Here is a 72,089-nt window from a genome sequence, read left to right as displayed (position 1 = left end):
TCGTGCACTGTTGTACGAAAACCTCTCGGTCGAATACAACGCAGCACGGGTAATAAATTGAAAACATGGCGATCAAATATGAAGCAAAACCACATACGAGTTGCCTGTACCCTATGCAGAGGTAGACTCGACCGGCGCCTGGTCAGCTCTACAGGTGCAATATGAAGTGCAGTGAAATAGGGATTAACGTAGCGTTCAACATTTTTGCACTTTTTGCACCTGTGTGTGGATGCTCTACCAGTCCAGACTTGTGCCTCTTTCATAGCGCCAGCGGGGGGCACGGGTGGCCCAGTCGTCTAAGGCGCCGCGATTCGCTGTGCAGAGTTGCGTCCCTTGGGCACGCCAGAAACCTATGATTGTGGATTCGAATCCCGGTTCGACCCGATTATGTTTCTAGGTTTGTCAGCACCATACCCGTGCGCGTGGGTTTCACCGAAGTGGTAAACGTCGGAGACCTGCATCACTTCGGGTTTTCCTCCCACATTAAGCTGACACGCCGCGATATAACTGGAATACTGTTAAAAGCAGCGTAAACCCAACTCACTCACTCAGCGCCAGCCCACTGTAAAACCATTCCGTAGTTTAACATGGATAACCCACACAGACACATTGTACTGACTCCGAGCCGACCATTCCCAGTTTTTTTTCCCATTGAAGCCGAACACCAGGCAGGGTAACAACACGTACCATCTTATAACATATATTGGTATGACTCGCCCAGGGGATCGAACCACCGACATTCAGCTTTCCGGGCAGACGCTGTTTCCACTACACCATTGATGCAGTCTCAAGCAAAGGCCGGTTGACCTACTTGCTACCTCCAAGCATGTACAATTAATAAATCGAAAGTAAACTTTGAATTCGGATTGGAAGACTATCATTTGCAAGGCAGTAATCAAAGGTGCTATACTCTGTTTGGAGTTGCGTTCCTTAGAAGTGCCAGAAACGTATCATTGTGTGTATGAATCCGGTTCGCCTTGATTATGTTTCTGGGTTTGTTAGCACCATGGTCGTCCTCGTGGATTTCATGAAAAGGGTAAACGTCTAAGACTCAGCTCTATCACCTTGGTCTTTCCTCCCACACTACATTGACAGTTGTAACTGAAATTCAGTTGCAACTCACTCACTCACTCACTCACTCACTCACTCACTCAGAAAAACAGTGACTAAAACCATTCCGACTCTAACAAAACAAACCAAGCCAAATGTTCGGCCCTAAAGTTAACTTGGCTTATTATAAACGCCGCTTTCAACAGTAGTTGAGTGTATAAGGGCGTGTCAGCTTGATGTGAGATGCACAGGCCAGTGACATTTAACATCTTGGTGAAATCCACGAAGTGGTGATAACAAAGCACGGGACATTATCAATTCAAGCTACGATCAGAAGATCCTCAAGCAACTAAGGGAAGCAACTCTGTATGTACACTAGCAGCGCTTTAGGTCATTAGGACCAAAATGTTTTTTACACGTTCGTAGATGCAGATGTACTACAATAAATGTTTGAATTTACGTCAGTGGGTTCTACGCTGCATGGGTGCATTTTTTTCAGCTATTATGTTGCACGCGGGTATCTGCAGACGTCATGTTGCGCTAAACACGCTGACTCACACCAACGTGACGACTTGATGGAGGACACGTGGTATACAACTACGCATACATTCACTGCAAGGCAGTGGGAACGACGTTTTTGTCACTCCAAGGAAAGTATACACATCATGTTTGAAGGTGGCTAAAAATAAAACCGACAAGAAAAGCTTACTGCATGGGAATATATTTGCTATCAATGATATATTGTCCCTTATGTTACTTTCCCCGGTAGTTTATGTGTAAAGGCGTTACACCGGGATGTAGAAAACATAACCTTGTATGTTTACCTATTGCTCTTGGCTTGACGTAACTGGCATGAAACACTTTCTTTGGACCAAAGTGTTTCCGTGGTGGGTGATTTGGGGACATCACATCACTAAGTCATATATTGCATTGAATCTAAAACAGATCGTCAATTTGATACGCCTACAGACATACGCAGACATCCTTAGAGTGGCCCCTCCTAAGTCCAACACTGGCCTCCCCCCCCTTTCTCTTTCTCACACACACACACATACACACACATATGTGAGAGAGAGAGAGAGAGAGAGGGTGGTGGTGGTGGTGGTGGTGGTGTGTGTGTGTGTGTGTGTGTGTGTGTGTGTGTGTGTGTGCGCGCGAATAAAGGCGACGTTATCAATATATTCTACCAATATCTAGGCTAGGGACACTAAAAAAATGGCTTCAGACATTGGACCCACACTAGATCTTGTTTCAAAAATACATGAACGGGAAGTTGACCTAAAATTGCTTTTCCAACATTACGCTTCTAAACCACCAAAACAGGTCGAGTGCAGAAATACTGCAACCACTTGAACCAACCTACCTAGACCACTCGTTGAATGAACAATTAGTTGAATCACACGGTGACACCAACCCTTATACCTAATACCACCAGCATTCCTTCCTAATTAAAAAAACACGGCAAAGGTATGAAAAAATCGACTGCACTTCAAATATCACGATTTTACCCGTATTTGCACAACAACGCGGCAGTGTTTGTACTGCGCCTCTCTACATAGTTATAAAAAGCGTGTATTCCTTTCTGACACCTTCGGCGAAAAGACACGAGAAACTAATTAAGCGCTTGTCCTGCGTGTCATGTTTGTAACTCTTATCTCAGCGGCCTCATTCATTGAGAGCGAGACTGATTGGGTGAGATAACGGGGGTACAGGTGTGTATTATTATGTTGATGCAGGGGGAAACTTGGCAGCATCACGAACTGATGACCAGATGGGCGTTGACATAAACCACACGTCGATATCAACTGAATTGTTGACGTATTGATTGTTTTGTTGAATAATAATTTTACAGTAAATAAAGAAGTTATTTATTAAAGAATTGTGTGTACTTTTGCAACTGACTTGTTGATGTGTTGATTTTGTTGTTAGGATAATTATTAGTGTGTAAATAAATAGTTTGTTTTGGAATAAATGTGTTTAATGTATACATACTTATTAAGTATGAAAAAACGGGAAAGAGCAAACGATGTTGTAATTTAACTGAAGACGAACAGAAACAGAATATTTCGACCTCCACGCTTCAGCTGCCGGTGTCATAACGCACGCAAGAGTTGTCTCCCTTATGTATCATGTTGCAGGCGTGCTGTTGGACGAGTGCAGTCAAATTTGCGCAACGAGTTTGAAACAATTTTCATCTTACGAAAATATTAAATACATGTATGCATGTGTTTCGGTGGTTTTGCGTATGGTATCACTTTGAGGAACACATCCCAAGTAATTTGCATAAGGAGAAAACGTGTGGCTAAATTTGGCAAACGCCGCTTTGAAAATGTCAGGCGTTACTTTGGTAAAACCAATAGGCACGGGCGTGGTGCTGACAAACCTAGAAGCATAATCAGGACGAACCAGGATTTGAACCACGGACACAATTTGACTCTGCTCAACGAAGTGTGGCGCCTCAGGAGACCGAACATGACTTTCGTAAACACGTGTTCTTATGTGTGTAATTCAAAGCTAATGCAAAATAGTCACAGTAAGGTTAAATGAATGTTGTTTTACGCTTCATCCAACGACATTTACAGCCAAACAACGCAGGTCTGTAACTATTTGAGACTTCACGAGCAACTTCTGTCAGGTCAAACATTGTGACCATCCGATTTTCTTAAAGTCGGACCGCATTTGTCGTGTCGTGGATAGAGCGTCTGTCCTGAGACCGGAAGTTCGGTTCTTCGATCCCTCGGTAGCGTTAGACGTTAAAAGATGGTACTTGTCGAACACCACAAGGCTGGGTTTACATATTGTACCCATATAGAGAATGGAATCCGATCTTTAACCGTAAGGCTACCTCACCGACCATGAAGCATGACCGAACTGACCCGTGAAGATCCGGGGTAGAATAGGTGTTCAGCAATCCATGCTTGCCGTAAAAGGCGACTATACTTGTCGTAAGAGGAGACTAACGGGATCGGGTGGTCAGACTCGCTGACTTGGTTGATGCATGTCATCGTATCCCAATTGCGTGGATCGATGCTCATGATGTCAATCACTGGATTGTCTGGTCCAGACTCGAATATTTACAGACCGCCGTCATATAGCTGTAATATTGCAAAGTGTGGCGTTAAACAACAAACATATTCCGAACTGGTTTAAATGCCATGGTTGTCGATGGGTTCAGATGTTTGTTCTCCGCAGTCATATCTGTCATAACGCAGTCATATCTGTCATAACGCAGTCATAATGAATTTACATAACATAAACAACATCGAGAACTGAAATATACTTTATTAGAATAAATTCATATACCCATATATAACTTAATATGTTACTTCGTGGACGGATCATGTGGTTTGTAAAATCAACATATTCTCATTTTGTACGTGCATTGCTTTTACATCTGACTCCATATCGCAAGCAGATATGACAACAATTGGGAAAACATAAGTCAATGTCACGTGCGAGCATTCGGGAACACTCGGCAAAGACCGCGCTGTTCACGGAAAGAGGCGAATGGTCACGAGAGCTCTGGTAAAATTATTGCCATTATAAAATTTACTGAACAGGAACACAAACAAGAAACAATCAAGAACAAATAACCATCAAACTGTTCAACACGTAACACTGGGACAAGAAATAGCATGTACATCCATAATTACATTACTGAATAACACTGAGAGACTATCGGTCCTTTTGTATTCATAAAGGAATGTTTTTTTTATATCTAAGTTGGTAAAGTATGAGGTACAATGTCATTAGCGGGGTGCGCGGGATTTTACACAGTGAGACTGAAGGTACGCGAACGTTGAGATCGTAAATCCCCTGCACCCGCTAGTGTCACATGTAACGAATGTGTCGCTTCGTGTTCACGAGCACAGATACTGCTTTCCTGTCAATGCGTTTGTGTGACAATATAAGATCGGTCGTACGACCATCAGTTCGATATGGAGTCTCAGATTGGGTGACAAGAGGATGACGTCATATGAAACACTGTGACGTCATGATAAATGACCGACTTGTTATTCCATTCGTCACGACTCGCCCCTTTCCGTGACCACGTCGTGTTATTCCGGGACAAGCCGAATAGCAGGTTACGGAAAGGGGCGGTGACGAATGACCGACTTGTATGCTTTTTACAAGATGGAGACTGGCCAATCAGATAGCACGATTTCATTACGAGTAACGATAATTTTCTTTCGATCTTGCAGGTTGACATCGTAACAAGAGACGTGGCATGTAACCGGAAGTGGATGTGACGCTTTCTGGTGTAACAGCTTCCTTTTTGTTTGTTGCATGACAAATATATGTGTTGATATGCGTGTAGAAAGGATTATACGCTATAAAGACAAAAGCTGGCAGGAACAGTACACAATTAGACTAGAGCACAGTATATACATTACAATCCACACATCTACCAAATGCATATTATATTCTAAAAGAATAATCTGTACCAGAAATTTAAAATAATTATGATTTGATGAAATTTAACTCTCGAAGCGATTGAAAAATATTTTCTGTCTCTCAAATATTTCGACACCCGGTGTCTAAGACCTAAGGGGCTTCAGTGAAATGTGGCCTTTTGAAACTCTAGACCACAACCAGGCCTGAGACTCGTCAGGATCACACCGCTTTGTATTTTCGAGTGAGTGAGGGGGTTGGGTTCAGTGCTGCTTTTAACAGTATTTCAGTAATACCAGGGTGTGTCAGCTTTTATGCAGGAAAGAAACCCCGCTGTATGCGTATATCAGAACCGTATGGTACTGACACACCAAGGATCGTAAGCAGAGCTAATCTTGGATTCGAAGCCACTACAGGCTGTTCCTTGGTCCACTTGGCTGCTGGTGTCCGCGTTTTCGTTCTGACTTTTTTTTTTCATATTGCTTTTGACTGTTCTTTCCAACATCTTAAACCATATCATAATCCTCGTAATGACTCAACACAGTTATCCACATACTACATAAATGCATTTCGTTGATGATGCTACACGATAAGCATAATACTGTTTACTCAAGCATTTGAATAATACTTAAAGAGATTGATAAATTAAAACATACAGCTGTTTAAGTTGCTATTTTGTTACTAGAAAATTCAAGCACTCGCGTCTTCACAGTCGTCTACACCCATCTGTATTTGATTGAAATTTGAAATATCCAAATTATTGTAGTCACTGTTGCTTCTCAAACTAAAAACCCATGTTGAACAAAGGCCCGTTATATCACAACTTTGAGTAAAACAACAGTGACGGAGACAGTGACAACTAACAATATCACTATGTCCCACAACGGCGTCTAGATTATTGAAAGCTCTAAGGGTTAACCTCTGATAGGTAACAGCACTTGTGGAGACAGCAGTGTCAGCTCTGTCACGCCTATTTGCCTGGGGTTCCACTCCGCCCTGCTGGTGCCTTGGGTTTCTGTGTGATGGCCTTCCTTTGACCCTGTCTCAAGTTCGGGCCGACCTCTTTCCGTTTGGCGGCCTTCTCCGCCTTGAGCTGAAACAATGCCGGCAATAAACTTGAATGTTTGATCTTTATTGTAGTCAGTAATATTCCAGCTATCACAGCGACTTAAGGAATGGTGTGAGTGATTGAGTTTGGTTTTAAGCTGCTTCCAATAGTATTTCAGTTATATCACAGCGTGTCAGCCTGGAATGGTGATGGTGCTGACGAAGCTAAAACCATAATCTGGGCGAAAGCCGGGATTCGAACCGACGTATAACTATTAAAATAATTTATAGTTATGGGTTTTGTAATGTAACATTGTGACATGAAGTTTCCAATTAGGCGATAAACAGTATGTTTTTTTCAGATTTGTGGGTGTTATTGAGTATTTGATACCCAGAAGGTTTTTACATAGACGCTCTGTCCCAAATGAAATTCCTTAATTGTGTATGAAACTATGGCGTATCAAATTTAAATGGGAGTACAATTCACTCTAAGCTGGATTAAATAAAATCCAACTTTACATAACACAAACCTTTAAAATCCCTTAAACACGTATGTCCAGGAAGACCTGGTCCAAAGTGATGTAGCTCTTAGATATATACAACTTTGCCCAAACCGGGGTATGGTGCTGGCAAATCAAGAAACATTGACAAGGCTTCTCTTGGATTCGAACCCACGATCATATCTTTTTTAACTGCAGCGCTTCAGACGACTAGGCCATTTGCATTTGTAAACAGGTCTAGGTATCAAGACATCGTGACATACCCTCTCCTGGTACCGCCTCTCGAAGTAGTCCATGTCATCCTCCCCAGGGCGTCTCATGGCGGATACCCTCTCTGTGATGTCGTCGAACACCTCGTCGTCCGCACCCTTGATACCTGGCGTCATAGAGTGAGTGAGTGAGTGAGTGAGTAAGTTGGGTTTTACACCGCGTTTAGAAATATTCCAGCAATATTAGGGCAGGGTGAACACCGGAAATTGAGATATAATACATCTAATCGAGGATGGACTTTGGAATGCCAATGCCTCATAAAACTTAACTTTAAGAAGTTGTAAAACATAAAATTTAATTTATCTAGTCTGGAGGCTACAGTGCATTCGGGCCAATCATGTTTGTGATATGAAACACTAAAGGTGACCACTTCTCATAGGTTGGTCTCGCTGTTCACCTGATGTCTTCTTGGCCATCTGATGAGCTTTGATAGAATGGACGTTGGCTCTCAGGAACGGGTTGTCAGTGGAGGTGATCTCCTGGTCAAGGAACTCCTGGCTGGGGGCACCTGTCAACAACATTCAAGGCAAGACACAACTACTCAGTCACGAACAGTAACAGAGCCTAGTAAGGAACCGACCACTTTTGTTATTACGTGTGTGTTTTTACCAAAGCAAGAAAAATGTTTGCAGGACACGCTGTATGTCCCCAAAAGAGGCGGTCGTAAACGACTTAAAAACAAACTGTATGCGCCGCCATTTTGTTTGAAGCAAATGCAAGCGGTATGAGAGATGGAATCTGATTGGTCAATAGGAGGGATATAGAAGGGGCATAACTTCTAATAGCCACAGGTGGCGCTACCATCGAGCCTGAAAATTCTACTCTGTTCGGCAAGGGTGGAAACTGGACTTTCATATTCAGTTAACGCCCTTACCTCGGGAAGATGGCTACAGGTATTGGAAACTGTGAAACCTATACTCCTGTTCAATCACGACCATGGCGCGAAATGTTAATAAGGAGCTGTGGTTGCTTTGTGGTAATAGAGACACTTTTAAGCCGAAGAATATAATTTTCAAAGTCAATCCACAGATTAATTCACTCAACTAGTAGGTCGTAGATTCAGGTCACGATGGAGCAGTATAATGTTACCTTGTCCGCTTGGGTCCAGTCTCATGTACCCCTCAGCTAGGGAGGAGAACCCTGTCAGACCCCCCATGGCGGCGTAGGGCGTTGCCTGGCCCACGGGGTGACCCCTCCCCTCCCTCTCATCTGCTGTCTCCACGATCATGGTGTGTTGGTGGACGGGCGAGGCACACCCACATGTAAAGGGGCTCTTGAAGCCTGTGCACTTGGTGCAGCCACCTAGGGATCGAGATCATAAATCATTCGATCATGGTCAATTATTGTATGTACCCTTGAAATTTGAAAAAAAATGTTGTTTGGATCATTAACACTCTGGATGCCGGAAGAACATATATCTCCCTTCACTTCAAATTAATCAAATTTTCGTTGTGTTCATTGTAATTCCTGCATTCTGATTAGCTGAATTGGTCACGTGTTATTACATTCATTTCCCAATAAAAGTAAAAGATGAAGCCACGCCCATCGAAGCGGGTTCCACAAATTTCATGTCTTCGGGTTTCATGTCTAACCCGCATTTTCCAACTGCGTCTTCCCTTCACTTCATCAGTTACTTTGTATATATTTAAAGTGAGTGAGTGAGTTTGGTATAACGCCGCTTATGACCTTTGAACAGTATTTCATTTATAACATGGCGTGTCAGCTGGATCCACGAAACATAACGAGTATAAAGAAGAGGTCAGATCTTGGATCATATGATTCTGGCGCTCCTAAGGGACGCAACTCTGTACATCGCGTCGCCTATAGAACTAATATGAATCAGGTACACAAACAAAGTTTAGCTTCCCCGAGAAATTCTATGCCATGTGCTACAATGCCATTCAAGGGTAACTTATTTTTAGTAGGGGCGGTTGGGTAGCCTAGAGCTTAAAGCGTTCGCTCGTCACGCCGAAGGCCGGGTTCGATTCCCCACACGGCTACAATGTGTGAAAACTATTTCTGGTGGTCCCCGGCGATAAACCATTTCAGTCACTATTTTTCGTATTGTGTATGGGGGCGGTGGGGGTAGCCTAATGATTAAAGCGTTTGCTCGTCATGCCTAAGACCCGGGTTTGATTCCCCACATTGGATACTCTTACTTCTAAGCATTTTCTTTAGTTATATTCGTAAAAGCAATTAGCACAAAGAGTACTCGAGAATTGTCAGGGCAAGCATTTCTTTCAGCTGAGAGTGCTTTTAAAAGCCGGGGATCGAACCACCGACATTCCGATGTCTGTGCACACACTATCCACTACACCAACGAGTCGGTCTTCAATTATACAGCTGCCTTACAAATGAACAAATACACAATGTTAAACATCCCCCCCACCCCCCCACCCCCCACCCCCCACACACACACACACACACACACACATGCACCACTACCTCATTTGACTAGAAATACTATATTTTCTAATTGAGTATACGCAACCTTTTTTGCACACAAACGGCCCCTTCTCAGAGTGTTCATCGGCCGTGTGTTTGCACGTGCAGCGGACCGGCTGCCCGCCGTTGAGGGGGACGTAGTGGTAGGAGATGCACTTGCACCCCTTGGCCCTGCACGGGAGGGGGATCGGGCGTTCTGTGGGGATATCCTCAAAATCGGTCTGGTGTTGCTTGTACCTGCACGGAGGACACAATCACAGTGATAAACGCCCCAGATTGGTAGGGGTGGGGTGGTGTGTGTGTGTGTGTGTGTGTGTGTGTGTGGGGGGGGGGGGGGGGGGGGGGGGGGGGTTGTGTGTGTGTGTGTGGGGGGGGGGGGGGGGGGGTGGAATATTAAGATTATTAACGGCGAGTTACATGTGTTACATCTGTGTATATAGTGGGGGCATTTGGGAAGCCTAGTGGTTAAAGCGTTCGCTCGACACGCCGAAAACCCGGTTCGATTCCCCACATGGGTACAATGAGTACAAAGCCCATTTCTGGTGTCCCCTGCCGTGATATTGCGGGAATATTGCTAAAAGCGGCGTAAAACCCGACTCACTCACACTGCATATAGCGGAAGTGAAAAGATTAGTTCAAACGTCGATGAAAAGAGTTTTCGATAATAGTTACGATCAATTTTAAACAAGTATGCCTTCTACACTGCTGTTTTTTTTATACAAATATGCAAGAAAGACACGAAAATGCGGACTGTTTTGTAAATTTTCGGTCTGAGTGTTTCGCTTATTACGATGTATATGGGAAACTTAGTCCCAAATTGTCCTTATCATATACAAATGTATATCAATAAAAACGCTCTGTGTGTCAAGGAAGGTGTTACCACTGGCAACCATGTCCGATATACATAGTTTTGCTCTCATGGAATACATTTGCCTCCATAACCAAACATGGTTTACCACACATGGATCACTACAACACAGCATGTTATAAGTTGTCGGGGTAATACACAGTGTTTTTAAACTATATATTGCACTGATGATATTTACGTAGTACCAACATCAACCAGAACGCCAAAAACACCTTCCTGAATAATTAATGGTGATATCATAGACCATGTTTCAGCATCTCCAGTTGTTGTGGCTTCAAGCTCTTTATTTTACAGGAGCTTCGATCAATAACTCTTCCCTGAAGACAGCTCGAGGCTGCCCTGGTTGTTGTAGTTAACCTACCTGTGTTTACAGAAGCAAAGAGTTTCTGGACCAATCATCTTACAGTCCATTCCAGACGGGGATGACCAACTCGTGAACAGGCGGTTTTTCATTCTCTGAAGGGTGAAATGTACTACCAGATCAAACAGTCATAACTATCAAAGCACATATATATGTGGCCGTAACACATTTTATAAAAACAATTTTAGTTTAATAATGACAATAATGATAATGACAGTGATCGTTAAAATAAATAGAATCAAACACATGTAAGACATAAACCCACATTGAAATTGAGAGAACTCTAACAGTAAATGTGCATTGTAGGGCATTTAAATAAATATATATAAATAGAAACAACTGCTATCAATGATGATGATGATGATGATGATGATGATGGTGGTGATGGGGACTCACCATGGGGATGACCCTTTTCTTATAGTCCTCGTACTCGTCGGGGGTGAACATGACGCCGCCATCGTCCTCTCCAACAATCCTTGAAGTGGCAAGTGTGACAATATAGCTTTTGTCGCATACACTTAGCATGTGGTTGTTGCTTACGTACAAATGGAACACGTGCACGCTCTAGTTACTAGGCAAAGTATAGTACATCTATTTGTAACTGTTAATAGATAATTATAATTCTGCATACCCTGAACCTGAGCTAGACAGAAACATATAATCTTTTCACTGTAGTGATGATGAACGCCTCTCTATTACAACCATACTAAACGCTCACTAAAGGTGAGGGGAGGTTAGGTGAGGTAAAGTGGGGTAAGGTGAGGTGAAATGGGGTTTAACGTCGAGTTCAAGATTATTGCACTTATATTGTTACGTACATGCGTGCGTGCGTGCGTGCATGTGCGTCTTCCCCTCTACAGGCAGACGCTCAATCCTCTAAAGGCGATTACAATTACACGAAGCATGAAAGAGAAATAAAAATATTTGAAAAAACCCCATGTACAAACATATAAAGCTGTTTGTATGCCATACTATCAATTGTTCGAAACTTAACAATGATAACAGATATCACAGCATGTCAGCTTTGTGTTGGAGGAACCCCCAAATGACGCACGTTCAGATTACAACAGCTCATAATGATTTAATGATTCACAAATAATTTATATTCATGAACTTATAATGTCATAAATGTCTGAAACGCTACATATCAATCGCCCTGTCTGACCAGTTGAACCACTTATACAAGGACGGAGACCTCGTCTATTTGAAGTCTATTTAACCGGCAGTTACATGTACGCTTGACGGGTGCGCCTTGTTTAACAAAGCCGTTCTGGCAAACATTGGCACGTGACCTCTCCTGTAAAACTGAATTTATGTGTTGCCGACTTCTGCGTTACAAGAATGCAAACAGGTTTTTGACGGCGAGTACTGTTTTAGATCAACACGAGATATCACTCCGAACATTAGAAATTTGCAATAACCGTTGTTTCAATGTTATAATTCAATTTCCATGATCCAAAGCAGGCATGCGTGTTCATTGTTTTCCTTTGTAATAATTTTTTTTATAATGAAAGGATAAAAAATAGTATAATAGTATATTGCACGAGTAACATTAATAATCTCCAAAATATAAATGATAATCATTAACTAATAAAACAATATGAAAATCATACAAATATGATATAACATGTTGGGTATACAGGTGTCAAACCGAACCAGTTAATCAACTTAGATTCATGCTACCAATAACTTTCGATATTGCTTTGCACACGGGAATTGTAAATACTCAGATGAGGGCTTGTTTTCAAGGGAAAGTTGTCTTTTAAAAGTGAATGAGATGCTTTACAGTTGTTCATGTGATCAGAGAAGAAACAGTTGTTTCTTTAGAGTCCGGAAATCCATAACGCGGGGATGCAACACGTAGAGTATAGTCGACATCAACATATGAGTATCGATACATATTTTACACTATGTTTCCCTTGTCTGTTCACAAAGTCTGTATTGAAGACTAAGATTATGTCGTAGACACTATTTCAAATGGCCTATTTGTACTCAGGTGACAGAGGTCACGGTCACGCTTTACACTGCTCAACCTTGCACACGACACTTTGACTGAGAGTGAGAGAAGGAAGAATAACAGCATGCACAAACAGCGCGGCCTTTACCTTTTGTACTCGAGGTAGGCATCGACAGCTTGAGCCTTGGAGCCATCAAATTTGAGGTGATACTGTCTGTCAGCCATTTTGTCGGGGTATATGCAGCTAAGAACGTGTGATCGACCGCTCAATTGATGGCGACAGTATTGTGTTCAGCTTGTTTACATTGACAGCGGAAGTAACGCTTGTGGAATGTGATCGCTTTGACTGGAGAGTTTCAAGGGAGACAACTCGCCTGTTCTTAAGATCATCTTGAAAGTTAGGCATTCGTCCATTGCTGAACTTTTGCAATACAATTATGAGCACACTTTTGATATTTGCATCATTTTGCTTTTTCAAATGGGAGAGTATTTAAAAAAACCAACATCCATGATAACAAAAAAACCCTCTAAACTGAATATTATTATGACGCCTTGTGAGTGAATACTGCTTGATGATGATGATGATGATGAGAATGCTAATAATATCTGGTTGATAATGAGATAAATAATGATATCAACAAGAATAACAACAATAGTAATAATGATGGTATATAATGATAATAATAATAACAACAACAACAACAACAACAACAATGATACTAATAATAATGACGATGATGGTGATGATGAGGGTGTCTTGGAAAATTATAAATACAAAATTCTTTGGAATAGGCCCATTTACAGCTTCAGACGTATCCAGGCAAACAAACCTGATCTTGTCCTTTTTGATAAATCCAATGAAATCTTTTATATCATTGAATTTTCTGTCCCCTTTGACAGTAATTTGATTGACAGGATTGAGGAAAAACATGGCAAATATGCGGACCTCGCTTTCGAAATGTCACGCTTGCATCGCAAGTACCAAGTTGTCCGACTCCCCATTGTTCTCAGTGCCTTAGGTTTGGTACCTCCCAATCTGACCGACATTGGGAGAGTACCCGGGTTTGCTACCAGGAATACAGCCCTTCTGACAATCTGGGTAATGCAGAAGGCTGCAGTGTTGGGGAGTCTTCACATTCTCCGAAAAGTTCTGGGTGGGGTCGACTAGGCAGCGCTTCCTGGGAGAAGTCCCATTCGCTGTCTGGGCTGCGTGCAGAGGGGGCAAGGGCACTGAGCTGATGATGAGCCTAACCAGCATGACTATGCCAGGATCACCCAAACCCTCTTTGCGGCATTTTTTATTTTAATCTGTAAATAATAATGATGATGATGATGATGATAATAATAATAATAATGAGTCTGCTATTGAAAAAAAGAAAACAATTGTCCTTTAAAGACATGTATGCTTCAATAAATCGTGATTGTTTATAGAAGTAAAAGTATTGCTCTACCCTTAGATGCACAAACATATAGCAAACTAACGCAATCCTATTTAGCAATATAAGTATTTTAATTAATTGTATCGTTTATTACATAATCACAAACGCATCATTATCACACCTTACATAAACAAATTAGCCTCTATATAATTGGTTATAATTTGCACGAAGCTCGCTGAATCAGTCGGAACACATTGTAGGTAACGTGCATATCTCCAATAAGTATCGTTGAAATGAACCGATGTTTATCCGAATCCGAAAGGGAAGTAACTCTGTCCGTTTGCGTCGTTTACTAACTCGGTGAAACTGCGGACGTAAATTCTATTTGTATGATAGATATTTGTAAGATAAATTCGACGGCTCGATGTACATAGGCACACACACGGGGTTCATCACACCATATCTCCTCGAGATCGGTTAAGAACTTATAATACATCTACACATTCCCACATACACGTCAAAAACATTAAAGATAAATTAGAAACAAATAAACAACAAGAATGATAAGGGCGCCGTATACGGTTTTCGTGTTTCTCATCGCTAGACTATCCAGTGATTGACACCATGGGCATCACTCTACACAAATGGGATACGATGACATGCATCACCCAAGTCAGCGAGCCTGACCACCCGATCCCGTTAGTCGCCTCTTACGACACACATGGGTTGCTGAATACCAAGCCTAACCCAGATCTTCACGAGGCGACAAACGATGAGAAGCTAAAATACTACCAGCTGACATCAACACCACACCAGCCTGTTGTAAGGTTTGAAAGACGTAGAAATAGAAATAAATACTGATATTCAACTCGCCTATTCTAAGTCATGGTTATCCGACATGTCTCACTGTACTAACATACGAAAGCCTTATGGTGCCACTTTGGTAGCATACGTATTTCTTTAAATTACGAGTTTTTTGTCGTTACAATAATGATTTTCTCGTTTTTTCAAGTTAATTTTAAAACCTATAACTTTCGACAAAATAATTGAAATAACGAGAAAATAATCGAAGTAACGAGAAAAAAACTCGAAGCAACGAGAAAATAATCTTAATAACCAGAACATAATCGCAGCAACGAGAATTTCTTTTATTTCCTGTGTACATGTGGTGTGAGGCCCGTATCGCCCACTGGTCAAGGGTTTGAGTCCATGTTCAGTACTGTTACGTGTCGATTCCCAAATTTAAACAATATGTTAACCCAGAAATCTGTACGTAAAAGAACTTAGTGTGAAACCTAAGTTTTTGTTTGTTGTTTAACGCCGCAATCAGCAATCTTTCAGCTATATGGCGGCTGTCTGTAAATAATCGAGTCTGGATCAGACAATTCAGTGATTGATATAATGAGCATCGATCCACGCAATTGGAGCCTGACCTCTCGATCCCGTTAGTCGTCTCTTACGACAAGCACAGTCGCCTTTTACGGCAAGCATGGGTTGCTGAAGACCTATTATACCCTGGGTCTTCACGGGTCTGAAACCTAGGTGAAACAAACAACCAACAAATGGTATACAATCAACAAATGTATTACCAAAAATCACTAGATTTACAAATCAATACAAATTACTGCACAGAAATTACAATGGCAGTACACAATAGAGTGGTAGTACAATATTCAATGGCAATGCATAATATGATGGCAGTGGTCACTATCAAATACCAAAATGCAGTAGTGATAGCAAAAGTCAGTGATAACAGTAAATTCACCCAGCGGCGACAGTGGTGAAGCTTCCGAGAAAGGCCTAGGTGATGAGTGATCCACACACGAAAGCTGGTCTACGGGATACGGGAGGCACGCTCTTGTCCCATTATATACAATCTGACTAGCTACTAGGAATTTCCACAACATGGAATATTCCACATGTTTCTATTACACTTTATCGCAATCCGCGGTATTCCGGAAGTTTACACATGACACAATCTAGATATAACTTCCTCAAAACTGCTTACATTAAACAGTACTACATTCCTGACAACTAATCACTGTCCAAATACAATGCAATGAGCTTCTACTGAATCTCAACAGAAACAAGGTAATACAGTTACAATCATTGTTTAACATTAAAATACACTGCCATATAACAGTACCGATTATGATCCTCGGTTTGCCTACATCCTACATACCGATTATGATCCTCGGTTTTGCCTAAACCATATCCATTATCACAGGTTTCAACGATGTGGTAAACGTTTAAAACCTGCATCGGTTAGGACGTTCCTACCATATAAAACTGACACATCGTGTCGTGACTGAAATACTGTTAAAAGAAGCGTTAAAAGAACGAACTATACACACACACGTATAATGTGATACATTTTTTACTTAATTCTCTTGTTTCCGCTTCACCATGAGCAACAGACGATGAGACAATACCGGAAGTTTAAACTCCATGGCAACACGGATGTAAACAAAGGATGGGAGAAAGGAATCAATGAACCTATGCATCAACCATGACACAAAGCAGTATTGATTCACTCATACAAACTGAAAAATACGCTGTAGAACACGATTCGCTCATCAATGAAAGTAAATCGATTTGTGTACACCAACTGCCGTAACTGAAAACAAAGTGGTCTGTGGTTTTATGAAGAAGAAAAAACAAACAAACACCATACATCACAGATGACAGGGTTTCCGACAAGGTGAGTACAGTTTCACGTTAGGTGTTCTTCTCATCCTAAGGGAGTATAACTGTAAATTATGAATCGGGCTCTTAGGATATGCTCAAGGATTCTGTAGGAACACTGGTTACATCGGCGTTATACATGTAATGGGAGACATTGATGATTGCGGTCATCTTGTCCAGCCTTCTCATTCAAATCAGATCATTGTCTCTGACACAATACCTTTCTGCGCAAAGTCAGCTATCACATCGCAGTTATATATATGATTTCAAGCGCGACAGATCTGAAGGGTTGAATGTTGTGATCCAACCTTAACATACATAGCCAGATGTTCGTACACACACACGCGCGCACGCACACACACACACGCACACCACACACAGAGGCACACACACCACACAGAGGCACACACACAACACAACAGACACATCCACAACACACACACACACACACACACACACACACACACACACACACACACACACACACACACACACACACACACACACACACACACACAAAAAAAAAAACCACACACACACACAAACGCGCGCGCACGGAGGCACGCACGCACGCGCGCGGGCAGTAAATGAACCCACTGGCGGACAAAAACGGCTAGGTGCCTTTGCTTGCGTGTGTGGCATTAGCCCTTGGGTGTGCGTTGGTGCCGGACGCGAAATGATCCAGTTTCAAAATTTAATCTTTCAGCTGACAGGCCATTCACAAGCGTTGTTACTCAGCTTGAGCATATTTGTTTGTTTGTGTGTTCGCCGCAGAATTTCAACTATATGACAGCGGTCTGTAAATAATCGAATCTAGAACAGGCAAATCCGGGAATGGCGTCAGGAGCCTCGATCCACGCAATTGCGATACCATGACAGGCAAATCAACCAGGTTACCGAGCATGACCACCCGATACATGTCGTCGCACCTTTTGACAAGCACGGGTTGCTCGGGGTCTATTTTCTTACCGGGAATCCCAATGGCTCGCTTGACCCTCCACCGATGGTTGACAATGATATCCTTTGGTATATGTCTTACATTTTTTTGGTAATCAATACTTGACCAATTTAAATACCAGAAGGGCCGCTGGTACTATATAAAAACAATATTTTCTTTTCAATTGTTTTTAATATTATGATTACTTTTACAAAATTCCTGATCGATGTGAAAACATTTAAAACAATGCTTCGGATAAGGATGAATTTGTTCAAGATCCTCAATATTAAGTCTTAATGTTTGGATCATCTATTGATAACAAGAGGTGGTGGTTGTAGGTGTTGGGTGAGGGTGCAACACTATGGCATAAAGAGCGTTGCAGAGTTGCGTCCCTTGGCCGTGTCGCGATCCGCAGATCGTGAGTTCGAAATAGGAATCGCTCCAATATATACCCGTGGTTCTGGGTTTCACAAAGTTGGTCCACAAAACTACGGGCTTTCCTCACACATCAATCTGTAAAACCTAAGTCATTCTCATCGACACAGAGTGAGTGAGTTGGGTTTAAAGTCGCTTTGAAAGGTGTTCCAGTTATATCACGGCGTGTCAGCTTGATGTTGGAGGAAAGCCCGAAGTAATGCAGGTGTCAGAGACGTTTACCACTTTCGTGAAACCCACGAGCACGGGTAGGAAGTTGACAAACATAATCGGATCGGACAGGGATTCGAACCCAAGATCATAGCTTTCTGGAGTGCCTAAGGAACACACCTGTACAGATTGGACCAGCCTGCCTCTCATTGAAACAGAGCAGTGGGTGTGAACGTTGACCGGACACAGCCCCCAGGTGGAGATACACCACTCGTCATTGTTTCTTTTCAATCACTTCAGATCGATTAAGAGTTCGCTAGTTCCTTTACTCACTTCCGGAGTGATCATTAATCAGAGAAAACATCAAACATATTCCTCCTTTATCAATATGGATACGTTGGTTGAATCAATGTGTTATCGATGGGTTAGATGCAAAGAATCAACGCCGTTACCACTCATTAACATGTCTCCTGTCACAACGTTAACACTGAACACCTATCCATATATCCACCTACCTGTTACGTTTTTAGAAGTCACCAGCCTGGTGTCGTAGTTATTACGTTTTGTTAGTCCATGAATGCGTTCATTGTTAATATTGAGTGATTGCATTTGGCTAAACGCTGCTTTGAACCAGTGCATGAATTCTCACGAGACAATGCGTTGAAACCCATGGTGAAAGTTGTAGACGTTTAACAGCTTGGTGAAACCCTCGAGCACGTGGTGCAGACAAACCTAGAAACATAAACAGGCCGAATCTCGGAATCGAACTAACAATCATAGGATTCTGTCGCGCCAAGGGAGGTAACTGTACACATGACGCCTTAGACGCCTGGGCCACCCGTTTCCCCTAGTCCGCATAAGTAAGTTTGGCCTTACGCCGCTCTTAATAACGTTCCAGCAACCTCACGACGGTGATTATCAGAAATGAGCTTCACACTTTGTACATCTTCCCGAGGCAAGGGAATTAACTGACTTTAAAAGTCCCTTTCAACCCTTGCCGCACTGGGCTGGAATTTCGTAGTCATGTTTTGTATGGACTATGGAGTCTATTCAAAGTCCAATCGGAAATCGCGTAACGTCACCCGGTTCGAAAACTGCCGTGGAGATTTCGGTCGATTGGAGGATTTGCAAAACATGTGTACCGTCAACTAGTTCGGCAAGGGACTGGCCTTTTATAGTCATTTAACTCCCTTGCCCCAGGAAGATGATCAAACCCGGGCCTTCAGTGTAACGAGCGAACGTGTTACCACCCGTCTTGTTTTAGCCCCTTACGGGGGCACCAGACAGGGTAACAACAAGTACCATCTTTTAACGTCTTTTTGTATGACGCCGCCGGGGATCGAACCCCGGCCCTTCCGCCTCCACCAAGCTGACACGCGTGGTGATATAATATAGCATCTTACTGAGGCAAGGGAGTTAACTGATTATAAAAGTATCGTTTCCACCCTTGCCGAACTAGGCTAAAATTATGGAGTAATATTTCGGCTGGACAAACTAGTCGATGCATTGTCCAATCAATATCGAAATCGACATCCGGTTCGTAAACTGCCGTACCGATTTCGGTCGATTGCAGGATTTATAAAGCATGTGTTCGGACAACTTATCTTTAACAGATATTCTCCAAATCTGTTTATGTTTTTAATCAAGGTGGTCACGGGATTTGATGCACATCGCGAAGTAAGGCCCGTTTTATTACAATATAGGTCTTGATTATCGATAAGATCATCTTCACTGGGCGACACCATTTTATTTGAGTAAGTGAGTGGGGTTTTTACGCCGCTTTTAGCTATATTCCAGCAATATCACGACGGGGAACACCAGAAATGAACTTCACACATTGTACCCATGTCGGGAATCGAACCTGGGTCTTCGGCGTGACGAGCGAACGCTTTAACCACTAGGCTACCCGACCTCTATCTATTTTATTTGAAGCAAAGGCAAGTGATGTGAGTGGTGGATTGGGACATAGAAGGGACAAAACTCGTATTCGCCCAGAAATTCCAGCCTTGTTCGGCAAGGGTGGAAACTGGACTTTTACAGTCAGTTAACTCCCTTGCCTCGGGAAGATGTGTTTAAAGTCGCGTTAATTTAACCAAACTCACTCTCTGTTCTGAATCTATATAGCATTACTTATTACTTACTCACTATTGTTATATTCATTGATTATGTCAGTAATCCAGATGTAATGTTTGTTCAACATGCTTTTTTAAGAAAATAAACAAAACGAATATTTATGTATAGGTTTTGACTTCAAGCTGTTTACAAATTCAAAAACAAAGCTTAGCCAACAAGTGTGGATTCCGGGTTAGAATATAAGACTCCAGCAACCCATGAGGGGCAACGGGTGGCCAGACTCGCTGACTTGGTTGATGCATGACATCGTATCCCATTGCGTTGTTCGATGCTAAAAAATTGGGTTGCCTGTCCCAGACTCGATTATTACCGCCGTCATATAGCTGAATTGAATATTGCTGAATGCGTTGCTAATAGCAAACAAACCAAACAAACAAACAACATCCAGCCTGTTAACATTTTTTTTATTTCGATAATATATTTTTGAACGCCTGAGCACTCACGACGACTTGCACAATAAGCCTTTTTGTTGGCTTTTTTCAGTGTAAATCGATATTGGTATGAATATAATCACGTTGTGCAGCATAGGAACTTGCGATCCTTAGCAACACTGTATATACACATATACTTAGAAAAAGGGTAGTCAAATAAATATTGCCTTAGAACAACATATCAGCTAGTAATCGATTTTTGTTTCTGTAGTTTAATATGAGTATGTCTCTTTGTAAACAAAAACAACGTTGACCGCAATCAAGCAAATCGCCGAGTCTTGAACACTCGATCCAATTTATTGGCTACTGTGTTCTTCGCCCTGTGAGTGAGTGAGTTTGGTTTTACGCCGCTTTTAGCAATATTCCACCAATATCACGGCGGGGGACACCAGAAATGGGCTTCACACATTGTACCCATGTCGGGAATCAAACCCGGGTCTACAGCGTGACGAGAGAACGCTTTAACCACTAGGCTACCCGACCGCCCTTCGCCCTGTGAAGATTCTGGGTTACAGTTGACCCCAATCACTCTCTGCCTGTCGTATGAGGCGATTTGATGGAGCGTGGGATTCAGGCTTTGTCTCGATAATTTACAGGCATAAAGGTTGAATATTGCTCAAGATTTTATCCAAAAAATACATTGTCCTCGAATTCTTGAAAAAAATAATTTCATTAGACTGTTGAAAAAAAAAGGAAATGGCCTGCCACAAAAATTACAAAAGTTGCAAGGTGTTTTTCATAAACCCCCCCCCCCCCCCCCCCCCCCAACCCTCCCCCCAAAAACAACAACAAAACAAACAACAACAACAACAACAACAAAAACATAACAAAACACAAAAAAACAAAAAACAACCAAGTAAAAAGCAAACAAACACATTCAGGCTCATAGTTTTAAATTAAGAAAATATACCTAAAATATCTACTCTCGATGCAAAATCCCAGACCCCTCCCCCTTCCCCCAGAATATTAAATGGTCGGTCGATTATACAAGCTATATATGCACGGGGATCTGCCGTTAAACGGATAGCAGTGAAATAATTCCTTACCTCAATACCAAATTGGTGCCCGAGCTATAAGGTAGAGATCGGAATAAGCCGATTGGACCCGATTGGGGCAAGAATGATTTTCTCGTTAAGACACAAGTGGTTAGCAACACAATACAAGACTATGGCCTGGTATATTGTACATGAACGTACGCTCCAGAGAGTATGTCAAGTGTTTCTGAAATCATTAAACTTTCTATTTGATCTGGCTCAGCAAGTATAATACGAGAACACCCACCAGGGCATGGCTTCCTTCGGCTGTGTTAGCCCCATCAAACATGCTATACGACCCTGTCAATAGACTGGCAATACTGTGTCAGTGTTTCCATTATGTATTGCGATGAGGCTTACTCGTCGGCGTCACTATCAGTGTATCCCATTACACCTGGACATGCTTGGCTGTTTGTGTGAAGCTTGTACATACATTATGTATGTTATGGTGGCTGAGATAAGCCATTGGTTCATCATCCTACCTTTCTATGCGGTCTTCTGATAGGGCGATGGCGCTATTCGATAGAGCGATATTGCTGTGCGATAGGTTGGTATCGCCATACGATAGAGCGTTAGTATGATGCGATAGTGCGACGTAATAGGGAGATAATGCAGTGAGACACGAGTGCGATAGTACGATGGGATAGAGCGATAGTACGATGTGATAGAACGATAGTACGGTGTGATAGAGCGATACTGCAATGTGATAGAACGATAGTACGGTGTGATAAAGCGATAGTGCCATGTGATAGAGCGATACTGCGATGTGATAGGACGATAGTACGGTGTGATAAAGTGATAGTACGATGTGATAGAGCGATACTGCGATGTGATAGGACGATAGTACGGTGTGATAAAGCGATAGTGCCATGTGATAGGGCGATAGTACGATGCGATAGTGCTTTGTGATAGGGTGATAGTACGATGTGATAGTGCTATGTGATAGCGCGATAGTACGGTGTTCTAAAGCGATAGTACGGTGTGATAAAGCGATAGTGCCATGTGATAGGGCGATAGTACGATGCGATAGTGCTTTGTGATAGGGTGATAGTACGATGCGATAGTGCTTTGTGATAGGGCGATAGTACGATGCGATAGTGCTTTGTGATAGGGCGATAGTACGATGCGATAGTGCTTTGTGATAGGGTGATAGTACGATGTGATAGTGCTATGTGATAGCGCGATAGTACGGTGTGCTAAAGCGATAGTACGATGTGATAGAGCGATAGTACATTGAGATAGAGCGATTGTGCGATCTGGTGGAGCGATAGTATGGTGCGAAAGTAGGATTCGACATAAGGAAATAGCGATAGCGATAGCGGCGGTGCGATGAGCTAGTGCGATGCGACAGAGCGATAGTTCGATAGAACGATATTGTGACTCGTCAGAGCGATAGCGCGAAGCCACAATCTCGTTGTACGGTAGGCGATAAAATAAAGGCTCTTCTCGACTATCGTATGGTTTTCAGTTCCAGTCGGTGCATTTCTATATTGTGCCATTGTGTCACATTATTCAAGCCCAGTCTCGCAGAATGACGCAATTTCCCTAATGGGACGTTGCTAGTTGATGATATAAAAGCATCAACGTTTCCTTTTTTGTTGTTCAAGAATATAAGTGGGTTAATTAAGTTTAAACATGTACATGAACGTACATGTTTTTTCTCAGTTTTTCTCAATGCTCGATCAATATTGTGTCACTTGGCATTGTGACATTATGTCATTGTGACATCAATTAAGGTATATATAATTAATTACACTGATGGATCGTTGCAGCTTGAGGCTACTTTAAACGAATAGGAAACATATTTATGAAATGTTAATAAATGCATTATTAAGCAATATGTTTTAAAGCATTTTCCTCGGTACTTGGTCCATAGTGTGTAATTGCCTGTGATTTCAATCTCTTTGGAATGAAGTTAATCTCACAAAGTTAACAAAATACAAGAAAGTTGCGCTTAAAATCTAATTGTTGACCTTTAAAGTGCCTGACGAGCGAACGCTTAAACCAGTAGGCTACCCCACCGGCCTTTGCAGTTATCAGTGTTTTTGTATTCAGAATTTGTACAGACAACATTTCTTTTATACCCCTGCACCCCTCTCAGTCCCAATCCTTTCTTTTATACCCCTGCACCCCTCTCAGTCCCAATCATTTCTTTTATACCCCTGCACCCCTCTCAGTCCCAATCATTTCTTTTATACCCCTGCACCGCTCTCAGTCCCAATCATTTCTTTTATACCCCTGCACCACTCTCAGCCCCAATCATTTCTTTTATACCCCTGCACCACTCTCAGTCCCAATCATTTCTTTTATACCCCTGCACCGCTCTCAGACCCAATCATTTCTTTTATACCCCTCCACCCCTCTCAGTCCCAATCCTTTCTTTTATACCCCTACACCCCTCTCAGTCCCAATCATTTCTTTTATACCCCTGCACCCCTCTCAGTCCCAATCATTTCTTTTATACCCCTGCACCCCTCTCAGTCCCAATCATTTCTTTTATACCCCTGCACAACTCTCAGCCCCAATCATTTCTTTTATACCCCTGCACCCCTCTCAGTCCCAATCATTACTTTTATACCCCTGCACCCCTCTCAGTCCCAATCATTTCTTTTATACCCCTGCACCCCTCTCAGCCCCAATCATTTCTTTTATACCCCTCCGTCCCTCTCAGCCCCAATCATTTCTTTTATACCCCTGCACCGCTCTCAGTCCCAATCATTTCTTTTATACCCCTCCACCCCTCTCAGTCCAAATCATTTCTTTTATACCCCTGCACCCCTCTCAGTCCCAATCATTTCTTTTATACCCCTGCACCCCTCTCAGCCCCAATCATTTCTTTTATACCCCTCCGTCCCTCTCAGCCCCAATCATTTCTTTTATACCCCTGCACCCCTCTCAGTCCCAATCATTTCTTTTATACCCCTCCACCCCTCTCAGTCCCAATCATTTCTTTTATACCCCTCCACCCCTCTCAGCCCCAATCATTTCTTTTATACCCCTCCGTCCCTCTCAGCCCCAATCATTTCTTTTATACCCCTGCACCCCTCTCAGTCCCAATCATTTCTTTTATACCCCTCCACCCCTCTCAGTCCAAATCATTTCTTTTATACCCCTCCACCCCTCTCAGCCCCAATCATTTCTTTTATACCCCTCCGTCCCTCTCAGCCCCAATCATTTCTTTTATACCCCTGCACCCCTCTCAGTCCCAATCATTTCTTTTATACCCCTCCACCCCTCTCAGTCCAATTCATTTCTCTTATACCCCTCCACCCCTCTCAGTCCCAATCATTTCTTTTATACCCCTGCACCCCTCTCAGTCCCAATCATTTCTTTTATACCCCTGCAGCCCTCTCAGTCCAGATAATTTCTTTTATACCCCTCCGTCCCTCTCAGTCCCAATCATTTCTTTTATACCGCTGAAACCCCTCTCAGTCCCAATCATTTCTTTTATATCCCTCCACCCCTCTCAGTCCCAATCATTTGGACGTTTGTTATTATAACACGCCGCCATGATTTAAAATTACGGGCGAAAGAAAGTATACCCTTGAACTTCCGACCTCTATGTTCCTTGAGGGGGCACGGGTGGCCCAGTCGTCTAAGGCGCCGCGATTCGCTGTGCAGAGTTGCGTCCCTTGGGCACACCAGAAACCTATGATTGTGGGTTCGAATCCCGGTTCGCCCCGACTATGTTTCTAGGATTGTCAGCACCATACCCGTGCTCGTGGGTTTACCGAAGTGGTAAACGTCTTAGACCTGCATCACTTCGGGCTTTTTCTCCCACATTAAGCTGACACGCCGCGATATAACAGGAAGACTGTTAAAAGCGCCGTTAAACCCAACTCACTCACTCACTCACTCACTCACTCTATGTTCCTTGAGACGTCATGTGCACGTCACTCACTCATTGATATGATGAACGTAACATCGCCTATGATACTCGTATCAAATACGTCACTTAAGAATTGACTTTCACTTTGTGTGAGTTCATTGGAAGATGAACCTTCATAGAATGAGAGCCAAACTGTATGAACGTCGGAGCTGGCGACTGTTAAGAACTACCTCAGTAGGTCAGACACAATGACAGCGCGTCGTAATACATTTACATCAAGTACAAGACGTTAAAATGGCCGACACGATAAACGTGACGGGAGAGATTTCGGAAGTTGTTAATGTGGCGATTAGATGTTTTAGTCATCATTGATCAATTGGCCGATCATTGAAAGGTGATTAAAGATGTGCATATCTTCATTGTGTTCACTAGGATGGGTCGTAGCGAGGATATTCCCTAACCCTAACCCTAACATGAACGGTCGTGGAGTCAAATTCTCTGACGTTTCCCAATGTATACTAACACGCTGAGTTCAAGATTAAAGGGTCTAAATGGTCAGAAAGAACGCTTCTGTATGTATTCGTGCTAGGGAATTCCATGGGGTTTCCCCAGGAACGTGGAAGTAGTCCGTCAGTGTTAACGTCATTTCAAGAACACGATCTCTTGAAAAACGCATGAACGTCAAATTGTGGCGTTCATACACTTATGAACGTCAATTTCGCGGTCAGGTAACCGGCCTCTCGTCCAACGGAAAAGCCGTATATCAGGTAAGCGTCAAATTAAAAAAACAATATAATCGATAAACCATTTCTTGTTTGTTTCTTTTTACCCACCATCAAACATGAATGTATACTTTCTTTTGCCCGGCAGTATAGATGAAGTATTGGTTACTAGGGCGTAGAAAACAACAAACAAAAATCTTATAAACATCTTGTGACGTTTTCCAGGTGATCAAGGACGTCCCAGGGGGCCAAGGTGTTGCAGAATCACGTCAAACATGAACGAGTGTACGTATTTAGTATCATATTGATTCTTTGTTATTAAGTCATAGGGATCGTCTGTACAAACAAACAGTCGACTTGTCTCGATACATCTTTCTTTATCACAGACAACGACGGCGTCCAATAAGCGTTTCTGATAAACATCATATGACCTGTAAATGATTTTTGTTTTCGTAATGAAGCAAAATTGATTAATTTATTAATATTTTATTAATATTTATATTTATAATAGATTGATAATTGATTTGCCCTACCGACATAGACCTGGTGTGATCACTGATTTTCAGTGAACCGTCCATCGAATTTTCACGTTATTTTGCTTTTTACGCCCATTCGAATCTGTTTCGGCGGATAATCGAGACTGGTTATTGTCTGGCTTTGATGTTTTATATTTACGTAACATGTTTTTATATATATGAAAGAATGGGTTTGCTTGGCTGTTATATGGCCCAAGTCAATCGAGGAGTTTGTCTGTCGCTATGGATTCTATAATCACCTTCCATTGAACACAGAAATATTCATGACATTTTAATTGCTTCAGATTCAGAATCAATGCTGACGACAGTACGGAAACATTACCATGGCCTGTGACAAAAATGCAAACATCGTTTATCATTGATTCTGATTAATAGACACAAAATCAATACCTTTGTTTGCGTGAAATGGCCTGTTGGACAGACAAAGGCAGTTCCTTCTTGTACATGCGGCCACGGTTCCACATATAACGTTGGCCACAAGGACAGGTATAATGTGATGGGGTATTCATTGGTAGGCTGTTTTTTCTCACGGTTTTGTTTTCTTGGAGTTTTCTCAATACGGAGTTTATCAAAGGTGCGTCGATCGATTTCGGTTTGTGTGTATCAGTGATTCAGAGGCTGCGGATACTGATTCCACAGAACGGTTTGGGATAGATGGTAACAAGTGTTGGTTGCTCTGGATTTGTCTTTTGAAGATCCTTGGAGTGTATGGAGTACTTGAATGTTCGTAGCCAAATAAGGTAACTATTTGGTTTTGACACTCGTTTATCCAGTTTGTCGCATATCCATCGACATTCAAGGTATATTGTCACCATGTCTGAATTAACGAGTGCCATGGTTGTTCGATCTTATGGTCCTGCAATTAACTGACGTATTAACGAGAATATGCCTTAGAGAGAGTGTGAGTGGGTGAGTTTTATTTTACACCTCCTTGAATACCATTTCAGCTCTATCATGGCGTCTCAGCTTAATGTGGCGGAGATCAGATGTTTCCTAATTATTATTATTTGGACGGAAAAACGATGGTTTGTAACGACCAAATAACATCGTTTTTCCATATGACCATATACGGAAAAAACCGACGTTTTCGTGTTTGCAGTGTAAAGTTGTGGAAACCATGAGCTAACTAATGGTCATAATCCAGTTTGTTTGTTTGTTTGTTGCTTAACGTGGCACTTTTATTCCAGTCTGTAAATTATCATGTCTGGACCAGGCAATCGAGTGACTGACATCATGAGCATCGATCTACGCAATTGTGAAACGATGACACGCATCAAAGAAGTCAGCGACCCTGACCACCCTATCCCGTTAGTCGCCTCTTACGGCAAGCATAGGTTGCTGAAGACCAATTTTCAAACTGATCTTCACGGGAGTCGTAATCAAGACGAATATGGGATTCGAACCTGTCATTATTAAGGCACCTAATTCTCAGTTGTTGCCTTGTGACACACTATGTCATAACACGAAATAGATCATGACTGGGTCATTCTACAGGTAGACTGCTTATTGATCTTCTTAGCAAGCTACTCAGAGATATTGGATATAAATGTTTGCTCTGTGAGGCGACCTTATTGTACAAGTAGATTGGGTGTTGGAACACCGATGGCTTGAAGCCAGGAACCCATCTATTTACAATAGCGCCATCAATTTGTCTCGATTAGCGAGGAGTGGATAAATACTTACATTGAAAACAATCCTAATAGTGCATGAACATGTGTTGTTTTGTACCCAGATGGTATGTAGGATTGTATGCAATCAATAATACCTAATCATTCCTTCAATCGAACCGTTAATGACCAGGTGCTGTTTAAGCCTTAGAGGGACATTCCTCCACGTGCTGTTGACTAGGTTCAGTCTGGTGTTCACTGTATACTAGTAATTAGTTCTATGAGTGAATCAGAGATATGTCTCAGTGAATTGAGTAATTTTCTAGCAGACTAAGTTGAGTTTGAACGAAAATTTTAACACATAGCATAGCGGACAAGCTTTATGCCAATGTGGAGAATCGAACCAGGGACTTTGGCGGGGAGACAGAACGCTTTAACCACTATCCTTCTCCGATACCCTATTGGGAGTCCGGTTTAGGGATGTTCCCAAGCAGCCTATTTTGGAGACTTAAAGATCAGATGCTCAGGGTCGGTGACTTAGTTGACTGCGTGTCACCGTACCCCGACGGTTTGGATTAATGTTCATGCTATCAACCCCGGATTGTCTAGTTCAGATTCAGTTATATATAGGTCATCTTCGTACAGCAATAGTGTGGCGTTAAACAAACAAATCCCCACAAAATCAAACAAATAATGACACTGTCCCTTGAAGAATTATTTTTCAAATGTTCACTGTATAACCCAACCATGATGAAAAATACGAGTTGGCGACAATAGCCTTATTACCAACGAAACCCGGTCTTTTAACAAAGCCGAATGCTTCAGGTAAGGCTGAGTGCTTTAGGTAAAGTATATCGACATGTCGTCGTTACGCCGTGACCACTTCAATAGAAAATGATAGCTAAGCTTTACGTACATCCGCGAGTTATTGACAATTACTTTGACCATTATTCAGATTCCATAGTCCTAGGCTCGAGAGCAGCATTGAAAGCTATTCCATGCCGTTCCGATAACAAGCAGGTGTAGAAAACATTAAACCGTTGGTGCTTAAGAGCGAAAATATGGTAGGTAGGCCGTCAACCTATTGGAAAAGAAGCCGAATCGAAGTTGGCTTGCAATATTCATGGGCTAAGGAAATTGAACACTCTAAATTGATTACTACGCAGGTGCCAAGGGTAGATTGGTACCTTATGATTATTTCATCCGTGAGAGACAACCCACGATATTGTAGATAGAAAACCGTACGTGTGGCAGTCGTTTCAAATTCTCTGTTCCAAGTAGGGTCATTTTAGGTAAGAACAGAATTGCTGTTTTTTTTCTGTATTTGTTTTGTTTTTTCGTGAAACTTTTGTTTTAAACTTCTTCATTGTTGTTTTAGCATTGTTGGCTTGTCTTGTGTTTACTGTTGGATTGTGTGTCCTTTTGTAGATACTACACAAAGCTGGTGGTAAGGTCTGTTCGTGTGTCTTAGCAATTGGTAATGATACTTTGTGGTGTAGTGTGTGATCTGTTATGTGGCTTGTGTGGGCGTCACGGGGATAGAATGAGTTTATGAAACGTTTTTGTGAAGGTTATCGTTATAAACATTTAAGTGTGAGCTGACTGTAGTTACATTTCAGTTTGTGTTGTGTTTCGTTGGTTTCCCAGTGAATTTTGTTGTCTTCAGTGCTGATATATTTATACAGTAAACTACGTTTATAACGAACACGCTTATAACGAACTTCTTTTTTAGTCCCGGCCATTTGATGTATATATGCTGTATATATGCTTATAACGAACTACGGTTATTACGAACTTAAATTAGTGGTCCCTTTGAGTTCGTTATAACCGTAGTTTACTGTATGTTCAAAACGTTGTTAACGGCTCTCCGCTTATCTCGAACTCCAGATGAGTCGATGTATTCGATGGTCCCCAGGACTTCATGTTTACAATGTTTCGTTAAAGCGGATTCATATATATTGGACAAAAGGTGGCCATGTTATGCCCGTTCCAAGACTTCAGGCCATGTTGGGAACTTGGAAACTAAGAAACCGAGAAACTGAGAGAAACTGAGACAGTTGCGGCTGTGTAATTAGGGTAAAAGATAACTTTTAAATTGATATGCATCAAACATTTTGAGCAGGTAGACAAAAAGTTTCCAATGGACTTGAATCTAAGGTTGAGGTAGGTAAAGTCCCTGTGTTGGCCTAGTAGAAATGTCAGATCATAAAGTTTGATATTTTAAAATTGATATGAATAATTTTGAAATGGCTGGTGGCTAGCCTTTCTTCTTTTAAACATCTTCTGACTTCTGAAAGAATGAAATACTTAAATATAGCTAAATTGAGCGAAAGAAGACCGATTTTTATATATTTCTAACTGGGAACAGGTCCGTGACTCAAGACGATATTAATTGTATGTTTGTACTGTTTAACTTGCATGTAAGTTTATCAGTTTGCGTCAAAGACTTGCGCATGTTCAAATATTAGATAAAGGCTCCCTGAAAACCTCTAAAACAGCCTTTTTCTCACCTTTTTATTTATTGTAGTTATAAGTCCAACTTTTAAATGAATAAAGTCTATGATTCTATTTCATATAAACAGTTCTAAAAACTTGCACAATGATTTTTAAATACTTTCCTCATTTCTTATAATTATTATTAATTTCCAGTGGGCCATGACGCGTCATTACCATACCTTATCCTTTGTTTGGTCCCCCCTTAAATAGTTAGTTCATATGATGCGATCATGTGGTAATTCTGGGATCTTGCTAAAAGCGCTAGCCGACTATTGAGGTTTGGATGTTGCAGCATGTGACCTGTTTCATAAATCCCACCTCACGCACGTGTTTGAAAGTCGCTGTATAACTGCAATAATCTTGAACGTGACGGTAAACCCCATGCCTCCTCACTTCACCTGACGTCCTCAAACCCAAACGAAAAGACTCGTGTTTCGCTGGTCCCGACTCGATAACATTGAGCCTGCCATGATATTATGTAATATGAGTCTAAGCGGCGTGGACCGCCTCCGTGGTCTAATGGTAGAGCGTCCGCCCGGAGACCGGAAGGTCCGGGGTTCGATCCCCGGCCGCTTCATACCAAAAGACGTTAAAAGATGGTACTTGTTGTTACCCTGTCTCCCGCTCGGCATTAATGGGCTGAAACAAGGACTGGTCGGCTCGGAGTCAGTATACTGTGTCTGAGTGGGGTATTCATGTTAAACTGCGGCATGGTATCTCAGTGAGCTAGCACTATAAATCGGCATCAGTCCGGGCTAGTACAAGCAGCCACACACACACACACACACACGTACATGCACGTCGCTATATAAGTGCAATAATCTTGGACGCGACGTAAAACCCCATTTCACCTCACCCACCACCTCAGCGGCGTGACACAACATTCAGTCACCCTGGTATTAATAGAAGCCATCGAGCAATATGCAAAGACTCTGTGACTTGGTTGATTGCGTGACGTCGTACACCGACGGCGTGGAGTTGTTGCTCACAATATCAATCACTGGATTGTCTGGTCTAGATTCGGTTACAGTTAACTGCGGTTATAACGAACTCAAAGGGACCACTAATTTTAGTTCGTAATAACCGTAGTTCGTTATAAGCAGATGTACAGAATATGTACAACAAATGGTTGGGACTAAAAAATAAGTTCGTTATATGGTAAGTTTGTTATAAGCGTGTTCGTTATAAACGTAGTTTACTGTACTTACAAGCTGGGTATTGCGGCTTTAAACAGCAAAGAGTGATGTATTCTGGTGGTCAGGATCTGTGACTTGGGTGACTGCGTTCATCGTACCCCGACGGCCTGGATCGTTGCTTAGATTTCAGCCAACTAGATTAGAGGTGACATACATGTATCTCGAATAGTACTGACTGCGGCTTAAACAACACACTCACTCGTTAATCACCACCCAGGCCTATCATATAACGGTTCAACATCAACAGAGGTCGTGGTTAGCGTCACGACCAACCATGGCTCCTTAGTCATTCTGGTTAATATGGCAGCACGAATTGATTGATTCGTGATTGAAACGCTGTTCTGTCATTGAATAATTTTCCCGAGTGGAAATACGGATTATTTTCACAACGTGATTATTTCGTATTCCAAATAAATTCATAATCAATACCTTGGTAAAAAGTTCCGATAATAGTGATTTATTTGGTATTTCCCTTAAGTTTCATATTCTGATTACTTCTTACTCGAGGTAGGTAGGTTAGATTTGGTCTCATTGTATTTAAGCTTATTATATAACAACCCCCAAACACACGAAGGTCGCCGTCGTGCGTTCATTCCGGAAACGAGGCTCACATCATCGTCCTATTTTTAGCCTCAATGGGTGTTTCTACTTATAAGTCTTAACTGGCACTGTAGTTATACCACTGGTGCCGTGTGCAAATTCCACTGTGACGTAATAGGTCCAATGTTACTTCATGTCTTCCATCCTTCGGGTATCGCTCGATGGCTTACTTACTTTAACACACGTCAATGACTTAACATCGATTTGGGACAATTGTTACGCTGCGATAGTATTGTGTTGGCAGACGCAATGTATTTACGACATAGCGAAGATGGTCGTTACTCCATCGCTTCTTACTGCGGTCGCTTCTATTTCAAATTTTCCCGTGAAAGTATAAACATGTTATCATCATTAGTATCAAAGCCACTATTTCGGGGATTCCGGGTTAGAGGCGGTCCCCAGCAACCAATGTTAGAGGCGACCAACCCGATTGGGTGGACGGGGTCGGGGACTTGATTGACACTGTGTCCTGGTACTCCAACGGCGTAGGACCCGTGAAGATTCCGGGGTAGAATAGGTCTTCAGCAATCCATGGCGACAATGCTTGTCGTAAAAGGCGACTAACGGGATCGGGTGGTCAGGCTCGCTGACTTGGTTGATGCATGTCATCGATCCCAATTGCGTGGATCGATGCTCATGATGTCAATCACTGGATTGTCTGGTCCAGACTCGATTATTTACAGACGCCGTCATATAGCTGGAATATTGCTGAGAGCGGCGTTAAACAACAAACCAACTATATAAGTGAACGCCATGTCAACTCACCACGTGTCTTGTGTTTCCAGCGAAGGGAAGAGGCAAGAACAGGGAGACCTCGCGTAACCCGGATAGAGGTGGGTAGTGTGCTTGCTATGTTCAAACATGTCTCCATGTTCTTTAAACTTTTAAATGCCAGTAAATACTTCATATCTAATGTGTTACCAAAAAAACGCACCAATGGTTACCCAATGACATATTTGTTATAACCCACTATTGTTACAATTGTGGCAATGTAGTTTCCAATTCTGTGAACACAATTATGATCCCTTGATTGTGATTTCGACCTGATTGCAAGTCTTGTCCGCCACCATCAAAAGGTGTCCGTCTCCTTGTTATACACTCGTACATTAAAACTTATATAATAGCGCCGTAATATGACTGAAAGACGGTTCAAAGCTGCCCAAATCCCTCTCCGTCCCACAGGCGCTAGTAAGGCTTGGGGGGAGGTCTGGTAGCCTAGTAGTTAAAGCGTTCGCTAGTCACGCCGAAGACCTGGGTTCGACCCCCCTCATGAGTACAATGTGTGAAGCTCATTCCTGGTGTCCCCCTGCCGTGATATTGCTGGAATATTGCTTAACGCGGCGTAAAACCATACTCACTCACCCTTTTGTAAGGCCAGAACTAGCAGCTACACTGCCAGTGTACATTATACTGCCAACATAATAAAAGGTGGAGAGGTCAACACACCAAGTTTGTTCGATGACAAATTCAACATTGTTCACTGTGGACACTGTACTCCTATAAAACTTACATTCTGCATACCGCAGAGTCGAAAGTACGACTCCGACAATATCCTAACAATGTGTTATTATGGAATCACTATCAAATAGTGATGATGGCAGGTGTTTCGCGAAAAGGTGAGCCTATCCTGCATCACCCGTGGCACCCGTCGCAAACACATGCAAGGGCAAGTCAAGTTCACACGGTAACATATGGCACAAGTCAAAATAGGGAATTGCATCGGACATCATTTTTGTCACTGATGAGTGGAATTTGGAAATGTCCTCCACATAACCGACACTAGTAACCGCTTGCGTTACGAATCCCTGTGGTCCCGTGAAGATCCCGGTTAGAATTGGTGTTCAGAAACCCAAGGCATACTTGTCGTAATGCGACTTACCTGATCGGATTGTTTCGCTCGCTGACCTGGTTGATGCATGTCATCGTATCCCAACTGCATTGAGGGATGCTAGTGGTGTCTGGTCCAAATGCCATTATGTACAGACCGCCGTCAAGGTTGGAATATTGCTGAGAGCGGCGTTAAACAACAACACATCCTCCTAAAACACCAGGTCCTCGTGCCCCCCCCCCCCCCTCCCCCCCAACACACACACACACACACACACACACACACACACACACACACACACACACACACACATCCCCAACCCCCCCTAACTCCATTTCTTGAGGGGGCGCGGGTGGCCCAGTCGTCTAAGGCGACGCGAGAAAGCTATTACTGTGGGTTCGAATCCGGTTCGCCCCGATTATATTTTAGTTTCATACCCGTGCTCGTGGGTTTCACCGAAGTGGTAAACGTCTGAGACCTGCATCACTTCGGGCTTTCCTCCCACATTAAACTGACACGCCGTGATATAACTGGAAGACTGTTAAAAGCGGCGTTAAACCCAACTCACTCACTCAGTCCATTTAATGATGTTCAGGAGTAGGTGTGTTAGGGTTCTTCTGCCACTTTGGGGAATTTGGATTGTTTGTTGGTGCATAAGTTGCGTTCGTGAGAAAATGTTTCATGTCTGTGGGTTGATATGTACAAAAGATAAATCTCGTTTAGGTAATGCACGGAACGCCCCTCCTTCAAAAGCTGAGAAGGGAAACATGAACAACGAAGAACGTGATTCAAACAGAATGGGCGAACGTTACAAGTCAGGTCGAAGAGGATCAAACTCCCCACCTCACGGGTCGAGTAAGGAGCCTACGAAACAGGGGAGACAATCCGAAAAATATGATAATGACGAAGATGACGATTCGCCAGAAAGGGACTCGTCACCAACGAGTAAAGAGGTAAACAAGCGATGTTCGTTCGTTCGTTCGTTCGTTCGTTCGTTCGTTCGTGATTAGGTGGGTGGGTGAGTATTTTAGTTATATCACAGCGTGTCACCTTCATGTGTGAGGAAAACCGAAGTGATGCAGGTCGTAGCCATTTACCACTTTGGTGAAAGTCCATGACCTCGGGTATGGTGCTGACAAACCAAGGATTTATTATCAGGGCAATTTTGGATTCGAACCCATTATCATAGAACCCTGGCACGACTAAGGTACACAACTCCGCTCGGCGACTGCGGCGCCTAGGACAATTTGGTCTCAGGTTGCCCCGAGTGGAATGGAACCCGGGTCTTCGGCGTGACGAGCTAACGCTTTAACCACTAGGCTACTCGACCGCCCCCGCGTGAAAAGGAAATGTCACGATGTCTGAGTGTGCTGTTCAGCTTGGTTTCATATTGCATTGTTTCTGATAGCACTCAGACATGCTCAAAATCAAATAAAAAAATCAATAAAACTGTTGTTAGCCGAGGCTGCTGGCTGTGAATTAATGTCGCTTATATTGATCTCATAATAATCAGGTACCATAACTGATTGTATACTGAACAACAGAAGTTCCAATCAATCAGTCAATCAATGTTTTATTCCAACAAACCACCATAGGTGGTACAGGAACAGTACATATAAAATCATAACATAAACAATAAATTGTAGTGATCACTTGGTAAATTGTAGATTATAGTGTTGTACTCATCGTCTGACAACATTATTAATAATTCTTATAAATCTGGAGATATTTTTCACGATTAAGCAATTATTTGAGGTAAATAAAACTTTGAACTTTGAACTGCGAGATACGGCCATTTACAAAGATAAATTGCAATATAATGTGATCTCATGGTATCAAAAAAGGAGCACTTAAATAAAAAATGAAACTCGTCGGCTGTCGCCGGTGAGCTACATAGGTTACAATTTCTATTGATTCTGGGTGTATTTTTCCAGCGGCCCGTCTCTACAGGTAAATAATGATTCGATGTCCGAAATGACATAATAGGTCGAGAGAAATAATCAGGTAGCAGGAGGTATTTTTCAAACGACGGTAGATCTTTGAACAATTTATAGTAATTACCTTTTGAACTTTTATCTATATCATCCCTCCATTGTTATATAAAATGATCTTTAAGTACTGTTTCTACCATAGAGACAAACCACTGTTTACAAACGCAACCAGGATTATCAAATACATAGGTCAAGCCACAACTGTTTAAAATACTTTTTATGTGAGATATCCATACGTTACTATTACTAATATTGAGGATGTGATCTAATTTGAACGGTTTAAGGATGCTTGATGACGAACTTGAAAGAAGATATGGTTTCTAAATTATACCAAAATGAGATCATTCTTTTAGCAATTGTAATGTTCACAGGAAAACGTCCAAGTTCACCGTAAACCATAAAGTTAGGAGTTGATGATCGCAAACCAGTAGCAAACTTTAGAAATTTAAGGTGAACTTTTTCAATGTTTATAACATTTTCACAACCCCATATTTCACATCCATACAAGGCTATAGGTAGTATTAACATATCAAACAATTGGTTTACAGTATCAAGTGCTAGATTGAGGTTTCTTGATTTTTTCAGGAGTGCAAACATGGCCTTTTTAGAGCTGGACAGTAAATCGTTTATTGCGGTATTAAATCTCCTATTGCGATGAACGTTGATACCTAGATACGTATGATTATCTATAATTTCAATTGGTTTAGAATCAAATTGAAAAGATAATTTAGATTTTTTACCTACGCCTCCTCCAAATATTATAATCTTAGTTTTGGCAATGTTAACATTGAGTTTCCACACATCGCAGTATTTTTTGAACACATCAAGAGAATTTTGGAGATCTTTCTTGGATTCAGCTAAAAGTATCGCATCATCTGCGTACAACAAAATAAAGAATTTAATACACATATACACATAATCATCATGAACACAATTGATGTCAACGCCCCTACAAACTTTGCTCTCAAGATATACATCTAAATCATTGAGAAAAATCGAAAATAATAATGGAGAGAGATTTTCTCCTTGTCGAAGCCCGGAATAACTATAAAAGAAGTTAGAAATTTGGTTATCAACCAAAACGCAAGATTTTATATTACTGCACATGTTTTTCACTAACTTGAGGAATCTCCCCTCTATGTTGTATGATAACATCTTGTACCATAGGCCTACTTTCGATGTACTGTCGAACGCTTTTGTGAAATCGATGAAAGCACAAAAAAGTTTTCGTTTTAATATTTTGAAATACTGATTTAGCATATTTAAGATGAATATATTATACCTGTGACAATGAATAAGATTTAAAGCAAAGTTTTGTTTTTTACCAAATCTGAAACAATTTCGGTTTGCAACAGATAAAAGACTCCTGTAAGTGTTCAAATGGTTTAATTTGCCATACTGACTTCAGAAAATGCGTGATTTCATATAAAAGACATGAACATGCCAAAATGTCAATCCACAAATTAGTAGCGTGTCTGACCACCTCTGGTTGCGATGCAAGCAACACATCTTCGTCTCATGGCATGGACCAGGTGTCGCACAAAGTCCTGTGGGATATCTGTCCATATCTACTGGAGCAAGTCGAGCAATATGAAGCCGGGCGTTGTCATGTTGAAAGGTAATGCCTGGGCCATGACGACGCAAAAAACCGGTAGAACAACAAGGCCGATGATCTCGTCGCGGTAGCGCTGTCCATTGAGATTTCCCTCTACCACAATGACACAATTATGACGTAACGTTCCCCTGGACGACGGTACACTCGAATCCGTCCATCGCTGTGGCTGAGGTGAAGACGCGACTCGTAAGTGAATAGAACTTGTCCCCACTGCATGGTCGTCCAGCGTAGACGCTGTCTGCACCACTGTAGACGTGCTTGACTGTGGTTTCCTGTCAAAATGGGACGTCTGGCGGGTCTTCTGGCGACAATCCCTGCACATCTGAGGCGACGACGTACAGTTTGTGAAGATATTCGTCGAAGGCCAGAGATGCTTCTTGCAGTCACTGTTGCTGGCTGGAATCGATTTCGTAGGTGTGTTGTTCGAATCCAGTTGTTTTGTCGATTATTGGTTTATGCGAGGCCTGCCACTCCGAGGATGGTCTCTGACTGCATTCGTCTGTTGCCAACGTTGCCAAATACACCAAATGGTGTTTCTGTGGACGTTAAACTGTCTTGCAACATCACGTTGACTCGATCCTGCTTCAAGCATACCAATGGCTCGCAGGCGCTCATTTTCGGACAGGCGTGCAATTTCGTAATGTTGAATAACTGCGTAATTTTGTTGTTTTTCTGAGTGGTTGTTGTCAGCACGATGCTAAACAATGCATATGGAATCCCGATAACGCACATGTTTTTATACATTCCTCGGTAGTGAAATGCATGGGGCTTGCATAAAAGTAAACTTTTGCATGGAATGCATGCTTTTCTGTAGCAGTTGCGTTTTTGTGACTTGATTCCATACATGTACTACAATATTGAAAACCAAACTTTACTTGTTTGAAAAATTCACTAAAATATTGGTGTCACAAGATTTTTTGTTGTTGAGTATAGATATCATGATCATTACGTCCCTGATAATAATGTTGATGCTGACGTTGTTTATTAGCTATATTTCCACGCCAAATTATTTATTGGTTGCTTTATAAAATGGATATACGATTTAGGTACATGTTAAATAAACTCCTGCAATATGAATATTTTAAATTTTTAGGTTTCCGATTGTTTTTTTTTCATTGAGTCTTTGATGAGAGATTATTTTGAACCTACGTTCCACAAATACAACAATCTTATAACAGCAAGTGAATGAGGATTTTCGACGCTTTTGTTTTTTCCTCGGCGATATCACGGTTGGGGACACAAGAAATTGCCTTCTCATATTGTACCATGTAGGGAATCCCGGCTATCGGCGCGAAGGGCTAACGATTTCACCACTAGGCTACCCAACCGCTCTGGTTTTGTGTTATATGGCGACACCTTGATCGCATACGAACACTTTGACTGCACCTCCCGATTACCTGCTTGTTACTAACAGAATGGGAGTCAAATTGTCTGCCGCATAAATTGCATCCATTTCGTAAACACATCATAACATATAGGGGGCACGGGTGGCCCAGTCGTCTAGGGCGCCGCGATTCGCTGTGCAGAGTTGCGTCCCTTGGCCACGCCAGAAACCTTTGGTTGTGGGTTCGAATCCCGGTTCGCCCCAATTATGTTTCTAGGTTTGTCAGCAACATACCCGTGCTCGTGGGTTTCACCGAAGTGGTAAACGTCTGATACCTGCATCACTTCGGGCTTTCCTCCCACATTAAGCTGACACGCCGTAATATAACTGTTGATGTTAAAAGCGGCGTTAAACCCAACTCACTCACTCACTCACTCACTCATCATAACATATATGGCATGTGAAAAGCAGGACTTAGAATCGCAGGAGATCTTGCTGACCGGAATATAGAGTTCGTGTCAGAAATTGTCAGTGTAATCCTAGACGATCGTGTTTCCCCAATACTCAAATTAACTGTTAATATACAATCTTATGATCGCGACCTGGAGCTAAGGTAGGCACACTTGATTAACATACAGATATGGCAGATTTATGAAAACCGTGGTCGACTGAGGCAGTTTAAATTGAGCGCCTTAAGGACCAGCATATTTCCAAAACTCTCGGCCCAGTTGAAAAACTGAGGGATCAAACATTTTAGCTGAAGCAGGGAGACATACTCTTGCAATATTAATTACAAAACACAACCAGTCAACCAGAAGCTTTTACCGCGATTACAACGAGTCCCCGGAGACCCATTGTAGATGAAGCCAGTTGTGTGGAAACTATCAGCTTCTAAAACATCTTTGCTACTACATGTCATACACCATTTGCTAGGTCTAACCCTTCCGTTTATAATCATGAAAGATTTGATATCACATTATTTTAATAATTCATGTATAACTCTATTAAGTTTGCTTTTATTTAAAAAAATGTAAGCTTACACATTCATAACGTCCATAGTTAGCACCAAGGAAGCACAGATTATGGCGATTTTCGGCAATTTAAAGATATCGTTGTTGTGAATTTCTTTTTTATTTAAGTACGATTTGTCATCACATAGTTCCCGATAATAGTGGCTTTCCGCTCAGTGACAGGAGAAAATACCTCCGTTTTCGAAGCTTTCTTTAAATAACTCGTGCGAAGATTCGTTCGATGTTTGGTATCGTTAGACAGCTCTGAATATCAAAAGTTTTTACAGTAACCTCGCCAGGAGTGTTTTCGTAGTTGTAACATGCGCTTTTATTGCATAGAACGCTGTTGCCGTAATCTAATATAGGGATCGTGATTGGTCCATATCACGCACGTGACCTAAGGCAGCCAATCAAATTACAGCAATGGATAATGTCCTCGTGTATGATGTATTGCAGTTTTGGGCGAAAGTCTTTGGTTAAATCGTGTTATTTTGAACGTTTTAAGAAGGAAATCGCGACTTATGTTTAAAATATGGAACTTCGTGGACATATCGTGCTAGGTTATGACCTGTGACAAATATATCTCATGCATATATTTTGACATTAAACATCGTGTCCGAGCCTGAAAATCGAGGCGACAAATACCGAGGTGTCTTTTGACTTACATCACACGATCGCACGAAAACATGGAAACAGTAACTTAGATGTAAGTTGACAAATTTTAGAAATATGTTTGTAGATTTTATTTGTTACTTTAGTTAATTTATTTATGTTGTGCTTGAAACGTCAAATGTAACAAATGCCATCGAACGGGACTCAACCTAAACAAGTACGAGAATCTGTACTTTACTAAGAAAGAGTTATCCCAAATATGACATTTGTTACATTTGACCACTTTCTAAAATGGCATTGTGTGTTTATAGACCAGTTGTCGTAGCATGTATCCCAGATTATGTTTCTTCAACAACATTGCGGTAAAAAGTTAATAATTTTAAATCTATTGATAAAATTTGATAAATTGAAACGAAATACGTATTTTCCGACTTTGTGAAAAGTGATAGATTTAATAAATGAAACATATGACGTGAAACTATATATTATTTTGACGGTGCTAGGGTGTTGAAAGTGGGAAGACCAGAGTACTTTAAAGCTGGACCCCGTTTCACAAAGAGATCTCAGAGTTATGATTCATTTACCATGTTTACAGTTTAAAATAAATTGAAATTTAAGTATCGACCCGAGAACAAGTCTATAGGCCCCGGGCCTACGGGTCGGTGTCTATTCCTAACACTGGACTAGCTTGACCTCAGCTAAGGTTCCTTCATAGGGGACCGGTAATTTATTATAGGGGTGTCAATAATATTTCCATTTCATTAGACCGACCCTAAAGTAAGAGACCCGTGAGAAACATGCACAACATGTACACACAACCTGTGTGAACACATGCATGCTCCTTTTCAGCAAAGTTTGATTAATTAGATGATAAAATTACGCGGAGATGAAAAGACCGATTATGATTTAATTCAGTTCATTTGATTCCGTCCATTCTCTACGCGAACCAGCGAAACTAGTTGAAACCTGATTCGGTCACATATTATTGGCTTAGATATCAATATCAGTATGAAACTACAGATTGATAATTATAGCAGTACATTGTATATTGAGCAGTGAAGTACTCCATTTACGGGAAGAAAGATTTAGTACTAACACAGGTGGCTGTCGAGATAGAATGTACTCTGTATGTATTTTAGAATTATTTATATGCGTTTTATAATTCATTTTTTAGAAAGTGCGGATTCTTTTGTATAACGACGGTTAAAATTTGTGTGTTTACGTTTTCATGGAATTGTATTCAGTTAAAATCAATTTATGAAACACAAGCGTAACAACAATAGCATATTTTTGTCATTAAAGAGTATTTGTTGGTATTAAATTGATCAGCATGTACGGTTATACGTTCCACTTTAAAATGTCAATAACAGGTGAAATATCAATAACTATTTAAATTTTAAAAACAATGTCAGTCCCATGTAAAAGCCCCACTAAAAGGTCAGTATCAATATTATGATCAGTACCGATAACAATAACAACTTCTGTTTCAATAATATAACAGCGAGTTAGTATCAATACTACTTCCAGTAAAGAATTTCAAACACTTATTTAAAAATGGTCTGTATCATTCGAAGTACTTAGGAATGTTCATTTGTTTTCAACTTAAAATAGTGATTATGTCAGAATATTATCATCAAAAGTTTTCACCTGAAGGTCGTTTGTCATCACGAGAAGCAAACTATATATGCCCTTCAAGCTTGGTATTGAATTCAAAAGAGAGGAATGATTTCATTTCGAGAATATATTCCTAATGTTGATTGCGTTGCATCGGATCGCATCGCTTTAACTTGTTTTGGATCCTGTTCTCTGGGGTAGTCTGATGTAGTATTGCTTATTTTAGTTTGCAAACGGCGTAATTCCTGGTAGGATAGGTATGAAAATAGTTTTCAAGTAAACGCACCTGGATGAAAGTTGTTATTTATTTCTCTCCATGGCGCGATACATCGTATTTTATCAAGATCACGTGAACCAATCAGATCTTATTATTCTGACATTGCGGTATGATAATGCATTTATCAAGCAATGACTGAAAACATGTGTTGCAGGACATGGATTCATCCCACAGATGACATCCTTACCTTGTCAGCTTGCTGACGGGGTTAACCTCTTTGGTCATATGGACAAGGCGTCCGACTTCTGAACTGAAGGCCCGTGGTTCGAATCCCATCACGGGACTCGGACATTTTATGGCCGCTACATTGGCGCCCAACGTGGGGCTGAGCACGTTCATATTAAATTTGAGCAAATTAAGTCTCAGTTCCCTAGTATGAGGCCCAAGACGTGCCTTCTGTTGACGGGGGAGTATGTAGCATGGCGTGGAGTCATCCCACATATGACATCCTAACCTTGTCAGCTTGCTGACGGGGTTAACCTCTTTGGTCATGTGGACAAGGCGTCCGACCTCTGATCAGACGGTCCGTGGTTCGAATCCCATCACCGGACTTGGACATCTTATGGCCGCTACACATGTCTCAAACAAACATCCTGGCAAATCTCCCCCTTCATACCAAATCATTAAACTGTCGTTCCTTAACATGAGTCGTCGTTGTAGAGGCAGGCTGACCGGGCTAAGGACAAGAGCAAGAGGAGTCGAGGACGATGGAAGGACGCAGGAGATGACCAGTTGCGGAAGGACAGGAGGAGGGCTCGCCAGGACCGGATGGTAAAGGTCATGGAGCTGTTTGAGGACAGCCTCATCGTGGACAAAGTGTGAGTCTGTTTTGTGTGAGTGAGTGACTGAGTGAGTGTTTGTTGTTTAACGCCGCACTCAGCAATATTCAAGCTATATTGCGTCTGTCTGTAAATAATCGAGCCAGACAATCCAGTGATTGACATCACGAGCATCGATTCAAGCAATTGGGATCGATTTCATGCATTAACCAAGTCAGCGAGCCTGACCATCCGATCCCGTTAGTCGCCTCTTACGACAAGCATAATCGCCTTTTACGGCAAGCATGGGTTGCTGAAGACCTGTTCTACCCCGGATATTTGAGTCAGATCGTGACGATAACTTAAACATTGATTGATGAATATAGTTGGCAATTTTATGACAGCCTCATCGTAACAAAGCGTGAGTCTGGTTTACACATTTTGTTTTATTCCGTAAACCACGTGGACGGTTTGATGTATGAGTGAGTGAGTATGGTTTTACGCCGCGTTTGCTAATATTTCTGCATTATCACAGCGGGGACATCAGTAATAGGCTTTACATATTGTACCCATGTGGGGAATCGAACCATGGATTTTGACTTGACGAGCGACCTCCTTACCCATTCGGCTACCTAACTGCACCTTTTGAAATACAACATTGAATACCATGTACATCTATCATATATGTGGAGTCCTTTTACAAAGGTTGTTGTTCGAGTCCCCGAGTATGACCACCCGATCCATTGACTTGCCTCTTACCAATTCTTGTTTTCAAAGTCAGTAGGGTAGACTGGTGGTTAACGCCTTCGTTTCTGGTGTCCCACGCCGCATGTCCATATCTCTATTGTTTTTTTTGGTTTTCTTTGTTTGTTTGTTGTGTAACGCAACACTCAGCAATATTCAGCTATATGACGGCGGTTTGTATATAATCGAGTTTGGATCAGACAATCCAGTGATTGATACCACGATCATCGATCAACGCAATTGGGATACGATGATATGCATGAACCAAGTCAGCGAGCCTGACCACCCGATTCCGTTAGTCACCTCTCACGACAAGCACAGTCGCCTATTACGGGAAGCATGGGTTGCTGAAGACTTATTCTGACCCGGATCTTCACGGGTGGGCTTTACTGGTGCTGAAGCCGGCGTAATCCCAATCCACACATCATTCCTGTTCTCTCACTGGTTTAAGCGTTCTCTCATCACGCCGAAGACCCGGGTTCGAATCCCGACATGGGAACAATGTGTGAAGCCCATTTCTGGTGTCCCCCTGCTGGAATATTGCTAAAAGTGGCGTAAAACTCCCTCACTCCCTCACGCAGTTATCGAACTGTTTGTCAGTGCAGTTTCTTCGGGGTTTTCAGTGAGTGGGGTTTATAGCCGTATTTACAATATCCCAGTAACACTATGGTGTGGGAACACCAGAATGGGTTAAATATTTCCAATAACATTCACTGTCCAGATCTAGGAAACATAACCTGTGGATACGAAACTTTGTCGAAAGTGATTATATTTTCACAGCATTTCTTGCGAATTAGACCCTTGAAGGACCGGATAGAGAATAGGTCTTCAGCAACCCATGCTTGCCGTAAGAGGCGACTAACGCTATCGTGGTCATGCTCAGTTGACTTGGTTATACATGTCATCATTTCCCAATTGCGTGGATCGATGCTCATGATGTCAATCACTGGATGGTCTGGTCCAGACGCGATTATTTACATATATAACTTGAATATTGCTGTGTGCAGCGTGAAACAAGAAACAAACAAACACACGAATATAAGGTAATGTCTTAAGATATGCTTTTGTTTTGCAGGGCCCTGAAAGACCGACCACGTCATATTGAGAGTGTGATAGAACGTCTGGAGGAACTGAAGAGAGCCTATGCCGAGAAGGTGAAGCAGGAGGTAACAGCCTATTGGGCGAAGATCACAGAAGAGGGCAGAGCGAGCAGAAAGAGCGGAGCCAGCAGAGAAGCGTCGGCCAATGAAAGGCCGGCCAATGAGAGACCGGCCAATGAAAGACCGGCCTCAGTCGTCAAACTTGACCAGCCTGACAACCAGCGTGAACAAAGAGATAATAGAACGGTTGACCCTCCCCGGACACGACCGAGGGGAGCCAACAGTGGTCAGATGTTTAGGAGGGACAAGAGTCGAATCATGAGCGGGGAGATGACCCAAAGAGGCAAAAGGGTGGCTTCCCCCGAAGACTCCAGGGAGAAGGATGACGCGAGGGACAGCCCCAAGCCGAACTCACACCCTCGTGCTGTGAATAGTGGTGAACATCACAACCGAGGCAAGAATAGGGTCAACAGTGGTGATACGGCTTATAGATCCTAGTACTCATCTTCATCTTTTTATTTTTTTCACGTTTTATTGTCCTTCAGCGAAATGTGGTAATTCAGGATTGACTGTGGATTTTTTCGATTCATTGAGGTGCAAACTGTATGAATCCGCGTAGTGGATAATGAATGTGCATGCATTTCGCTTAATGTCCTGTACATGACGATAATGTGAATTCCCTCGACTGTAGTACTGGGACACCCGACATTCCGTAGTAATAAAAGTGGTCCGCCTCGGTGGGCGTGGCTTAATTTTTTACATTCATTGAGAAATGAATGCAAAAACACGTGATCAGCTAATCAGAATGCAGTTATTAAAATGAACACAGCGAAAATGTAATTATATTCGTTTTGACAGTCAACTAGTGAACAGATTATGGCTGCTGAGTCACGTGACAGTCGTGCATGAAACTAAATTTAGTTCCAATATGGAATCTGCCAGTGGCGGCCGAGGTGCAACGGGAATGTGTTCATAGAAATCTTTAGACGACCCAATTATGAATTATTAGCAAAACATTGTTACATGGATATTTGGTGTTATTATTTTGATAGAATACACGAGTATACAAACCAATATCCATCCCCTGTCGGTGACGGTGACAGCATAAACACATATTTACTGGGTTTAAATATATTTCTGTTGTAAATTTAATAATGCATCAAAATGCATTCACAAACAGTTTCACAAAAGAATATTTACACACTATTCATTAAATCAATAGTGAATATTTATGACGAAAACACACATAAATATTACAAGTAAGTACTAAGGTACTTCCAAAGAAAAGAAAATAAAACCAGAAAAAAATAGAAAAAGGTTTTTCTTCTTTTCAATATAATATAAATAAAAAAGGTGATTCGGAATCCTTCTTGGACCCTTTAGGCTATACAATGCAGAAGGGGCTGGAATTTCACTATATCTCAGTTTTAGCTGAGAGAGGGAGTGATCATGAGACTTTGAACAATCTTTCGTCATCTAACCACACATAACTCCCTGTTCTTGCCTGTGCAGGTGCCCCAGGCAATTACATACCAACAAGACCCGGGATGATCCGGGGTAGAATAGGTCTTCAGAAACCCATTCTTTCCGTCAAAGGCGACTGTGCTTGTCGTAAGAGGCGACTAACGGGATCGGGTGGTCAGGCTCGCTGACTTGGTTGATGCATGTCATCGTATCCCAATTGCGTGGATCGATATCGATGCTCATGGTATCAATCACTGGATTGTCTGGTCCAGACTCTATAATTTAAGGACCGCCGTCATAGCTGGTATATTCCCATCTCCCCAGGTGCTCCCTCACCCTCTCCCCCAGGTGCTCTCTCACCCCCCCCCCCCCCCCAGATGCTCCCTCATCCCCTCTCCCCCAGCTGCTCCCCTTTCTTCTCCCTCAGCTGCTCCCTTTTCCTCTCCCTCAGCTGCTCCCCCCTCTCCCCCAGCTACTCCCTCCCCCTCTCCCCCAGTTGCTCCCTCACCCTCTCCCCCAGCTGCTCCCCCCTCTCCCCCAGCTGCTCCCTTTTCCTCTCCCCCCGGGTGCTCCCTCATCCCCTCTCCCCCAGCTGCTCCCCCCTCTCCCCCAGCTGCTCCCTTTTCCTCTCCCCCAGGTGCTCCCTCATCCCCTCTCCCCCAGCTGCCCCCCCTCTCCCCCAGCTACTCCCTCCCTCTCTCCCCCAGATGCTCCCTCACCCTCTCCCCCAGCTGCTCCCTCACCCTCTCCCCCAGCTGCTCCCCCCTCTCCCCCAGTTGCTCCCTCACCCTCTCCCTCAGCTGCTCCCTCCCTCTCTCCCCCAGTTGCTCCCTCACCCTCTCCCCCAGCCGCTCCCCCCTCTCCCCCAGCCGCTCCCCCCTCTCCCCCAGCTGCTCCCCCCTCTCCCCCAGTTGCTCCCTCACCCTCTCCCTCAGCTGCTCCCTTTTCCTCTCCCCCAGCTGCTCCCTCACCCTCTCCCCCAGCTGCTCCCCCCTCTCCCCCAGTTGCTCCCTCACCCTCTCCCCCAGCTGCTCCCTTTTCCTCTCCCCCAGGTGCTCCCTCATCCCCTCTCCCCAAGCTGCCCCCCCTCCCCCCCAGCTACTCCCTCCCTCTCTCCCCCAGCTGCTCCCCCCTCTCCCCCAGCTGCTCCCTTTTCCTCTCCCCCAGGTGCTCCCTCATCCCCCAGCTGCTCCCCCCTCTCCCCCAGCTGCTCCCTTTTCCTCTCCCCCAGGTGCTCCCTCATCCCCTCTCCCCCAGCTGTTCCCCCCTCTCCCCCAGCTGCTCCCTTTTCCTCTCCCTCAGCTGCTCTCCCACCCTCTCCCCCAGGTGCTCCCTCATCCCTTCTCCCCCAGCTGCTCCCTTTTCCTCTCCCTGAGCTGCTCTCCCACCCTCTCCCACCCTCTCCCTCAGCTGCTCCCCCCCTCCCCCCCAGGTGCTCCCTTTTCCGCTCCCCCAGGTGCTCCCTCATCCCCTCTCCCCCAGCTGCTCCCTTTTCCTCTCCCTCAGCTGCTCTCCCACCCTCTCCCTCAGCTGCTCCCCCCCTCCCCCCCAGGTGCTCCCTTTTCCGCTCCCCCAGGTGCTCCCTCATCCCCTCTCCCCCAGCTGCTCCCTTTTCCTCTCCCTCAGCTGCTCCCTCACCCTCTCACCAAGCTACTCCCTCACACCCGGCACCAGCTGCACCCTCACCTTTACCACCTGCTGCACCCTACTGCGTCTATTTCCAGCCAGCTTGGTGCGATGGCGGTCAAGGCGCTGGCTAAACGAGTTTCTAAGTTTTTCCTATTCAAGGAGCTTGTGGTAAATTGGTTGAATCAGAAGCAACGCACGACACACTGACACTACCAGGAAAGTACCCATGCTGCTGCAATGCTGCAAGGCATTAGAATTCGGAACTCGTTCCGTTCATTTTACATCCGCTTCAGTGACATTATATCAGGGTATTCAATGGCCCAAGTCAGGAGAGAGGAATCAGGTATATTGGATGGAAACAATTTTGTAAAATATTCGCCGATATGGCGCGAACTGAAAACGGCGGCGACCCCAGGCGTCAGGCGTCAGACGTCGAACTGGCGGGTACGCATGAATGGCATGGTTGTAAACAATTCGTCGGATGATTTTTTGAGACAGAAAAGTGTGGTAGGGAACACTGTATGGATAATGTATATCATTGGAAAGAACGAGGAAGGCATAAGCATGGCTTGTGACGCCACAGCAATTGATCGACCTTCTTTGAAAGCGTCAAAATCAGAATTGACACCCTCCGCAGGAACGTGGCGCTACTGCGTGAGGCGCGTGCAAACTATATATACTAGCCACATAAAGAAACTGTGCACGGAGAAAATATATTCTGGATTGAAATACAACACAGCAAGAACAAATGATGCAGACGCTGTAGCAGCTGAATGATCGGACCATAAGAAAATGTCAACGGGACCTGAACAACATCTGTTACGATGACGTCAGAAGATCAAAATGGAGTAGGGGGTCATACGACAAAGTCACAAAGTCAATAACGGGTATGACCACCCTCTGCGTGAATCACAGCAGTGCATCGGCGACGCATGGAGTACACCAAATGGGCATGCCATATCCTCCTCAAATCCTGTGCCAAGTCACGGACGTTATCTGGAGGATGTGGAAGACGACGCAGACGGCGCTCCATTTCATCCCACACATGCTCTATTGGGGAGAGATCTGGAGAAACTGCAGGCCATGGCAGTAACATGACATTGTTATGATGAAGGAAATCCATTGCGACCCTAGCCGTGTGAGGACGAGCGTTGTCCTGTTGAAATGTCAATCCCGGGCCATGACGTTGCAGGAAAGGAATGACCACAGGCCTCAGAATCTGATCTCTGTAGCCAACACCGGTGAGATTGTCCTGAGCAACCACCAAAGGGGTTCGGTGCCGTGCTGTGATCCCACCCCAAATCATCACAGAGCCACCTCCAAAACGATTCCTCTCCACAATACAGTTGCGTGCATAACGTTCTCCCAAACGCCGGTAGACACGTTGGCGCCCGTCACTGTGGGAAATGTTGAACCTCGATTCATCTGTAAAGACAACATTTCCCCACCATATTCGAGGTTTGCGAACATGATTTCGACACCATCTTAGACGGTTTACTCGATGACGGTGTGTCAGGATGGGACGTATGGCAGGGCGTCGTGGTCGAATCCCGTACTGACGTAAACGATTCCTGACAGTGTTGGAATGGATACGGCGCAGTCCAGGAATTGTCTGGGACGTCGTTACTGCCGTTTGGAACCTGTGTCGGAGATGTGTAACTCGAATCCATCTGTCCTGTCTTGGCGTCGTTACTCGGGGACGTCCTGAACGTGGGTGGTCAGCAACGTAATTTGTGTTCTGATAACGCCTCACCAATGCCGATATCGTGTTACGATGGCATTGGAAATGTGTTGCCACCTGTTGTTGCCTCATTCTCGCTCGGATCATTCCAATGGCTTCATGACGCTGTGCAGCTGTCAATCTTGGCATGATTTGCTTGTAATATGCTTGTGTCTGCGCCTGAGAAGTTTTGAATTTTTGAATGACCACAGATCATGCTTTCCAAAGTGACAGCGAATTTTGAGTTGCACATGCTGTGTACAGCTGCACAGGATGCACGTGCAGTAACACATTGCACGTCCATAGGCCCCCAACAATGACGTCATATCGCATGGCACGTGCATGAGCGTTTGAATGTCTCCAATAATTGCTGTGTTCAAACCTATATTTCATATATGGACGGTGTGCCCTTATATCTATATTTTCTCCGTGCACAGTTTCTTAATGTGGCTAGTATAGCATTTGTTTTGGTGTTATGTTTCACAGACATAAACGTTCTTGCCTTAGAGACCGCCTCCGTGGGCTTGTGGTAGAGCGTCCGCCTGGAGAGCGAAAGATCGGGTTCGATCCAAGGCCGCGTCATACCAAAAGACGTTATACGATAGTACTTGTTGTTACCCTGCACGGCGCTCGCATTGAGGGGATAAAACAAGGACTGGTCGGCTCGGAGTTAGTTTTCTGTGCCAGAGTCGGGTATTCATGTTAAACTGCGGCATTTTGCCTCAGTCATTTAGCACAATTATATCGGCGTTTGTATGGATTATCACACACACACACACACACACACACACACACACACACACACACACACACACACACACACACACACGCTACGCGCCTCGTGGTTTATATATAATTAATTAACCGTTTCAACGATTCTGTACATAATCTTGAACGCGGCGTTAAACCCCATTTCACCTCACCTCCTGCAATGATCTTAACATTTATATTTCATGACTCCCTACTTGTTTTGAAGAGAAGAAGTTCCACAAGTTTTGTTATCGTTCAATGCATGCACCAAACGAACGAGACGCCAGGTGTGTTCCAGATGGCTGATTCGCGGCCCGAACCACACAGAACCATTCACAATGCCAGTTCCAGTTGTCTCTGGGCTATCGCTGGACAGCGCCTTTTACAGTAAGTTGTTTGTGAAAAGGTCCTTGGGGCTTTTAAGGGAAACACATAAACGGTCATTCAGCGTCACGCTCCCTCATCCACATGTTTCAAAATACAATGCAAAACAATGACTTTGACGTTGTTGTACTCTCGCGTCGAAGTTTCTTGTGTTTGTTTCTAATCTCGATGGTGGATTTCCCAACATGCCTGAGCCGTCGTCGTGGTCGCAGACGCTGTGTTGCAGCCATTCACGCCCACGTCTTTATGATCGACGTAGGTGTTACTGTGCGTAGAACATACTGAAATATAAATTGCCTTTTACAGAGAAAGGTTACATTTTACAAACAGTAGAAATGATCGTGCGTGTTTTCCAGGGTATGTCCCCCTGGTATGAGGATTTTCATATTTTGGACCCCTCCATTTTAAAAATGCTTCATCCGCCATTGGTTTCTGTAGGTTTCTGTCAATTTCTGTACCATTTCTTGTTCGTTTCATATTTAGCCACCATCAAACGCGCGTGTATGCTTTCTTTTACCCTGCAGTTTATTACATATAGTTTTTGTTTGTTTATTGTTTAACACCGCACTCAGAAATATTCCAGCTACATCGGCGGTCTGTAAATAATCGAGTCTGGACCAGACAATCCATGAATATTGTTCCAATACGATAAAATTCACCGAGCCTGACAACCCGATCTTGTTAGTCGCCTCTTGCAAGCTTTCTGGGGACCTAGTACATAGAGAACTCGCAATAGTATATTGTTGTGTTTCGGATGTACCTGTTTTATTCTCACTGTCTATCGTAAGGGACCAGCTATTTGATATGGTGACACTGTGCTGTGTTATCTGGCGGGCCAGAGGTTGACTATTCGGTGAGCTGCTGTAAAAAGTGTGGTGCCAAAAATAGAAAACGCTGTTCAGCATTATTGGACTGATCATTGTGTATTAGATTGATTCACCTTTTACAAATTCAAATTCACATTCCCTGTATTTTCAAACACATTTCGACCATTGAACGTCATACTGTAGGCTCCCGTAGTCAATACAGTTGGTATAATAAGGTCGTTATTACTGGCGGTAAGTTCAATAGTGAAGTTTGTAATATGTCACCTTTTTCGTGAAGTTTAGGAAAGTCGATTGTTTTGCATTTGTAATGCAGAATTGTTGATCAGTTTGAATTTTTCTTCTTGAGATGTTTCGAATTCTCATCGATGAAGTGTTGCCGCCTTAAAAAGACAATGGTATGCCACAACGTGAACATACAGTTTCTGACCCGTGAAGATTCCGGGGTAGAATAGGTCTTCAGCAACCCATGCTTGCCGTAAAAGGTGACTATGCTTGTCGTAAAAGGCGACTAACGGGATCGGGTGGTCAGACTCGCTGACTTGGTTGATACATGTCATCAATCCCAATTGCGTGGATCGATGCGCATGATATTAATCACTGGATTGTCTGGTCCAGAGTCGATTATTTACAGACCGCCGTCATATAGCTGGAATATTGCTGAGTGCGGCGTTAAACAACAAACCAACCAACCAACATACAGTTTCTAGTTTACCCTCAGAGAACTTAAAATATGGATTGCTGTTTAAAAGAACTGGACGTGACGCGTTCGAATCCATTTACACTCTATTCTCCATTTGGGTAATACCTTGGCGTGTATCGTCTTATGTTCTACCGCTTCCGTAATTTGCTTTATTTATGATGTCGCAATTAACCTGTCGTCACATATCATTTCCTTCACATGATTGTCCAATTACAAACCCACAGCCATACACAGTCAGTCATTTTGTCAGACAACTTAAGAACTGTTGGACAAAGTGATAGATATTATTCAGGTCTAATTATAGAATGGAAAGTAAACTTGTTAAAAATACTGAAGCTTTCCCTTGATTCGCTCCGGTTGACAAATCTTCAGCCCGATCCAAACTTGCCTGCCTGTGATGTCGGGTCAGTGGGATGCGAATTGACGCCCTCCATGACCGGAGACCAACCTCACGGAGATGACCACGCACTGTCGGAATAGAAATGTCAACGCCATTGGCGATGACGTCTTGGTACTATCAGGAGAAACCTGAGTTCCCGCTGTGTGGTGGAACGCTGTCGACCACTGCATGTCACCGAGTGGCTGATCTAAACGTCTGGTATCTAGTCTATGCCCTGCCGACACCAAAGACGTTTGCAACGTGACGTTGTGTTGACTAGTTTCAAGCATGCCTATACATCTGCCTATTTCTTCGGCCGTCAAACGACGTCTTTGACGCCGAGGGGGCACATGTGCATTCAGTTGTTGTAATCCTCAGTAGTAAACGTCGTTGTGCTCTCTGTCAATGATGTGCAACGATTCTGTCTGGATACATTCATGGATGATTTTGTCATACCAAAGTTAACTTTGAGCAGATATTAAGCTTCTAATGCAACGTTCTTAAGTTGGTTTCTGTGAGTGGGTGGAACAGTATCGACCGTGTACGTAGCCATGTCAGCCCGTCATTCTCGCCATGTATACCCTCGTCAAGTCAACCCTAACCATGCTAGAAATGTAACTCCATATACATAAAACGACAACACCAGGGAGTAACCAGGCCTGATTATCTGACAAAAGATCCCATTGGGCGTCATGGCTACACTAACCATCAAGATCCTCACAGCGATTTCCCGTTCACGGAGCTCTCTATACTATCGCTGCCATCAGTGAAAGCTCCCCACCGTGATAGGTGGCTACGACCATGCTTGGAATTGAACTCGACAACCGACGGACCGTTATGTTTACAAAACAAATGATGACTGCCGTGACGCCGAATACTCTTACCCCTTGCTTAAATATTTTCTTTGTTTGTCAATTTGAATTTCTGATTCATTACAACTATTATATAGTAAGAAAGTAAGGGGGAAGTCGGGTGATTTTCCGTTCGTCTGCAATCTCGAACCAATCTGATCAAACAAACAAAAAGGTACATTCATGTAGGCAATATGATCAGTCGTAAATCTTCAAAATTAACTATGATTGCATTCCGAAAGGCATAAACCAAGTATAAACTTTACTATATTTTGGATTAGAGGGCAAATTTCAAGATGGCCGCTCCCACACTAGTGGCAGCGATGTTACCGAGAGTGCAACAGAGGTGTCACGCGCCGGGAAGGAGTTAGACTAACCATGTCAACCTGCCACGAGAACCGAAGAAGGAGAAGAAAAAGAAGATGTTTATTCTCATGAATCACGGTGGTGATATTGAGAAGTTGTCAGGAAAACATACACAATAATGAGACAATAATTAGTGGAGCATACGCAATCCACATTTAACATACTAAGCTTAAGAAGAGGTTCACAAGAGCATGCCATAAGGAAAATACTTATCTACCATGATATGATGGACAATGTCTTTTTCTTAAATGATCCAATTCACAACATTCTTATATACAATTAAATTCATCACCATAAAAGAGATATTGGATGGAACTAGAACATATTACAAGAAGCTATACACCGCTGAAGATTGTACTCAAGTAAATTTAGAAAAGCTATTTGCAAATATAGAAATACAAAAACTAACTGAAAATATATTAGAAACCCTTGAAGGAAAATGTTTCATGAAGGAGCTTCATATGAAAAAAATGAAAAATGAAAAAATTCGGGCCCGGATGGATTGACAAGCAGAATTTATTAATTCTTTTGGAATAATCTGGTAAAATGTATGATGGATTTGCAACATTTTTTTAATTTTTAGGACTAGTTTGCGAAAAAACGGGTCTCTATTTTTAGATGGAATAGAATCTAGTGTTTTAGTTAACGGAATGGCCAGCACGTTTTTTTTCAATTACAACAGTTTGCCGCCAGAGGGATCCAGTCTCACCATATATATTTGTTTTATGTGAATAACATTTTGGCACTATTGATAGGTAAAGAAAAGAAAAATAGGGGTATAAAGATCGGATGCATAGAACTTATATTGGCACAATGTGCAGATGACACTACACTCATGTTAGATGGATCAGAGAAAGGAATGTATGCAGCAATAAAGACGGTACAATTTTTTGCCATATTTTCAGGATTTAAGGTGAATACAGAAAAAAACAAAGTTATGGATACGGTCAAAAACAAGATCCTGGTGTTTAGCTATGTAAATAATGAAATTTGGACTGGACCCAAACATAATTTACCTTACTGGGTGTCCATTTCGATATAGACTTGGAAAAACATATGGATAAATTATGATGAGAAAATAATTTCAATAGAAAAAAGAAATGAAATTATGGTCAGCTAAAAACTTGACACCAGTGGGAAGAAACGTTATACTCAAATCCTTACTTCTTCCCAAGCTAAACCACTTGTTTACTTATTTTGGAGAGATCAGTGTGGTACAATACCAACACAGCAATAAATAGTGAATCAGTTTTTAATATATGATCTGGTGAAGGGAAAAAAAAATATAAACGATTTTATGAATAAAGATGGTACATTGTGTAATCTTGCAGAATTCCCCCAAACCCCACAATATATCTGTAGATTATCTAAGATTCCAAGATCTGAGAACATCTATCAAAGCATATTTGATGAAACAAATGAAGGATAAACAAAAAGGCCTCTGGACTGTCCACTTCTTTCATTTAATCTGGCGGCACCAGGAATTGAAAAGAAAGGGTATGATCAAACTTTATTAGATGCAAGTTTTAAAAACAAAACAAATTCGGGAAAAAGTTTTTCTTGGAATATTGAAAAAGAAGAACAGGAAAATATTTATTTTATGGCTTCTCGGTGCAAAGTTTGAGTTTAAAGTTTTACACAACATTTGGCCACCAAAAGTTTCCTGTACAAGATTTGATATGTGGATACACCCATGTGTACTTTCTGCACAGCTGAACCAGAAACAGTAATGCATATGATGTGTGGATGTAAATACGTGAGGGATGTGTGTGGGAACATGACGAACTGGCTAAATACAATCTCTGAGGGAAAAGTTCAATTTACAAATGAAAACATTATTTGTTTGTTTCAAGGGCATAAACAATAATCCATTAAATACGAATACTCTTATTGTAAAACAGATTGTATATAAAAACAGTAGAAATAAAGTTAAACCATAGTATACATAGTAAATCCATAAAACAAATAACAACCGTCTATTTTTAAAAAGAAAGATACTAGTACAATGAATTATTTTTTATCACCAACATTAACTTTACAAAGTGAGCAAAGCCTATCTACATATTGATATTTTACCATCCACATGTTTTAAATGGGTGTCGATGGTTGGAGGTTCTAATCATGGTAAATTAAGAGGTAAATACAGTAAAAAATCTTCCTTTAAATGACTGAGTGAGTTGTGTTTGACCCCCCTTGGAACTTTATTCCAGTTATATCACGGCGTGTTAGCTTGATGTGGGATGAAAGCCCGAAGTGGTGCAGGTTTTAGACGTTTACTACTTTAGCGAACCCACCAGCGCGGTTCTGATGCTGACAAACCTAGAAACATTATCAGGGGTGATTTGAACTCACGATTAAAGCTTTCTTGCGTGCCCACTGGACGCAACTCTGCACACAGAATTGAATCGCCTCAGACGATTGGGTATCTATATACATAATATAATAATGTCTTTTTGATGAATTAACTTTATTTCGCATCCAACTTTGTAAAACTTTATCGATAAGGCCATTTTTGAGTTTAGCGTTTAACCAGTGACCACTTGGAAATTCCTGAGACAGACAAATTCAATACAAAAATGTACATTGTAAACTATGTTGACCTTCATTTTACAAGAAGGAACTGGGACTCTGGTTGGAAATTTGAAGTTTCAGCATATGTTTGTACGTTATACCTGATAATATAGTTTCTGCTAGAACCAATTTACACCTAGGGGGCACGGGTGGCCCAGTCGTCTAAGGCGCCGCGATTCGCTGTGCAGAGTTGCGTCCCTTGGGTTCGAATCCCGGTTCGCCCCGATTATGTTTCTAGGTTTGTCAGCACCATACCCGTGCTCGTGGGTTTCACCGAAGTGGTAAACGTCTGAGACCTTCATCACTTCGGGCTTTCCTCCCACATTAAGCTGACACGCCGCGATATAACTGGAATAGTGTTAAAAGCGGCGTTAAACCCAACTCACTCACTCACTCACTCAATTTACACCTATATGATAGCTTTCTTAAGCTAACAAGAATGTTCACTGGATATCTCGCCGTACAAGATAGAATCAGGAGTTATTTCCTTTACATTGAAAATATATTATCCAATACAATACCCTAAATGAACGCGCTCCGGTACAATAGTATATTCGTGGCCCCAGACCTCCTATCCATAACAACAAAATGGGTTGGAGAAGTTGGTCAAATAATTTATGTTGACAGTCAATATTTACTTCTAAAAATCGCATGTTTCTAAAATGTTTGATGTTTCTTAAAATATCAAACATTGGATTTGTCAAATAACCGTTTAATGACTTTACAAGATCGTTTGCTTGACATACAATAAGAAAAACACCCAAAATGTACAATTAATGATAGTGTTTTTCGCTTTTGCAGTGTTGACCTTGAGTTTCCAATGCTTTGAAACATATTTCAAATTGTCTCAGAAATAGGGACAGTATAATTGACATAGAGCATTTCCAAAGGCTTAATAAACCTTTCAATTTCTTTTAAAACAGAACCATTAACAATTTCCTGACCGATGATATCCTTATCTGGCAAAAATGACTTAAGGTCATTTAGATAAAGGGCCAAGATAAATGGCAACATATTCTCACCTTGCCTTACTCCAGTGTTACATGGAAACAAACGCAGTTACATTGCCATTATGAGAAACACGTTTTCATGTGTTGTACATGTTATTGATAACATTAAATAATTTATAGGTGAATCCAATTACTTTGAATCATTTCATAACGCCAAACCATATCAAATGCCTTATTAAAATCAACAAATACACAACAGAATGTTAGTTATTTTGTTAGGGATGGCTTGTAGTTGGTTACTCTAAATGGAGGTGCAGATTTTGCCCAAACAACTGGTAATTGATATAACTGTAGTCATCTAGGGCTCCGGGGTCGCCCTTGTTTTTGTAACAACTCAAGCAATTCTAGCCTTGTCAACCTCAATCGTGTCAACCCCCAACATGCTAGCCATATCAACTCCCAAAACGCTAGCCATAGCAACTGCAACCATGTCTAACCCAACAATGCCCCCAACAACCCTAGCCAAGCTAGCCATGTAACCCCAACACATCCTAGCCATGTCAACCTCAACAACCCTAGCCATGCTGGCCATGTAACCCCAACAACCCTTGCCACGCAAGCCCCAACACATCCTAGCCATGTCAACCCCAACAACCCTAGCCACGCTAGCCATGTCAACCTCAACAACCCTAGCCACGCTAGCCATGTCAACCTCAACAACCCTAGCCACGCTAGCCATGTAACCCCAACACATCCTAGCCACGCTAGCCATGTAACCCCAACAACCCCAGCCAAGCTAGCCATGTAGCCCAAACACATCCTAGCCATGTCAACCTTAACAACCCTTGCCGTGCTGGCCGACAACCCCAGTCATGCTATCCACGTCAACCCCCGTCATGCTTACCATGATTACCCAAGCCATGCTATCCACGTCAACCCCAGTCATGCTAACCATGACAACTCCAGTCATGCTATCAACGTCAACCCCAATCATGCTAACCACGACAACCCCAGCCATGCTATCAACGTCAACCCCAATCATGCTTACCATGATAACCCCAATCATGCTATCCACGTCAACCCAATTCATGCTTACCATGACAACCCCAGTCGTGCTATCCACGTCAGCCCCAATCATGCATACCATGACAAGCCCAATCATGGATGCCATGACAAGCCCAATCATGCATACCATGACAAGCCCAATCATGTTTACCAGAACAAGCCCAATCATGCTAACCACGACAACCCCAGCCAATGCTATCAACGTCAACCCCAGTCATGCTTACCATGACAACCCCAGCCAATGCTATCCACGACAACCCTAGCCATGCTATCCACGTCAAGCCCAGTCATGCTAACCATGACAACCCCAGTCATGCTATCAACGTCAACCCCAATCATGCTAACCACGACAACCCCAGTCATGCTATCCACGTCAACCCCCGTCATGCTAACCATGACAACCCCAGTCATGCTATCAACGTCAACCCCCGCCAAGCTAGCCATGTAGCCCAAACACATCCTAGCCATGTCAACCTCAACAACCCTTGCCGTGCTGGCCATGTAACCCCAACAACCCTAGCCACGCTAGCAATATAACCCCAACAAATCCTAGCCATGTCAACCCCAACAACCCTAGCCACGCTAGCCATGTCACCCTCAACAACCCTAACCGTGCCGGCCATGTAACCCCACTCATGCTAGTCATGTCAACCCCAAGAACACTGGCCATGCTAGCCACGTAACCCCAATCATGCTAGTCATGTCAACCCCAAGAACTCCAGCCACGCTAGTCATGTAACCCCACTCATGCTAGTCATGTCAACCCCAAGAACCCTGGCCATGCTAGCCATGTAACGCCACTCATGCTAGCCAGGTCAAACCCAACAACCCTAGCCACACTAGCCATGTAACCCTAAAAAATCCTAGCCATGTTAACCTCAACAACCCTAGCTATGCTAGCCATGTAACCCCACTCATGCTAGCCATGTCAACCCTAACCACCCTAGCCACGTCAACCTCAACAACGCTAACCATGTGAACCATGTCAAACCCAACAACTCTAGCTATGCTAACCATGTAACCCCACTCATGCTTGACATGTCAACTCCAACCACCCTAGCCATGTCAACCTCAACAACGCTAGCCATGTCAACCCCAACAATCCTAGCCATGTCAACCTCAACACCACTAGCCATGTCAACCCAAAACTCCTCTAGCCATGTCAACCCTAACAACGCCAGCAAACCGTGACAATCTAACCACGCCAACCCCAGTCTTGCTAACCATGAAAACCCCAGCCATGCTAACCACGACAACCCCAGTCATACTATCCACGTCTACCCCCGTCATGCTTACCATGATTACCCCAGCCATGCTATCCACGACAACCCCAGTCATGCTATCAACGTCAACCCCAATCATGCTAACCACGACAACCCCAGCAATGCTATCCACGTCAACCCCCGTCATGCTTACCATGATAACCCCAGCCATGCTAACCACGTCAACCCAAATAATGCATACCATGACAAGCCCAATCATGCATACCATGACAACCCCAGCCATACTAGCCATGAGAACCCCAGCCATGCTAGCCATGAGAACCCAATCATGCTATCCACGTCAACCCCATTCATGCTAACCATGACAACCCCAGTCGTGCTATCCACGTCAGCCCCAATCATGCATACCATGACAAGCCCAATCATGCATACCATGACAAGCCCAATCATGCATACCATGACAAGCCCAATCATGCATACCAGGACAAGCCCAATCATGCTAACCACGACAACCCCAGTCATGCTATCAACGTCAACCCCAGTCATGCTTACCATGACAACCCCAGCCAATGCTATCCACGACAACCCTTGTCATGCTATCCACGACAACCCCAGTCATGCTAACCATGACAACCCCAGTCATGCTATCAACGTCAACCCCAATCATGCTAACCACGACAACCCCAGTCATGCTATCCACGTCAACCCCCGTCATGCTAACCATGACAACCCCAGTCATGCTATCAACGTCAACCCCAGTCATGCTAACCATGACAACCCCAGTCATGCTATCCACGTCAACCCCCGTCATGCTTACCATGCTAACCCCAGCCATGCTAACCACGTCAACCAAAATAATGCATACCATGACAAGCCCAATCATGCATACCACGACAACCCCAGCCATACTAGCAATGAGAACCCCAGCCATGCTAGCCATGAGAACCCAATCATGCTATCCACGTCAACCCCATTCATGCTAACCATGACAACCCCAGTAATGCTATCCACGTCAGCCCAAATCATGCATACCATGACAAGCCCAATCATACATACCATGACAAGCCCAATCATGCATACCAGGACAAGCCTAATCATGCATACCATGACAAGCCCAGCCATACTAGCCACGTCAACCCCAGCCATGCTATCCACGTCAACCCCAGTCATACTAGCCATGAGAACCCTAGCCATGCTATCCACGTCAACCCCAATCATGCAAACCATGACAACCCCAGTCATGCTATCCACGTCAACCTCAGCCATACTAGCCATGAGAACCCCAGTCATGCTATCCACGTCAACCCCAGCCATACTAGCCATGAAAACTCCAGCCATGCTATCCACGTCAACCCTACTCATGCAAACCATGACAACCCCAGTCATGCTATCCACGCCATGCTATTATGAGCCAACCAAATCTCATGGGACCATGCACACACAAACGCAAAAAATATACATGTATATGTATATGTTGAGGGTTTCAGGAGAAAATGCCAAATTTGTGGAAAATAGGCAAGGCATACATCACTAAACACCAAAGGTTTTAGGCACAGTTTCTAAAATAGATGGTCCTGCCATTGTCAACATACAGCCTGCTCCCAGGGCTCAGGTCAAACCATGCTTGGTCACACATATGGCAAGTTCCATCACTACGGTGGTACTCCGCGCTCTTGCAAAGTCCAGCTTCGGTCGTGCATCTCTCCCAACATGCCTGAGCCGTAGTCGTGGTCGTAGAAACAGTGTTGCAGTTTTCCACGCCAACGTCTTTATGACCGACGTAGGTGTTACCGTACGTAGAGCATACTGAAATAGAAATTGTCTTTGACAGAGAAAGGTTAACTTTTTACAAACAGTAGGAATGATCGAAACTACTGTGTGTGCGTGTTTGTGTGTGTGTGTGTTTGTGTTCGTGTGTGTGTGCGCGTGCGTATGTGTGTTTGTGCATGCATGCGTGCGTGCGTGGGTGCGTGTGTGTATGTGTGTGTGCGTGCGTGCGTGCGTGCGTGCGTGCATGCGTGCGTGCGTGCGTGTGTGTTAGTCCAGGACATTTAAAATAGCAATCTATCGTGCATCATACTATTTACAGCAATGACAATGGAGGGTGGGCCAGATATCTTAAGCAAATAAATAAAACGTTACATTGCATTTTCTCCAAACACCTCTGAAAATTACCAAAGAATCTTGAAGGTTGATTAAAAGGATTCAGATGGTATCCGGGAACAATTGTCTTTATTTGTTTCCAGTAAATATTGTTAATCTGGGTATATCGTGCACCTGGATTTTCTCTGTCAAACCGACCCTTAACATCCTCAGTAAGTTTAGAGTGCTGTTTTACGTCGCACATCGTACCCTGTACCCACGTGATAAGCAAACGCTTTAACCACGAGACTTCCCCATCACCTTCAGGAAGATTAATCTACTTAGGCCTTTTGGTTTATTAGAAAACTCACAAAAATTCTTTCTGATGCCCAACATACGTGTTGGAAATAACATGAAATTCGGTTTAAGACCGCCAGCGTCCACACATTTATTTATTGCCTCACTATATCCAAAATACATGATTTGTTTGGTTTTGACGTCGCACTCAGCAATATTCCAGCTATATGACGGCGGTCTGTACAATCCAGTGATTGACATCATGAGCATCGATCTACGCAATTTGGATACGATAACATGCATCAACCAATTCAGCGAGCGAGCCTGACCACCCGATCCCGTTAGTCGCCTCTTACGACAAATTACGGGGGCGCACCAAATGTATGAACATAGTATCGTCCGCTACCTTAGCCTGTCGTCTAAACGCACTGAAGTTAATTTCAGCTCAAACAAATATTATGAAACATGATATACATATAATTTATCCATATCCAAAAAATACCATTGGTCTTTTAAAGTTTTGTTAAGGTCGCTTTGTATGAACGGTTATCTGAGCCTTGGCATTCATAAATGAAATGATCCTTTCATGAACATGTACTTACATTGCACACATTCGTTGGTGTCAGATTTGAAAGAGTAGCCAATATCACACACGCAGGTTCCACTTCTACAGATGAAATTAGATGCTGAGCAATTTGTGTTACTGCCGCAGAGATGCCCGAGTAATTTGGTTGCTGGAAGGAAAGAGAGACAGATAACATCATCGTCAATATTTCACTGTGTATTCACGGCCTTTCATCACACGTGAATACACACGTCCGCTTTGCAGTGCTATTTTAAACCCACGAATCACGCCACGGCATGGTTCCAACGAGAGGAGCTGTTACGCTGACCAATGAACGCTCAGTTTACATCGCACACACGGCAATATTCCTCGTGTGACGTGTGCTTGAGCCCGTGCAGCCATCTTCTCTTACATTGCTTCAATATGAGGCAATGGTAGCAGTCTTGCACGGAGTAGGGTTCATTTGACTTCAAAGTATACAGAACCTCATGCCATTGGTTCAAACAGACACGCGTCACTGTTACACCCCACAGCCGTCGTATGTATTCACAGGCGATGGTAAACCGTGAAGCACTGACGATGAGAAAAGACATGGTCCATATTTTGGCCTACGCGTTACGTAGTCTTAAACAGTTCGAAACTTTTAATAAAACCGACCAAACCCTTTCTATATTTTAACAAATCTCATAGCCAAGAAATGAGCGTTTATTGTCCCACCGGTGGTACCCGTCACAAATACATGCAAAGACAGGTCAATTGTTTACGTGACAACGCTGTTTCAGGTTTCTACTCTCATCCTCCTCTGTGGGCGACGTGCGCAACCCACCTGTTCCAAAATAAGGTGGACGAACAACTGATGACACGGTCAACGTGAATGATACTGAGGGAATTACACACGGGTCACCGACGACCAGCATGATGAACTGCGGAGGATCATTCAGGGAAGACGTCCAAAACAACAAAAAGCGCGAGTTCCCCGCAAGTAGTCCACGGATCTCGCATTGAAATCGATCGTAATATTTCTGTTAACAGATAGCGCGCCAGTTGATGCTGTGTGTTAAAATAAATAATAAATCTTTGTAATATTTGCGAGTTGATTTTTATTAAAGTAGCTCCGGGCTCTTCACCGGGTATTAACTGACATATTGGTCAAAGGAACCATGCTTTAATTTTAATTTATTCAGTTTCGAAAAGTTATTTTAACTTACAGTCTCCGCAGTTTCTGAAGTAGGTCGTCCATCCTGGATCTGAATACAGCCGACTTCCTGAGCTGAGTTCAAACCAGGCTTTATCACACAAAATACAGGACCCAGATGCTCCGTAGTACTCAACGTTCTTGCACAGCATCCCCGTCTGTGAGGTACATGTCTTCCAGCAGTCTTCAGCAGTTGACGCCGTTACAGAGATGAGGTTGCATCCGCCAACGCCAACGTCGACGTAACCATCGTAGCTATCCCCGTAAACTGTGCAGACTGATTTCCCCCCCCAAATATACATTAATTCGAGCATCGATTCACGCCATTGGGGTACGATCACATACAATCAAGGCACCGAGCCTTACCATTTAGATGCCTATTACGACAAAACGCCCATGCCCCATGCGTTGTCAACGTCTGTAATTAAGGGGAATGAGTGAGTGAGTGAGTGAGTGAGTTGGGTTCAACGCCGCTTTTAACAGTATCCCAGTTGTTTCGCGGCGTGTCAGCTTAATGTGGGGGGAAAGCCCGAAGTTTAAGGGGAATGAACTTCTAGGCATTAGTGTATGAACATACTTAGAACAAAACACACTACGGATGAGTAATAATTAACTTTGTTTGCATTCCTAAATCTTAATGTGTGCCTGTTATTCAATTGATAATTAATTAATTTAAATCTACATATCTATCCATAAAACATCTTCCCGAGGCAAGGGAGTTAACTGACTTTAAAAATCCAGTTTCCACCCTTGCCGAACTAGGCTGGAATTACTGGGCTTGATCGTTGCGCCATCAGTGGCTATTACCAATTATGTCCCTTCTAAGCCTCTCCTATGGACCAATCAGATTCCACCTCTCGTATCAATTGCGTTTGCTTCACACAAAATGGTGGCGCTAAGTCAGGACGATCGGATCGATAATCAAGATCTATATTGTGATAAAACGGGTCTTACATCGCGAAATGCATCAAATCACGTGAGCACCTTGATTAAAAACATGAAAATATTTGGAAAATATCTGCTGACAACGAGTTGGCGGTGCACATGCTTTGCAAATCCTGCAATCGATCGGATTTTGATTTAGGCGCGCGATTTTGAATGGACTATGCATAGACTCGTTAGACAAAATGTAGCATAATACCAGCCTAGTTCGGCAAGGGTGGAAACTGTACTTTTATAGTCAGTTTACTCTCATGCCTCGGGAAGAAGTCCACAAAACTGATTTTGATATGTGGGTCTTTTGCGCATGTTATGGCCCTGTCACACTACAACGTATAGCAGTAACGTTTGGCGACGTATGAGAATCTTTGCAAAAAACGTCGGCAACGCTGAAACACGCTATGGATAAGTTAGGTGTAATTTGTATACGTTAAAAGCACGCTGGTATACGTTGTAGTACGCCGAGGCTTAAAACATTTTTGTGCATGCACAAAACTTTCGGCGTATGGGAACGTATGAATTATACGTTAGGCATACGTTAGAGGTAAGGTTTAAGGCAGGTTTCTTCTTGGGAGGCATCTTGATGATGTTGACAGAGCGAAGACTACTGCTTGAATGAAGTAAAATATAATTTGATGAATGGGTGTACACTACTAGTTATTCTACCGCGGGGCCCGTTTGGGGCACTTTTCCCCTACGCTGAAGGCGCCAGTCAAACGTTACTCATACGCTGGGCATACGCTGGCCATGGGTTGAACACGCAAGACACACGCTGGCAATACGCTTTTATACGCTGTCATAAGTTATGTATAAGTCAGTGATACGCTCCTAATACGTTTGACATGCGTTACATATACGGTGAACTGGTTATGTATACGTTATGGATACGCCAAAATCATGGTTTTTCGATGAAAGCTCGACGTATGACAGCGTACTAACTTTCTTTAACACGCTCGGTACAAGTTACTCAAAAACGTTGTAGTGTGACAGGGCCATTAGTTTGCTTTACACGGGCGTATTGTATATAGTATTCTATTACAGACGAAAACGAGATTAAATATACCTTTCTGACTATCGATCTCTGGTTCCAACTAGACTGCGGACCAGAGTTGGTCTATTCGTTCATACCAAACTGACCCGTGAAGATCCGGGGTCTTCAGCAACCCGTGCTTGCCGTAAAAGGTGACTATGATTGTCGTAAAAGGCGACTAACGGGATCGGGTGGTCAGGCTCGCTGACTTGGTTCATGCATGTCATCGATCCCCATTGCGTGGATCGATGCTCATGATATTAGTCACTGGATTGTCTGGTCCAGACTGGATTATTTACAGACCGCCATCATATAGCTGGAATATTGCTGAGTGCGGCGTGAAACAACAAAGCAACCAACCAGTCATGCCAAACTAGTACAGTATGGAATTGAATGTCTTACGTGTAGCAAGTAAACACTCACATTGGTCACATTGGTTTTCTTCTTTATTAAAAGAGTATCCGACATCACAGACACAGCTGCCACTGCGGCATATCGAGTTGGCAACTGAGCAATCGGAGTTAGAGCTGCATGTAGTACTGTGAAGATCCGGCGCTGAAACGTGAGTGTATGAGTGAGTGGTTAGGTGGGTGGGTGAGTGGGTATGGATGAGTGGTTAGGTGGGCGGGTGAGTGAGTGAGTGAGTGGTGAGGTGAGTGGGTATGGGTGAGTGAGTGAGTGAGTGAGTGGCTGTGTGGGTGGGTGTTTGAGTGAGTGAGTGAGTGAGTGAGTGGGTGAGTGGGAAGATGAGTGAGTGAGTGTACACAGGTGCATTGACCAGTTTCTTTCTTTTGGGTTCATTCCCATGGTGGAATTGAAATAAATACATATAACTGAGTGAGTGAGTATGGTTTTACGCCGCTTTTAGCAATATTCCAGCAATATCACGGCGGAGGACACCAGAAATGGGCTTCACACATTGTACCCATGTCGGGAATCGAAACCGGGTCTTCGCCTTGACGAGCTAACGCTTTAACCACTAGGCTACCCAACCACCCCTTATATTCATATAAGCTTTCTTGAGATTACGTATATTTATAAATTAGTTTGTTTATATGATTTTGGTTTTAAACTCCCAGACCATGGTATATCAGATAACATATTACAAGCGAGATCTCTGTACGAAAATGTTATATGCTCTGTGTAAGTGAATCAGTTTGAAACCGATGTGTTTGATTTATTTTTAGTGTTATCGCTACCCTCTTCGCGTTGTACGTTCATGGTCTCGCTGAAGAGGTCAAGGAAAGCAACGTCGGTACACAGATTGATAACTTTATGGTGACGACAGGGTACATCTAGCCCTAGAGGCTGACAGTCCACAGCTCATGTGGGGGGCACGGGTGGCCCAGTCGTCTAAGGCTCCGCGATTCGCTGTGCAGAGTTGCGTCCTTTGGGCACGCCAGAAACCTATGATTGTGTTTTCGAATCCCGGTTCGCCCCGATTATGTTTCTTGGTTCGTCAGCACCATACCCGTGGTCGTTGGTTTTACCGAAGTGGTAAACGTCTGAGACCTTCATCACTTCGGGCTTTCCTCCCACATTAAGCTGACACGCCGTGATATAACTGGAATAAAGTTAAAAGCGGCGATAAACCCAACTCGCTCGCCACAGCTCATGTTGGATATCCTTTACCGTTGGATGTGTTGATGGAGGCTGCGTAAATGTGTGTATTTCAGGCAGAAACAAATTCACAGTGTAACATGATTTGTTATCGTGGTTACATTAATGTCAAGTATTCAGACAGACACAGGTTTCTCGGATTCTGACTTCCTGCTTACTGTGATATGCATATGCGAGCTTGACTGTCAATTTAGCATCACCTGCTCTTGGCTGTTTAACACACAATTTTGCTCTTATGGAGACATGTCTTACAACGTGTTCCCACAACTATATGAAAGTTTTGTTCAACTAGACCTGGCATAGTATCCTTGGGTTTGTGGGGTATGGATGTAAATACCCGGAGGTGATACCATTCAGAGCAGAAATTGAAGAATTTGCTTGTCTCCAGGAACATGCCAAGCATATCTACAAGAGTGAGTGAGTAAGTATGTTTCACGACGCTTTTAGCACTATTCCAGCAATATCACGCCGGTGGACACCAGAAATGGGCTTCACACATTGTACCCATGTCGGGAATCGAACCCGGGTCTTCGGCGTGACGATCGAATGCTTTAACCACTAGGCTACCCGACCGCCCCCTTAGCTACAAGAGGATATATGAGATGATTGGACCCACAACTGAAATTATATGCTGAATCAGCAAGGTTGTGGTGTAGACTCGAACACCAGACAGACATTGTTAATTGAGTTCCTACACCGTCAATAGGGCGTGACTCTCTGTCCCCTGTTCCCAGGTATGGGTTTTGCAATGCATTTGCGACGATGAAACAATAACATATACAACACTTTACACCACTATGAAGCACAGTTCCGTTAGTATGAATTCTCCCGAGGTCACATCATGAGACTTGGTTCAATGTTCTAGAAGTGTGGGAATAATTAATTTCTTCATTAATTTATGTACAATTTCATGAAAATTGAACCAAGTCTCATAGTGTGACCAACAGTGAATTTATACTCACGGATATGTTCCAGTCGCATGTTTCATTAAATTGACGGGCATCAGAAAATTACTCTACAACTGAGAAAGAAATCCTTATATGTATCCCTTTGAAGTGGTCACTTACAAGTATGTCTGATTGCCCGTTTGGGAGTGCGTCAGGGTTGTGTATTAAGCCCATTCTTGTTCTCTTTCTTCATAAATGAACTTGTTCTTGAAATTAACTCAAAATCTAAAAATGGCATCCAGTTATATCCAGATCTAATAGAAATATTCCTTTTACTTTTTGCTGACGATGTTGTCCTTTTTTCTGATTCGGTAATTGGTCTTCAACGTCAAATCAATATTTTGGAAAATTATTGTGACAAGTGGTCACTGTCCGTCAATCTAAATAAAACCAAAGTTCTTGTTTTTAAAAGCGCTTGGAAATTATCAAAATTAGAGAAATGGATATACAAAGATGCACATATAGAGGTAGTTTCACCTTATACTTACCTTGGAATATTGTTAACTAGGACTTTGAGTTGGAATAAATATCTGGAAGCTACATCTGTTTAAGCTAAGAAAGTGTTGATGTCAATCCTACAAAGTTTGTTAAAATATGATAATCTGCCTTATAATTTATACTTTCAAATTTTTGATACAAAGATAGTGCCAATTTTACTTTATGGATCAGAAATATGGGGTTATAGAAAATATGAGTGTATAGAAAAAAATGCGTGTAACTACTCTTCCATCCACGTGATGCCCAGTAAAAGCCTATAACATGCTGTTCTATCTCGATCAAAATGCCACTCACTCACGCAATTAAAATAATTGGGCAACAAATATTAAAATCACCCTTTTCAGTTTAGGCCTTGGATACGCATGGATGGATCAGGGTGTTGGAAATGTCAAGATGTTTATGTCATTATTGTATTTCATAAAGAGCTAAAGATTTTTTCCAGCAAATGTGGAAAAACATTAAGAAATAGCAAATGTACATATACCTATTCTCTCTTCAAACAACAATTAATACTCGAAGAATATCTAATAACTGTTACAATAAAAAAAACTTCGAGTATCGCCAGCGCAGTTCAGAGCAGGCTATTATGATTTAAAGATCTATAAAGGTCTATTTAAAAAAAGAGAGAGGTATATTTCAAGATATACGACGGAGACAACTTTTGAACCTTCATGAGCGCATTAACATGAACTCTAGGTCCTCTAATTGCTGCTGAGATTTACCTGACTCAATGTAAACCTCAAAAGGGGTGTTTGAATATAATATATTCATTATTCATTGAACTACTGTGTCCATTGTAGTGTAATGATTTTATGCATGTTATATACGTACTGAGATCTGAGCTATGTTTGTTGTCTGATTGAAAGGCCCCTTGTGCCTTGAAAGTACACTAAATCCCTTAATTTTACAGATTTTACAATTAGATCTGAACGTACCGATTATGGGTTAACCTTTGTGTTTCATTTTGGAAATCAACGCTTGACATAATGATGGAGTTGCTGAGACGTATTCTGAACCAGAGGGGCGGTCGGGTAGCCAAGTGGTTAAAGCGTTGGCTCGTCACGCCGAAGACCCGGGTTCGACTCCCGACATGGGTACAATGTGTGAAGCCCATTTCTGGTGTCCCCCGCCGTGATTATGCTGGAATATATGCTAAAAGCGGCGTAAAACCATACTCACTCACTCACTCTGAACCAGATCCCCACACTGGTAAACGAGCATGACAACATACGTGATGTACACGTTTTCCCGCAACCTACGCTGCATGGTTTGTCCACATAATCACGTCTTCAGCAACCCATGCTTGCCGTAAAAGGCGATTATGCTTGTCGTAAAAGGCGACCATGCTTGTCGCAAAAGGCGACTAACGGGATCGGGTGGTCAGGCTCGATGACTTGGTTGATGCATGTCATTGATCCCAATTGCGTGGATCGATGCTCATGATATCAATCACTGGATTGTCTGGTCCAGACTCGCTTATTTACAGACCGCCGTCATATAGCTGGAATATTGCTGAGTGCGGCGTTAAACAACAAACCAACCAACTAACCAACCACATAATCACCTACAATCACATTGCACAGAGAACAGATAGTGCATCCTTTAGATGCAAGCATACACTTGACTTACCTTAGGACGTTTATAAAAAAACCCACAATAAATAAAACCAACAAAACATTTTCCATATTCATAAGAAATCGATGGATAAGAGTCGATTGTATAATTCGGATTGTATAACATCCTGAGCATGTGTTTGTGAATCACTTTCAATAATACTTGAATAGATTGGAACATGGTTCGTTTCTGAGATTGCAAGTTTTTGCGATCTACTTGTCTCCATACGTTCCATGACTATTTGGAAAGACGTTGCTTGATTGTATTAAGGATTATTATTTAACTTTGAGACAGGGGTTCGTGGTACATTTGCTGGATCCAGCAAAATACCCATCTTTGTTGGGATGCTGACACACAGCTGTTATGTTATTTGAGGCCTCGTCAGTTGAACAACTATAAACTTTCCATGTAGGGCAGCCATACTTTGGATGACAGCTGGCTAGGACAGAATGGGTATATTTCAATTCTGTTTCCTCTTTTTTCCGTTTCT

The 72,089-nt window shown here is 42.8% G+C and overlaps 6 protein-coding genes across 9 annotated transcripts; 2 read left to right on the top strand and 4 right to left on the bottom strand.

Moving 5' to 3' along the window:
- Window positions 1–4,314: 4,314 nt before the first annotated feature.
- Window positions 4,315–13,218, bottom strand: LOC124120112 (protein FAM221A-like). The gene is made up of 8 exons (XM_046482851.2): window positions 13,039–13,218; window positions 11,330–11,408; window positions 10,934–11,028; window positions 9,751–9,941; window positions 8,349–8,561; window positions 7,657–7,767; window positions 7,253–7,365; window positions 4,315–6,535 (listed from the first exon to the last, which is right to left on the bottom strand). The coding sequence occupies exons 1-8, from the start codon at window positions 13,113–13,115 to the stop codon at window positions 6,413–6,415; spliced, it is 1,002 nt and encodes a 333-aa protein (XP_046338807.2). The 5' UTR covers window positions 13,116–13,218; the 3' UTR covers window positions 4,315–6,412.
- Window positions 13,219–16,825: 3,607 nt separating this feature from the next.
- Window positions 16,826–47,243, top strand: LOC124120114 (TRAF3-interacting protein 1-like). 4 transcript variants are annotated; one of them, XM_046482860.2, is made up of 7 exons: window positions 16,826–16,970; window positions 26,851–26,910; window positions 27,446–27,647; window positions 33,846–33,893; window positions 35,612–35,841; window positions 43,992–44,149; window positions 45,909–47,243. In XM_046482860.2, the coding sequence occupies exons 5-7, from the start codon at window positions 35,656–35,658 to the stop codon at window positions 46,429–46,431; spliced, it is 867 nt and encodes a 288-aa protein (XP_046338816.2). In that variant the 5' UTR covers window positions 16,826–16,970; window positions 26,851–26,910; window positions 27,446–27,647; window positions 33,846–33,893; window positions 35,612–35,655; the 3' UTR covers window positions 46,432–47,243. The 4 variants fall into 4 exon arrangements, with proteins under 4 accessions (XP_046338816.2, XP_048242351.1, XP_046338812.2 ...); XM_048386394.1 differs by having other exon boundaries at window positions 27,446–27,901; XM_046482856.2 differs by lacking the exon at window positions 27,446–27,647.
- An 837-nt stretch (window positions 47,244–48,080) lies between these two features.
- LOC125374704 (golgin subfamily A member 6-like protein 7) lies at window positions 48,081–48,461 on the bottom strand. The gene has a single exon (XM_048385969.1). It carries the CDS (start codon window positions 48,459–48,461, stop codon window positions 48,081–48,083), a length of 381 nt encoding a protein of 126 aa, XP_048241926.1.
- LOC124120107 (glycine-rich cell wall structural protein 2-like) lies at window positions 48,458–48,985 on the bottom strand. The gene has a single exon (XM_046482846.2). It carries the CDS (start codon window positions 48,983–48,985, stop codon window positions 48,458–48,460), a length of 528 nt encoding a protein of 175 aa, XP_046338802.2.
- Window positions 48,986–59,350: 10,365 nt separating this feature from the next.
- Window positions 59,351–59,818, top strand: LOC125374703 (uncharacterized histidine-rich protein DDB_G0274557-like). Its single transcript, XM_048385968.1, has one exon. The coding sequence runs from the start codon at window positions 59,351–59,353 to the stop codon at window positions 59,816–59,818; it is 468 nt and encodes a 155-aa protein (XP_048241925.1).
- Window positions 59,819–61,666: 1,848 nt separating this feature from the next.
- On the bottom strand, window positions 61,667–65,253 carry LOC124120106. The gene is made up of 3 exons (XM_046482844.2): window positions 64,965–65,253; window positions 63,794–63,925; window positions 61,667–62,618 (listed from the first exon to the last, which is right to left on the bottom strand). Exons 1-3 carry the CDS (start codon window positions 65,251–65,253, stop codon window positions 62,359–62,361), a joined length of 681 nt encoding a protein of 226 aa, XP_046338800.2. The 3' UTR covers window positions 61,667–62,358.
- Between the last annotated feature and the right edge of the window lie 6,836 nt (window positions 65,254–72,089).

Source organism: Haliotis rufescens, unplaced genomic scaffold (genome assembly GCF_023055435.1).
Source record: "Haliotis rufescens isolate VD_foot unplaced genomic scaffold, xgHalRufe1.0.p SCAF_6, whole genome shotgun sequence".
Classification (NCBI taxonomy): Eukaryota; Metazoa; Mollusca; class Gastropoda; order Lepetellida; family Haliotidae; genus Haliotis; species Haliotis rufescens.
Note: the sequence above shows the minus strand (reverse complement) of the source record. Positions and strands in the feature narration are given on the sequence as shown.

What these genes read in the sequence shown, in the direction of transcription:
- LOC124120114 (XM_046482856.2), top strand. An exon ending in CTCGCGTAACCCGGATAGAG is followed by an intron (nt 33,894 to 35,611) that starts GTGGGTAGTGTG and finishes AATCTCGTTTAG; the next exon opens with GTAATGCACGGAACGCCCCT. An exon ending in CGTCACCAACGAGTAAAGAG is followed by an intron (nt 35,842 to 43,991) that starts GTAAACAAGCGA and finishes TCGTCGTTGTAG; the next exon opens with AGGCAGGCTGACCGGGCTAA.
- LOC125374704 (XM_048385969.1), bottom strand. Translation starts at nt 48,461, where the DNA reads ATGAGGGAGCACCTGGGGGAGAGGAAAAGGGAGCAGCTGGGGGAGAGG.
- LOC124120106 (XM_046482844.2), bottom strand. Translation starts at nt 65,253, where the DNA reads ATGTATATTTGGGGGGGGAAATCAGTCTGCACAGTTTACGGGGATAGC. An exon ending in CTTCAGAAACTGCGGAGACT is followed by an intron (nt 63,926 to 64,964) that starts GTAAGTTAAAAT and finishes CTTTCCTTCCAG; the next exon opens with CAACCAAATTACTCGGGCAT. An exon ending in CACCAACGAATGTGTGCAAT is followed by an intron (nt 62,619 to 63,793) that starts GTAAGTACATGT and finishes TTTCTATTTCAG; the next exon opens with TATGCTCTACGTACGGTAAC.
- LOC125374703 (XM_048385968.1), top strand. Translation starts at nt 59,351, where the DNA reads ATGTCAACCTTAACAACCCTTGCCGTGCTGGCCGACAACCCCAGTCAT.
- LOC124120107 (XM_046482846.2), bottom strand. Translation starts at nt 48,985, where the DNA reads ATGAGGGAGCACCTGGGGGAGCGGAAAAGGGAGCACCTGGGGGGGAGG.
- LOC124120112 (XM_046482851.2), bottom strand. Translation starts at nt 13,115, where the DNA reads ATGGCTGACAGACAGTATCACCTCAAATTTGATGGCTCCAAGGCTCAA. An exon ending in GCCGTTTGTGTGCAAAAAAG is followed by an intron (nt 8,562 to 9,750) that starts GTTGCGTATACT and finishes CTCGATCCCTAG; the next exon opens with GTGGCTGCACCAAGTGCACA. An exon ending in ACTGGACCCAAGCGGACAAG is followed by an intron (nt 7,768 to 8,348) that starts GTAACATTATAC and finishes TGTTGTTGACAG; the next exon opens with GTGCCCCCAGCCAGGAGTTC.